General features: G+C 40.1%; 1 protein-coding gene, 2 non-coding genes and 3 pseudogenes across 3 annotated transcripts; 5 read left to right on the plus strand and 1 right to left on the minus strand.

The window, feature by feature from the left end:
* The first annotated feature begins 3,030 nt into the window (after positions 1–3,030).
* On the plus strand, positions 3,031–4,525 carry LOC109699706 (Krueppel-like factor 5 pseudogene; annotated as a pseudogene).
* Positions 4,526–11,636: 7,111 nt separating this feature from the next.
* Positions 11,637–12,178, minus strand: LOC109699705 (deoxyuridine 5'-triphosphate nucleotidohydrolase, mitochondrial-like; annotated as a pseudogene).
* A 12,852-nt stretch (positions 12,179–25,030) lies between these two features.
* On the plus strand, positions 25,031–30,282 carry Mc5r (melanocortin 5 receptor). Its single transcript, XM_074069536.1, has 2 exons — positions 25,031–25,161; positions 26,334–30,282. The coding sequence occupies exon 2, from the start codon at positions 26,373–26,375 to the stop codon at positions 27,348–27,350; it is 978 nt and encodes a 325-aa protein (XP_073925637.1). The 5' UTR covers positions 25,031–25,161; positions 26,334–26,372; the 3' UTR covers positions 27,351–30,282.
* A 5,818-nt stretch (positions 30,283–36,100) lies between these two features.
* LOC109699700 (heat shock cognate protein HSP 90-beta-like) lies at positions 36,101–46,801 on the plus strand (annotated as a pseudogene).
* On the plus strand, positions 39,860–39,966 carry LOC141422821 (U6 spliceosomal RNA). The gene has a single exon (XR_012447543.1). It is a non-coding gene; the product is annotated as a U6 spliceosomal RNA (small nuclear RNA).
* Positions 40,977–41,083, plus strand: LOC141422824 (U6 spliceosomal RNA). Its single transcript, XR_012447546.1, has one exon. It is a non-coding gene; the product is annotated as a U6 spliceosomal RNA (small nuclear RNA).
* Positions 46,802–72,089: the final 25,288 nt, after the last annotated feature.

The raw sequence follows: 72,089 nt of genomic DNA on the forward strand, positions 1-72,089 counted from the left end.
TAACCTGTGTCGCATTCCTTTGGATATATCCCCAAGAGATACCTCACATTCTTTAGTGATATCAAGGCAGTGTGTATTGTACTCTGATAGTACACCTCAATTTGGATACTAAATTTTAATGAGAATACTTCATCTCTTTTTTTTTTGGTGGCACTCAAGCCTCATGCTTCTTGGCAGGCACTCCACCACTCCAGCCATAGACCCCACCACTTTTGCTTTAGTTATCTTTTAGATAAGGTCTTGTGCTTTTTGCCCATGACTGGCCTTAGTCTGTAGTATTTCCATCTATGCTTTCTATGTAACTGGGATTACAGATTTGCACTGCCATGCTTGACTTGTTTGCTAAGATGAGGTCTTGCTAACTTTTTGTATGGGCTGGCTTTGAACTTCAGTACTCTTGATTTCCACCTTCTGAGTAGCTGAGATTACAGAATAATGCTTGACCTTTACTAGGTATCATAAAAACTTGTGGTTTTGAAAAATAGATTTACAAATAAAAATATTTAACGTGTTGAAAGCTGAAACTCACCAACATAAACGTCTATATTCAGTAAAATTATCCTTCAAAAGTGAAATAGAAACAGACTTTCAAGCAGAAGTAGAGGGAATTTGTCAGCAATAGACTTGGCTTGCCAGAAATGTTAAAAGTAGTTCTTCAGAGAGGAAAATGATACAGGTCAGAGATTCAGTTCTACCTGAAGAAAGAAAAAGCACTAGAGATGGAATAAATGAAGGTAAAACAAAGTCGTTTTTTGGGGGGGGAAGTAGTGGTACTGGAATTTGAACTCAGGTTCTCATGTTTGCTAGGTTAGGCATGCTACCACTTGAGCCAAATCCCCAGTCCTATTTTTCTTATTCTTAGCGCATCTAATAGATGACAGCAAACTTCAAAATAGTGATAGCCATAGCTTGTGGGAATAAAATGAATGTCAGCAGTGTTACAAGGGATGGAGAGAGTAATTGGGAATACTTGTCATGTGGCAGAGACACCTGCCCCGTCTGTAGAGTGATATGCTATTGTTTGAAAGACTTAGATTAGTTGTAAGTGTATATTGCAAGTAGATAAAAAAAAGAAGACCCAACTATAAACTTATAGTTCTATAAGAAACTTACATTAAACATACAGGCAGATAGGTTATAAGTACAAGGATAGAGAAAGAAGGACCATGACAACATTGATTGAAGAAATCTGGAGTAGTGGTGTTAATTTCAGACAAAGCAGCCTCTGGAGCAAGGAAAGTTATCAAAGGCAAAGAGAACATTACGTAGCGATAAAGGGGTCAGCTCTCCAAGATCTAACAACTCCGAATGCCACTGAGTAGCAATAGAACACCAAAGTACCTGAGATAAACTGGCCTGGCCCTTGTAATCCTGCTGCTTGGAGGTGGAGGCAGGAGGATCACAAGTTTGAAGCCAGACTGTGGGCAAAATAAGCATCTTAAAAACAAAATACAAAGAAAAGGGCTGGCAGGGGCAGGGGTGGCTTGTGTGGTAGATTGCCTGCCTAGGAGGTACTCAATCCCAGTACCCCTCCCCCCAAAAGAGGAAGCAAATGAACAAGCAGAACAACAACAACAAAAACTGAGACAAAATTGATAGATCTGCCAGGAGAAATACACATCCCTCTATCATTAATTGAGGAAACAGAAAATCATTAAAATGACAGTTACACTGAACACACCATCAATCAACTGGTTCTAATAGAAACTTATAGAATGCTTCATTCAACAACAGCAGAATACACATTTTTTCAAACTCATTATGAAATTCATTCTTCCAGCAATATAAGGGGGAAAATTTTCTTTTCTCCTTATTACAAGGATGGTCCCCTGTAATAAAAACAACGATTAACCTAAGAAAAAACAACAGGAGTTTATTAACAAGCACTACTCACATATACACTATTGTATGTTTGTGTATGTACACTTGTCCCCTTATCCACAGGGAACATATTCCATGATCTCAATAGACTTCTGAGACCGAAGATAGTACAGAATCCTGTAGATAAGTCATATGTCACTTCATGATGGAGACATGTTCTGAGAAATGTGTTTGTTACGTGATTGTCTTGTACAGATGTTGAAGAACGTCATTATACAGACTACAAATGGGTATGGTGTCACTAGGCAATGTGATTACATGGGAGGACTGCTGCCCACTGCTCGGTCATACAGTGCATGACTCTACTGCTTTCTCCTAGACAGCCATGTTAGCATGCCTTCGCAGTATCACAAGCTCAGGCAGTAATAGAGAAACGCCTGCTGGGCCTGTAGCATTGTTGCCTGTTTGGCAAGAATGTGGCTTAATGGAAGAACTGATATTCTAGCAACAGCTAATCTCAGGAAGTTCCCGCACCCAGAACAGCTAATTGCAAGGATTCACCCCCCATCCCGAGTAGCATGTAGGTACCCCTCCACCTGTAACAGTCCCACTGTGTAAGCAGAGTGTGGGCTGCAGCTTCAGCTGGTGCCCCCTCCGTAGGTTCTTAATAAACCTATGTTGCTGTTGAGCCATCTCTCTTTTTTTCTTCTCTCATCAGTCCTGAACATAACAATACATACCTATGGTAAAGTTTAATTTACAAATTAGGCACAGTAAGAGATTAACAACAATAACTAATGTAGAACAATTATAACAATACGTTGTAATGAAATTGTCAACATCACTACTCTCGTATTTTGGGGCCATTATTAAGTAAAATAAGGATGACTTGAACACAAGCCCCGTGATACCACAACAGATAATCAAAATGGCTACTAAGTGACTGTGTGTGTGTGCTGTCCCAGCTAAGACAGAGCAGGATGAGGTGAGATTTGATCATGCTACTAAAAATAGTGCACAATTTAGAACTTATGAATTGTTTACTTGTGGAATTTTACATTTAACATTTTCAGACCTTGGTTGACTTCAGATAATTGAAATGTCAGAAGGTGAGTGGTGGAGATCGGCGGTGGCGGGAGCGGGGCGGGAGAAAGTGGCCGCCAGGAGGACGTTGGCGTTTACGCGAGGCACAGTGGAAGAGTTTTGCTTTTCGTGCGCGCCTTCAAAAAACTGTGCCTGCTGTTGGCCGAGGGGTCTGCTCCGAGCGTCCCCTTCCCCCGCGGCCCCGCGCCGAGTTCGCCGTCCCGAGCCAACGTGGGCGAGGTGGGAAGCGCGCTTGATCCGCGCCCCGCGCCCGGAGTTGCCCCCCGACTGCCCATGGCTACGTGGGTGCTGACCACGAGCGCCAGCATGGGACCCGTGCCCCGGCCGCCGGCCCCACAGCACGAGCCGGTATTCGCGCAGCTCAAGCCGGTGCTGGGCGCCGCGAACCCGGCCCGCGATGCGGCGCTGTTCCCCGGCGAGGAACTGAAGCATCCGCACCACCACCGCAGCCCCCGGAGGAGCTGGTCCAGACGAGGTGTGAAATGAAGAAGTATCTGACACCTCAGCTTCCCCCAATAATTCCAGAGCATAAAAGTACAGACGAGACAGTGCCTCAGTGGTAGACCAGTTCTTCACTGACAGTGAAGGGTTACCTTACAGTATCAGTGTGAATGTCTTCCTCCCTGACATCACTCACCTGAGAACTGGCCTCTACAAATTCCAGAGACCCTGCGTACCACACATCAAGACAGAACCTGTTACCATTTTCAGCCCCTGGAGTGAAACGACTGCCCCTCCTCCTCCGGCCCCGACCCAGGCCCTCCCCGAGTTCACCAGTATATTCAGCTCACACCAGACCGCAGCTCTGGTGAACAGTATTTTCATCAAACAAGAACTTCCTACACCAGATCGTCATCTTTCTGTCGCTTCCCAGTAGGGTCACCTGTACCAGCTACTGAATACACCGGATCTAGACATGCCCAGTTCTACAAACCAGACAGCAGTAATGGACATCCTTAATGTTTCTATGTCAGCTGCCATAGCAGGCCTGAACACACACACCTCTGTTGTTCCGCAGACTGCAGTGAAACAGTTCAGGGCATGCCCCCTTGCACATACACAATGCCAAGTCAGTTTCTGCCTTAAAAGGCCACTTACTCCCCGCTCCCCGCGCCCCCCCCACCCATCACCACCCAGCTCAGAGCCTGGAAGTCTCGTAGACAAGCAGAGATGTTCCAGAATTTAACCCCACCTCCATCCTATGCTGCTACCATTGCTTCTAAACTGGCAATTCACAATCCAAACTTACTTGCCACTCTGCCAATTACTTCTCAACACATCCAACCCGTCAGATGCAATAGAAGGAGTAACCCGGATTTGTAGAAATGACGCATCCACTACAGTGATTATCCGGGTTGCACAAAAATTTATACAAAGTCGTCTCATTTAAAAGCTCACCTGAGGACTCATACCGGTGAGAAGCCATACAGGTGCACCTGGGAAGGCTGCGCCTGGAGGTTTGCATGCTCAGACGAGCTGACCCGCCACTACCGAAAGCACACGGGAGCCAAGCCGTTCCAGTGCGCAGTGTGCAACCGCAGGTTCTTGCGCTCCGACCACCTGGCGCTGCACATGAAGAGGCACCAGAACTGAGCGTGTGCACCCCTTAAACCACACACTCACTATTCAGATAAAAAAAAAAGGAAAAAGGAAAAACTGGAAATGTATATTTTGTATATTTGAGCAAACAGGGAAATACATTGTATCCATACCAAAGTGTTTGGTCCTTGTAAGGTCTGGACAGCTTGCTGTCACCTACAAGTCTTTACTCACCAGGTTCATCTCAGCAGGGAGGGCGGGTGTTTCTCCCAGGCACCATCGCTCAGTGTGACAGTGTTTAATAAACAGCAGTTGGCAGGCACAGGAAGAAGGATGGATGGTATGTCAAGATTTTACTTGACTTGGACTAGTTTTTCTCAATACTGGGTAAGTCCTTAGAGGTACGCAGTGTATCTGGCAATTCGCAAATAGCCATTGAACAAATGTGGGTTTTTTTTAATGAGTTGCCTATATTTGCTATTCAAAATTTTGTAAATATGCAAATCAGCTTTATAGGTTTATTACAAATTTTTTAGGATTCTTTTTGGGGGTAAAAAAATCACACTTCTTTTGAAAATAACCATGAATGCATTTACAGTTAGAATTTGGAGTGAGATACCTTTCAAAATGTTACCAAATTTATTTCTTTGAGGGGGGAAGGAATAATCATTCAAATGAACTCTAAAAAAAGCACAAATTTCATGGACTGATTAAAATAGGATTGTTTATTTTAAATATGGAAGATGTTTTATATGAATTGTAAACTCAAGAGCTTAAAGATAGTTACAATATACAAAAGTTAAACCTCTTACAATAAGCTAAATACAGTATCATTTTTAAGAAGGACTGATGTCGTTTTCACATACAGCAATGTTGAATTTATGATGTAGTTTTCATGTACCGAGAAGTTTGCTTGTGCAGTACTGTTGGTGAATGACAGTTTATGTGGAGTTTGCATGTGCTATACAGTGAGACACAGTAATTTTATCTAAAATACAGTGCAGCTTAGTTATCTGTTTCATACTGACTCAGTGTCTGCCTTTACTGTCAATGATACGTTGAAAGCTAAGGAAGCCAGTGCTCCGAATATGCAATATAAAATTAATGTCACACTGTTAACCGAAGGGCAGAGTAATAAGCAAAATGCCAAAAGGGGTCTTAATTGAAATGAAAATTTAATTTTGTTTTAAAATATTGTTTATCTTTATTTATTTTGAGGCAATATAGTAAGTTTTTTTAGAGAACAATTTTCATAACTTGATAAATTATAGTTTTGTTTGTTAGAAAAGTTGCTCTTAAAACGTGTAAATAGATGACACAGTGTAAATAATTTTGTAAGAGGCTTCGAAATGTTTATACGTGGACACATACCTACATAAAAGCATAAGTCAATTGCTGTTTTGCTTCTTTTTCCCTCTTATTTTTGTATTGTGGTAATTTCCTTTGCAAACAGCTGTACAGTTGCAGAATTTTTTGAGAGAATGAGAGGTTTATATATTAACGACAATTTTTTTTAGAAAATAAAAAGTGCCTAAAACAAAAAGACAAAACAAAAAAATGTCAGAAGGTAAAACTGCAGATGAGAGGGGACTACTGCATATGTATATGTGTATGGGAGAAACCCCCCAAAATGAGTAAATCTCCAAGTGGTGCTATTGAATTCAGACCTAAATACTATTGTCCACTGAAACAAAGAAAGAAGGGTGTGGGACAGGCGGGTTCTGGAAAGGAGATCGGGACAAGAATGATGAGTGATATCTATACACAATGGAATTTTATGCAGCCATGAAGAAGAACGAAATGTTATCATTCTCTGGTAAATGGATGGAATTGGAGAACATCATTCTGAGTGAAGTTAGCCTGGCCCAAAAGACCAAAAATCGTATGTTCTCCCTCATATGTGGACATTAGGTCAAGGGCAAACACAATGGGATTGGACTTTGAGCACATGATAAAAGTGAGAGCACACAAGGGAGGGGTGAGGATAGGTAAGACACCTAAAAAACTAGCTAGCATTTGTTGCCCTTAACGCAGAGAAACTAAAGCAGATACCTTAAAAGCAACTGAGGCCAATAGGAAAAGGGGACCAGGAACTAGAGAAAAGGTTAGATCAAAAAGAATTAACCTAGAAGGTAACACACACGCACAGGAAATCAATGTGAGTCAATGCCCTGGATAGCTATCCTTATCTCAACCAGCAAAAACACTTGTTCCTTCCTATTATTGCTTATACTCTCTCTACAACAAAATTAAAAATAAGGGCAAAATAGTTTCTGCTGGGTATTGAGGGGGTGGGGGGGAGGGGGAGGGGGCGGAGTGGGTGGTAAGGGAGGGGGTGGGGGCAGGGGGGAGAAATGACCCAAGCCTTGTATGCATATATGAATAATAAAATTTTAAAAAATTTGATTCAAAAAAAAAAAGAATGATGAGTGAGGGTCAGATGTGTTATGCAGATCTAAGTCAGAGTTTTCTTCATTGATAAGAGCCTAGGGATTCAGGAACCATCCTTCTCTTCCTGGTACTTAGAAGGAGACATCTCCAAATGGACATTTCCTTCTTAAATGGAAACTTCCCTTATAGACTTGTTCTGTGTCAGCTGCTTCTCAAAAGAATCAGGTCAGAATAATCTTCATGCACAACAGGTGTATTTAGGGTGACATATTTTGGAGTGGCATATTTTGGTCTTCTAGTGGGACTCATCAGCCTCCATAAGTGTGTGAATGAATCTTTCATATGTGTGTATCTATGTTTATATCTGTTTTTCTAAATACTTTGACATATCTTATTGGTTTTGCTTCTCTGAAGACTCTAATATGAACTTTCTTGCCATTTTTTTTAATAATTGGTGGGCATGAGGTTTTTAGCTTAACATTCACAAGGCAAATTCATTAGGTAGACCACACTCTAAACCACAATCATAAAACACATCTTAAAAATTCCAAAGAATAAAAACCATAACAAGTGTGTTCTTAGGCCACAATGGAATAAGAATAGAAATCAGTAACAGAAAGATAGGTAGAAGGTCCTGATCTATTTGCTGCTTAAATAACACACAACTTAAATAACATGAGTCAGAGAAGTCTCATAAGGAATTAAAAAAAATATATATATATTTATATATTGAGCTAAATGAAAATAGGAATACATAGAGCATACTTAAATACGTATTGCTAGTTGAAATAAGACTGTCTGAAAAGACTAAATATTATGATTCCAACTCAATGATACTTTGGAAAAGACAAGACTATTTTGGGGACACTAAAAAGATCAGTGTTTGTTAGGGGCTTTAGGAGTTGGGGAAGGATGAATAAGGGCACTACAGAGCATGTGTAGTGGGGTGAAACTGTTGTAGGAGTGTGTACTTTCTGAAAGCTCTGATCAAAAGACACCTCGATTCTTGTATCCCTTGTGGAAGAATCCAGGCAAGACCGGTAGATGTAGAGAGGGCAATAGTGAAGTTTATTACAGCCAAGGGTTGCATGGTGGCTCCTGCCAGGTGGGATAAAAGAGGAGGCAGGAGAGAGAGAGTAGAGGTGGAGAGAGCGCATAAGGAGAGTTCTTTTGTTTTAAGTATAAGGGGGTGGGGTGGAGCTGGGCAGTTCCTGGACTAGGGTGATACATCACTCTGCACAAACACTTACGCTGATTCTTAGGTATACCAACTTCATGTATGGGTCAAAATTTTCTAGTTTTTTTCTGGCTAGCTCTGCAGCTTGCAGAGGATTTTCAGTAGAAAAGAACCCTGGCCACCACTAAAATTTTGCAGTTGAAGAGAGGCTTAGAGAGTATGTCTAATCTGAAATGCCTTAGACTGAGTTATATGGCTAACTTCCTTTTCCTGTCTTCTAACCTGGTTCAAAACCATTCTGTATGAATGGTGTTATGGTTTGCAGATGAAATGAACCCCCTCCCCCAATTCATGTGTGAAGACTTGATCCCCAGCTGGTGGCGCTATTGAGAGGTGACTGGATCATGAGGGCGCTAACCTTGATTACTCATAGCCGAATGGGGCCCTGTTGAGGGAGTAGGTCAATGTGAACATGTTTTTGAAAGGTATATTGTGTCTCTGTCTCTGCTCTCTCTCTCTCTCTTCTTCTCTGAGAAGAATAGAATCCAGGCCCTCACACGTGCCAAGCACACTCTCTACTACTCAGCTGCACACTGGGCCCCACAGCCCTGTTTCTATTCGTGTAGAATACAGGCCTTTTCTAGATTGTGAACCCCCACGAGTGAGCAGTGGGAGAAATTCTGGTTTCTAAAGAGCCCTCCAAAGGTACTAGAGGGATCTCTTATGTTCATTTGTCTTGTAGCCAAGTCAGGCTCTCTCACTGGTTACATCCAGTACAGGCCATCTTTTTAATCATGTGACCCTTGGTGCTTACAGGGAAATCTTGAATTTTAAACAGCATGTTGGAAATCATTGATGAACTCAACTACTCTTGTGTTGGTCAGGAGTTGGTGCAGACTTCCAGGTGTCCCTGGACAGAAGCACAGAGCTGCCCCAGAACAGTTGTAAAATACATTGGACCCTTTGCCACAAAGCTACTCTAGGATAAAACATTTCTGGCTATTGTATCACTCTCTATCCCTGTCACCTAAAAAACTCACAGTTCTCAATTATAGTAACAGAAAGGAACTGAAATTCTCTTCCATCAGTCATAGTGACCTTCCCTACACAGAATACCCCTCCCCACTTATGGAACCATATTTTGTCAAGAACATTTATCTTCCATCATGAAGCTGCATGAATGGGTGTGGATATAACAGGGGACCAGCTCAGCAGTGGTGAGCCCAAGAATCCCTCCCTGGCTCTACGAAGTCTCTTTCAAGAGGCATTGTCAATAACTAAGTGCATATTCACTAGTTTTAGAAGATGTGCATCCACAGTTCTGTGGCTGTAAAGATGTCCTTGCATGAGCAATGCACTGACATATAGGCCAACCACAACCCTGGTCTTGGACCACACAGGCCTTGGAACCTCAACCACAGTGACAGGAGCTTATTCAATTCCATAGTACTTAATAATGGCATTTTTTTTGTTATAAATAATAAAGGGACAGTTGCTGTAGCCCAGTGTCTAGAATTTGTTAAATTTGTCTCAGATATCTAGACAGCAAAACAATGTCTGCTGAGCAATTTGTAGAACCAACTTCCATTTGTATTGGTATGTGAAGCTTGGTGATGGTCCCAGCCTACATTCTTCTAAAAGAAATTAGCTGACCCCAGTCTCTCCAATAAAAATAACCCTAAGGAGCTGCATATGGTTCTATTCCCTACCTACTAAACCAGCTCCTTTCATCAGCTTGTTTTTAGGACCACTGGTATCCCATCCACTTTCCAACTAGCAGTCCCAAAACATCTAAGCTCAATCATTTGACTTTTCCTGGGTCCTCACATTTGAATCCTTATGCTAAATCTCTAATTACTTGACATAACTCAGGCAATGCTTTATAGCCAAAAGAGGCTTATTAAAGAGCATCTATGGTATATATTATGCTACACAATTACCAAAGTGGTGAGAGTAAATGGGAGCCAAAGTTAATACTCTCTTCTCAATCTGAGTGCCCTGGTTGGGGTAGAGGACTGTGGCTCCCTGGAGGAAGGGCCTTTTTCTGGTTTGCAAAAGGTGCTGTGTAATCACCAAGCTATGTATTAAGGGGATGTCTAACCAGAGGGGACCCTTTCTCAAATTTTCACCAAGGCACCATATAGTCTATCTAAGGGTGAGTGATATATTTAGGAATGGGTAATTTGAAATGTCACCTTGTTTGGTATATTCCAAAATTCTGGTCCACTTCATTATCTTTTCAGTTTTTGTTTGAAAATATTGGACTGTGAAGGTGCTAAATGAAAGAAGTTTTTTAAGTAGGATGAAGACAAAAGAAACTTATTGTTAAAACTGTAATGTTTAGCAATATGCATATGAGAATGACCAGCACATTGTTCTAATGGGATTGGACCTAGGAGTGCCATGAGTCACACAGAGAACCAGACAGCTCTTTCTTGGGTGTGGTCTTTCCAGAAGTTGCAGCAGCTTTCTGAAATTCTTTTTTTGTTTGTTTTGTTTTGTGATGCTGGGGTTGGAGCCCAGAACCTTGTGCATGGTAAGCAAGCACTCAATCACTGAGAGCTACATTCCAACCACAGGGGTTCTTTGTGACTAGTAGCTTGAGCTATCTGCAGAGTGCTGTTTTAGTTTTGTAGGTAAGTGGGCACTTTGCTATTAGAAGAAAACTAATAGCTTCATGTCCTTGGGTTCTTCTAGTTTGTGCTGTGGGTGCTCACATGAGATGGGGTGATGCAGCTCTTCCCACTGGCTTTTGCATGGCCCTCTTTCCTGAATGGCAACCACTCTGTGAGGGACTTTGTTTCTTCATAACATAGTCTTGCACTATCTCAACTGTGAAGTCTTGCTCATGGTGAAGAACACAGCACCAACCACTTGGGGACAGGGCTGTGCTATTTAAGGTGAATTCTTCTGAGGCACAAGGATAGTGATCCAGTATTATGGTTTGGATTTTAAATGTCTCCCCAAAGCTCACGTGTTGAAGGCCTGGCCCCCAATGCAACAGTGTTTAGAGGTGGGGTCTTTGGGAGGTGATTGTACCATGAGGGCTCTCACCTCACAGATTAATTGACTCATTTATGGATTCATAGCTTAATGGGTTTTGAGGAAGGGGCTTTGTTATAAAAGGGAATTCTCTCTTTGTTTCCTGGCCACGATGAGGTGAGAGGCTTTATTCTACTATGTGCCGCCTTAACACAGTCCTAAAGGCAATGGAGCCAGGTGACCATGGAATGAAACTTCTGAAACCATGAACCCTAACAAATATTTCCTCTTTTAAGTTGATTTTCTCAGTGACAGAAATCTGATGAGCACATCCAGACTAGCTTAAGAGTAAGAAATTAATTCACTTCTTTTTTTGCTGAAGAGGTATCGTTTATTGAATTAAAAAAAATCTGTTAATTGTACAGCTGATTTAAAAATGTTTGCATCAGATCACCACAAAGCAGATTTACAAGCAACCATCAACTGCAGAAAACAGAAGAAAATAAGTTTCTACGTGATCCTTTTGTTTAACTATAAGAAAACGAAGTATTTTTACAAATGTTACAACTATTAAGTTTACAATGGTGCCAAACACCAACAATTTAACCAAAACCTCTCAATTTTTAAGGACAAAAAGTATGTTTTTCATTTTCTATTCTTGACCCAAATTTTAATTCTTTCCAGTGGAACCAAAACCTCCTGAACCCCTTTCAGTATCATCCAACACTTGAACTTCTTCTATTTCTGGATAAAAAATCTGTTCACAAATGAGCTGAGCAATTCAATCACCCTTTTTTACTTCAAAATTCTCTTTGCCAAAATTAAACACTGTAACACCAACATTTCTTCTGTAATCTTCATCTATGACACCAGCTCCTACATCTATGAAGTGTTTTGCAGCCGAACCAGAACGTGGAGCTACTCTTCCATAGCACCCAGAAGGAAGAGCTATCTGAATGTCTGTTTTCACAAGTGCTTTCTCCATAGATGTACTGTGTGATCATAGGCACTGTACAGATCGTAGCCTGCGGCGTGCGAGGACCCCCGGGTGGGGGCCGTGGGGTGCTCCGAAAGACGCACAAAGCGGAGCTGCATGCCGCGCTCCTCTGCAGGCCGGGCCCGCTTGCTGGGGGAGACGGCCCATAGCTCTTCAGAGCAAGGCATGGTGGAACAAAGACAGAGCAAAAAACCGAATTCACTTCTATGTAAAGTGCTTCTATGTAATGGTAGGATGGAACTCAGAGGTCATTGATTCAGAGAGAAATCAAATTCCCACCTTATTTTCAGCCCTCTGCTTTGCCTTACACAGATATGGTGCCATCTTTATTCTGTCAAGAAGAGGGCTTCAGCAGTCCCCAGAGTTTCATGGACATTTATGGCTCCCAAAGGAAGAAGAGTCCTTTTTTGTCAGTATATTCTTGGTACCCAGTATGGGTATATGGAAGCCCCTGCCATATGTGTGGGTGTGTTTTATATATATAATCTATGGTCTCTGGTTCTAAGGAGGCCACCACAAGGAAACCTGTGAGTGCTCAGAGTGCATAGTGTTCGGGACTACATAGTGGATGTGTGATTCATTTTTTCTCACGAAGCTGCCCAACTTCTGCTGAAGACATGCTGCCTTTCAGCAGAGCTAAAATTCTCACTTTATCACTTCAATTGAACACATTCATTCTTCCCTTGCTTTGGAGGCACCATCTGCTTTGGGCAAGCATATTTTCACATAATTAAGGGCAGAGAACCACTCAGCAGTTCATACAACTACTTCAACACAGCTGATCTTAAGGATAGACTGAAAGCTTCCACATATCAATTGAGCTGTGGAATGCATGTGTGGGAATTTAAAATTTTGTTTTTGAATTTATTTTTATTTATTTAATCTGCTTGGTTAAAACCATCTGTCATTAATGACGAATAAGGCAGGCTCACTGCATGTCTCTGAAAAGAAAGCATCCTCAGAAGCCACACAGCAGGCCCTCCTCCTATTTTGGTGCTTAAGATGAGCAAAACCAATTAAGAACTCTCTTGGAATGGGGTGTGGTGGAGGGTCAGCCTCCTCTGGCCATGCTGTGGGTGGTGGGGAAGGCCAAGGATGCCTGAACACAAGATTGAATCTGCCAGAAAGAAAGGAACAACCCACAGAAACCCCTGCAAGTGCAAACAGAGATGCTGCAGCAGAAGGCTGTCCTGAGTCAACGGGATCAGTGGACTCGGTTTCTATCTTGTTCTCATGGTCTTTCATGAACCACGCTGGAAAGAGTGGTCAAGATGGAGCCTATGAAGATGAAGACCTGAACTCCACACACGTGGGCTCTGCTCTGCATCCCCTAACTGCTATAAATGGATTCCAAGCTTGCAGTTAGAACATGGACAATTAGACCATATATTAGACCTATATTTTAGCGGGGAGGGGACACATGCACTTCTTTTGTTCTGCTGACCTCATTAGCAAGAATTACTTCTCTGGTGTTCTCATCAATTGTAGTAAGTGTTATCCTTTAAGTTCTAAGGCATAGACAAAGTATCTCCTTTCATCAGGATGTTTCCTTGGGGCTTTAGGAATGGTTAAACTTGATTAAGCCAAAAAGGTTTATGTGAAAGCATAAACATGAGCTTTGTGTTTTCAGCAAGTTGTTGACATGGCCTCTTAAAACCCCCAAATTGTCAGGTAAAGGCAGATGCTCCAGCATCTGATTCCAGTGGTGAGATCTAACACTAAGAGCAGTTACGGGCCACTATAAGCTGCACGTTCAATGATCCCAGAAGTTCCAAATAGATGATTAGTCTGAGGTGATGCTGTGAGGAGTAAGACTTTTATTATGGCTAATTAGACCCCAAAATTTCTAGGAATGCAGTATGCTTTCGTTTGGGTCCTGGTATTAAAAATAGAATAAAGAGTTTTTGCTTAGGGATTAAAGAACTGACCTTAATTTCCAGAGCCTGTTTTAAGGTTTTGTCTGAGTATTGGGAATTGGTAGATTTTCCTGGGGCAGCTGTGGTTGTGCTATGTGTGTTCAGGAGGGGGCAGCAAAGAGCCACCTGCATCAGAACTCTGCTGCTGAGTCCATTCAGAAAATCAAGGGAATACAAGAATCCAGAGGAGTCGAGTACATGTGTGTTGCAACGAAGTTGGGGATAATGGCACTGGAATCCAGGAGAAGTAACCAGGAGCTTTTTTTTCCGGAAGAGAAGCAAGGATGAGCAAGGCAAAAGCTGGCTGGTTGAAGGACAGGAGTTAGGCCAGAATAGTTAAGGTAAGTCAATAGTTATAAAAAGTTAATAATATTGATGGAGTGCTGAAACATGTAGCTTTTTGATTTTACAAATAATATTTTTAGTTTATAACTACCAAGAAAAAAATATATTCTTGTAGAAGATCTGAAACTAAAGAATAGTACACAAAAGAAAATAAAATTAATATGTCACTATACTAACCAGAGATATGATTTTGGTATAAACCCTAATGATCATATCTATGTGTCTATCAGTCATCTGGCTACATAAGCAAGCTGTGGTCATACATTTACACCTCTAGCCATATGCCACCAATATTTTCCCTGCCATTGTATATTTTTCTGAAACATTTAAAAAGCTATCTGCATGGTGTTCCATCTGTCATGTGGGTGTAGCATTATAAGTGTTTTGAGTGCATCTTCCAATGCAGGAGGTCATCCTGGAACTTTACACTGACTGTTGTAAGACCTCCTTTGCTTCAGATCAGGCATCAGTTATAAAACTGATAAATTCAAAGTTTGGGAACATAGGGAAAACCAAGTATTTATTTCCTGCTATTCTTTCCCCAAATGCATGCGTATTCTCATATGACTAGAGTCACAATGCACACAATGTGCACTGGTATATTATAGCATAAATATTTTAAAGCTGATTAATTATTTTCACAATTTTTTTGGCAGTACCAGTGTTTGAACTCAGGGCCTTGCACTTACTAGGCAAGTGCTCTACCACTTGAGCCAAGTTCCCAGTTTTTTTGTTTGTTTGTTTGTTGTAGTTAGTTTTTGGGTAAGGTTTTACATTTTTGCCTGGGCTGATCTAGGACTGTGATCCTCCTGCTTATGCTTCCTGTGTGGTTGCAATTACAGACGTATGCTAGCATGCCCAGCTTATTTGCTTAGATGGTGCTTGCTAACTTTTTGTCTGGGCTGGCCTTGAACTGTCATCCTCCTGATCTCTGCCTCCCAGGTAGGATTTTCATAATTTTATTATTATTTTTCTTTACTTATTTATTCATATGTGCATATATTGTTTGGGTCATCTTTCCCCTTACCCTGCCACCTCCTTCTCCCCGACCCCGCTTGCTTCCAGACATAAGCAATAATAAGAAAGAAATAACGTTTTTGCTAGTTGAGATAAGGATAGCTACACAGAGCTTCCTTCCCTTTCTATTTTGTGGAAAAGTTTAAGGAGGGTTGGTATTAGTTCTTCTTTAAAGGTCTGATAGAATTCAGTAGAGAAGCCATCAGGTCCTGGACTTTTCTTTTTTTTGGGAGACTCTTTAATGTTGCTTCAATTTCATTTTGTGTTATAAATCTATTCATCCTCTTGGTTCAGTTTTGGATGGTCATATGTATCTAGAAATTTATCTGTATCTTCAAGATTTTCAAATTTATTGGAATATAGGTTCTCAAAGTAGTTTCTGATGGTTCCCTGGATTTCCATGGTGTTTGTTGTTATCTCTCCTTTTATGTTTCTGATTTTACTGATTTGGGTTTTTTTCTCTCCTCATTTTAGTCAGGTTTGCCAGGGGTCTGTCAATCCTGTTTATTTTTTCAAAGAACCAGCTTTTTGTTTCGTTGACTCTTTGTATGTTTTTTTTTTTTTGGTTTCTATTTCATTAATTTCAGCCCTTATTTTTATTATTTCTCTCCTTCTGCTTGTTTTGGGATTTGCTTGTTCTTGTTTTTCTAGGAGTTTGAGATATAGCATTAGATCATTGATTTGAGATCTTTCTGTCCTTTAAAATAAGCACTTATAGCTGTAAACTTTCCTCTTAGGACTGCCTTTGCTGTATCCCATAGGTTCTGGTAGGTTGTGTTTTCGTTTTCATTAACTTCCATGAACCTTTTAATTTCCTCTTTTATTTCTTCAATGACCCACTGATCATTGAGCAATGTGTTGTTCAGTTTCCAATTGTTTTCATGTTTTCTACTGTTGTTTTTGTTGTTGAGTTCTAGTTTTAATGCACTGTAATCAGATAGAATGCAGGATATTATTTCTATTTTCTTGTATTTGCTGAGGCTTGCTTTGTGCCCTAAGATATGATCAATTTTGGAGAAGGTCCATGGGCTGCTGAAAATGTTTATTGTGTGGAAGTTGGGTGAGATATTCTGTAGACATCAGCTAGGTCCATTTGATTTATGGTGTGATTTAGTTCTAGAATTTCTTTATTGATTTTTTGTTTGGATGACCTATCTATTGGTGATGGATGGGTATTAAAGTCTACCACTACCATTGTGTTGGAGTCTATATATGCTTTTAGGTCCTTCAGAGTATGTTTGATGAAATTGGGTACACTGACGTTGGTTGCATATGGGTTGATAATTGTTATTTCCTTTTGGTGTATTTCTCCTTTTATTAGTATGGAGTGTCCTTCTTTACCTTGTTTGATCAATGTAAGTTTGAAGTTTACTTTGTCTGAGATAAGTATTGTTCCTCCTGCTTGTTTTCGGGGGGCCATTGGCTTGGTAAATTTTCTTCCAGCCTTTCATCCTGAGCCAGTGCTTGTTTCTGTCAATGAGATGGGTCTCCTGTAAACAACAGATTGTTGGATCTTCCTTTTTAATCCAATTTGCCAAACAGTGTCTTTTGATGGGGGAGTTAAGTCCATTAACATTCAGTGTTAATATTGATAGGTATGTGGTGATTCCTATCATTTAGTTGTTTTTGTGTTTAAGGGTTTGATTGTGTGCAGCTGAATCAATGTTACTCTCTGATTCCTTGTCTTTTCTTCTCCTGTGGTTTGGTACTGCCTGTCCTCTCGTGGTTTTGTTTGCTTTCATTATCTGTGTGCAGAATTTCTCTAAGAATCTTTTGTAGTGGTGGCTTGGTGGTCATATATTGTTTAATTTCTGCTTATCCTCGAAGACCTTTATTGCTCTGTCTATTTTGAATGATAGTTTTGCTGGGTAGAGTATCCTAGGGTTGATATTATTTTCAGCCAGTGCCTGGAATACCTCACTCCATGCCCTTCTTGTTTTTAAGATTTCTGTCAAGAAATCTGCTGTGATGGGTTTACCTTTGTAGGTTATTTGTTTTTTTCTCTCTGACAGCCTTCAATATTCCTTCTGTATTCTCTGTGCTTGTTTTTTTTTAATGATAATATATTGTGGGGTAGTTCTATTTTGGTCAAGTATGTTTGGTGTCCTGTACCTAAATGGGCATAGCTTTCTCTAGATTTGGGATATTTTCTTTTATTATTTTGTTGAATATATTATGCATCCCTTTTGCTTGCACCTCTTCTCCTTCTTCAATGCCCATGATTCTCAGGTTTGGTCTTTTGATGGAGTTGGCGAGTTTTGCATATACCTTTTGCAGGTTTGAGTTGTTTGACTAATAGCTTTTCAGTTTTTCCTTTAATTTCCATTTTATCTTCAAGTTCTTAGATTCTGTCTTCCACTTGTTCTAGTCTGCAGGAGTGGCCTTCCATTGTGTTTTGTACTTCTGTTTCATTCTTTTTTCTGAGGTTTTCCATATCATGGATCACTCCCTCTTTAATATTGTCTATTTTTTGTGTTTAATTCATTTACCTCTCTATTTATAGTGCTCTCTCACTTTGGTGTTTATTTACAGCTACTATGAGTTCATTTATTCGTTTCTGTGTCTTCTCATATTCTTTATTTTTGGTGTCTTGGAATATCTTGAGTGCCTCTTGTACATTTTGGCTAACTGTGTCTAGCATCTCCATGAAATTCTCAGTGATTACTTGCAGGATTTCTTCTTTCACGTGTTCTTGTGGGCATTGCTGGGTTCCTTGGCATCATTTACCTTTGTTTTGTTGGAGTCTGGAACTGGATATCCACTTTCTTCATTTCCCTCTGAATCCTGTATTAAATTATTTTTGGGGGTAGAATGGTTTCCATCCCTTTTTGTCTTCCCATCACTCCACTTGGTACTGTGCAACTATGTTCTTGATAGACTAGTTGGTGGTTTCAGTCTCCTGTTTTCTTTCCCTTGGTTTAATTTTGTTTTGTGGCTGTATTGGGTTTGTAGATAACTGTGTGTATGCTATTTCTGTCCCTGGTCTGGGTGTAATTTAGTATTTACTAATTCACAACAGTAAACTAACAAACAAAACAAAACAAAAAACAAAAAACCCCAAAGAAATCAATGGGGAGAGATGAGCAAACAAACACAACAAACAAGAAACAAAAACAAAACAAACAAAAAAACAACAAAAATTTCCAGTTTCAGGAACAATAGAATAGAATTTCAGTCTTAGTTAAGTTCTGATGTTACTCTTCCAGCATCCAGTCCTGGTGTTGGTATTTAAACTGAAGCTCTGTATAGTCTTGCCAGGTGGTTGGGTAGTAGATTTGTTTTTCTCTCTTCTGTCTTTCAGTGGCGCTGCTTGGTCAGCTCCTCCCTCAGTGGGTTGTGGCAGTTTGAGTTTGTATGTTGTCCTCAGGTCCTGGAATCAGCTCTGTAGTCCACCAACCATCCTGCTTTGGGCTTTGGAGTTGAGTTTTCACCGTGTTGGTTTACTGGGGGCTTGTTTCTTTGCCTCGCCCCCTTTATCTGGGTCAAGGTCAGAGATCCGTCAGCCAGCTCCCTGCTGTCAACGTGTTATGATGGTTTGCTGATTGTTTTTCAATTTTGCAGTGTCGTTTTTCTTTGGGTGTTGCTCACTGGCTCAGGAGAGGAGCTTTGTGGACTCCTACCTGCCCTATTTCAGGCAGCGGCTTATCACTTGCCTGCTATTGGCCCTTCTGCCTTTCCAGCCATTTGTTTACTGAAGCTTGCACATAGATTAGCTCCTTGCTCTTCCACCCTTCTTTGAGGCACTTTCAGCTTCCCGCCTCCTCTGCTGTGTGCTAGTTTTCAGTTTATTGTTTATTATTCAATTATTTTTTTGCAGCGGGGGGGGGGGCATCAGTTAGCCAAGGGGGTTATGCTGGTTTATCCCAGGGGTGGCTGGGGGAGAACCATGTGACACTTGGCACTCACCTGTTTGTTCTGCCAAATGTCTCCCAAGCAGGTTTGGAGCAGGCATCTGGTGGCATGGGAACCCTCCTGTTTTCTCAGTGTAATGTGGCATGGAGAAGCTTTCTATGGGCTAGGGGTTCAGGGTGTCAAAGTTTTGATTCTCCTTGGTGCTTTATTTCTGCCAAGTGTGGCTCCAGCATCTCAGCAAGGTTTTTGATTCACAGAGCTCACATTACCTGGTTCTGTGCCCTACTCGCTATCTTGGATTCTCCCTCATAATTTTAAATGACTGAGTAATATTCTTCTTTATGGACATGTAATATTTAGTTGGTCATTTTCCTAGTGTTATATTTTTGTTGTTGCTATTATGAATAATTCTTCAACAAACCTCTTTATGGTTCTATCTTTATTGTTAATTTGGACTATTTTCTTAAATAAAGTCTCACAAAGGGATGATAGAGCCTCCTAATGTCTAGCAGTAAGGTAAAAATTAGTTGCTTGCCTTAGTTTTTGAGTGTGTATTTGCACTGACTGTGTTACTAGGTATTTTTTAAAACTGAATTTCATTCTTATTACCAGAAAACATGTTGAATTGGATATTAGCAGAGTTTAGACAAGAAATAAGCAGATTTTAAATGGGGAAGGGCTTCATAATAAGTAAATAAATGGTAAAATGTAGGTGTGTAAATGGTATAAGTAAGTTAGAAGTAAATGGAAGGACCATAAAAATTCGTCCTTAGTTTTTCATATGTCTCTGTCTAAACAGATTGAGATTCCAAACAATGTTTAGTAATGGCAGGGTCTACAAAGCAGAGATCCTAAGAGATTCTTTTCCTGGTTAGGTTTGTAACAAAAACAAGGATGTGATTCACAGAATGGGTTAGGAGTGCTGTAGGCTTATTTCATCAGTCACATTCACGTATAAGAACCTTTGTAAAAGAGCTCATGGCTAAAACTTTTCAAATGAATAAATATAGAATTTCTAAAAATATGAAATAGATAAAGTAAATAAACTTTAATATCAATAACCACTTGCTCTAGAAACTGAAGCAATTCATTGCCCTTTCCTGCACACAGTCACATCTTGCTTTGATTGGCAGTTCTCCACTTGAGAACTGGGGGCTATTAATTCTTTTTCTGTTTTTCATTATGCTGAAGACTTGTACTCCCCAGTTTGGATATTTTCAAGAAACCTATCCTGATTGACTAACTTTTCTGTCTCTCATCAATTCCTCTCCCACCCAAAGAAGCTGTGCTGGGAAGGAAGAGATCTAGATATGAAGCCCTATTTATTTAGTCCTATGTTGACTCCTTAAAGAATTGCCTTCTTTGAAATAAAACATTTTAAGCATTATAATTATTTTGACCAAACTTTTAAATATCTCTTGATATAAGCAGGTTACAATCAAAGAAATATTTACATTTGTCTCACACATTAAACTGTCAATGTGTGGCTTTTAAAGGTTACAACTTTTCTTTCCTTTCTAAATGCCAGGTATAGGAAGTGTGGAAGGGATCCTTCTGTCCTCTTCTGGTCCCTACCAGGCCATGTCCTCTTTTCTGAGTCTCTCCAGTGCTAGAGAAAGAAGTAGGTCTCTGTGATCAAGCTTGAACCACATGGAAACACTGCTTGACCATGGCCTGGATTCATGGCTCAAAAGCTGGGTAATCAAATGATCTCTTGAGAATTTGGGCATATACTGGCTGTGGCCTGGGTTATTTTCTCCAAGTGTCTACTCAATTTCTTTTTTCTCTCTGTGAGTGGAGTACTTGGCTACTTCTTGACATTGGGCTCAGCCTTGCAACTCGCTTTGTCAGATGGAGTATAGCAGGTGGGTCCCAACCATAGATCTTGTGCTTGATTTCATGGCTCAAATTGGGTTTTGTGCTCTGGGTTGCTGTTGTTCTTTCATCTTCAATTTCAATGTTGACCCTTGTAGCCATTGGAGCAAAATATGAGCAGGCCTGAAATAGCCTTCAGTCTGGAATCTTGGAGCCTAGAGTCTAGAGTAGTCTCTCTGACTTACAGTTGAATTGAGCATGAGAATAAATTATTTCTGCTTTAAGCAATATTATGCAGCATTTTTGAAGCAATAGCTGACTCATCACTAGCAATAATTTGATTTTGGTTCTTGGAGGTAGCAGGTCACTCAGACTTTTGTCCATATAGCTAGTAAATGAGTAGAGAACTGTAGGCATCTCTTGCTTATGGTTCCACTGAATGTATTCCTTTGTTTCATGGGGACTGATATGGAAAGAGAGAAATGGTCCTCTGTCAAAAACAGAGCATGTTTTCACCAGTCTTCTGCCATTCTTTTGCAGAGTAGAATTTTGTAATAAGGAAGAACAATATTTTAAGTGAATTTTGTTGATGAATTTAAGAAAGGACTGTGTAGTGACAAATGGAAAGAGATAGAGGATAGATTCATAATAAATTCAAATTGACATTCTTACTGTATGGTCTCTATGTAAAATAAGGATCAAATGAAAGCTATTCGGAAACGGTTAAAGGTTATTAGCTCGGAGAATACTGTAAAGGTGCGAGCTGGCGTGGTGGTACAGACCTGTAATTCCAGCACTTGGGTGGCCGAGGTGGGAGGATCATGATTTCAAGGCCAACCTGGGGTACACAGTGAGCCCAGCTAAGAAAGAAAAAGAAACAACAAAACAAAACAGCAACAAAAACTGAAGCAGAGTGTGCTCCTGACTGCGGATGTGGAAATGAACTTTCTGGAAAATGGAAGAGAACCTGCATGGAGTAGATGGCCATCGGTTTGGCTGAGAGCACATAAATGAGATCCCAACATCTTGAGTGAGAAAAAGATTGTTTCTCCTTTTCATGAAACAGTTTGTATCACTCTACCCAGTGCATTTATATTTTTAGAAATTGTCCAAAAAGTAAAACCTATGTGCTGAACTTTCTATGAGACTGATCTAATAGGACAATCAAGAGAAAAGAAAGTATGCAGTAGAATTTAAAGACTGTAGGATCTTCATAGCTGCAAGTATGAGAAAATTAAGTTAAGCTAGTTTAAATAATGACAGAAATATACTAAGTTAGGTAACTGAACAATCCAGGAAACGTCAGACTTGGAACCAGTCTGGACCCAGTGGATCAACAACCCTAGGTCCTGGTTTTGCACTGTCTTTTAGGCTTAGTCTTTCACAGGTTGGTCCAACCAAATTTGGCTGGGCTGGGAGTGAAAAGTTGGCAGTTAGCAATAAATAGGACTATACTGGGCCTTTAGTCATGCTCAGTGGGGGAGACAGAGTGTAGCCTTGTAATAGTTACCACCAGAGAAAGATAAAATTCCTTCCCACAAGTTTCTAAAAAGTGTCTGCTTTCACCTCTTTGCTTGAATAGGATCATGTGCCCAATCTCAAACTAATCTCAATGGGTAAAGGACTTTGACGGCAGTCTGGGAATATTGACCAATGCTAGTCAATGGGGAACATCAATGGGGGTTCATGGGCTTTTGGGTATGGTAGAATTTTAGATAGGCAGACAATTGCAATACAGAGCTGGGATGATGGAGCAGAAGGGACACACACTTCCCAGAAGGAAGTGTGGACCTGGAATCTAAAGAAAGAATAGGAGTTCAATGGACAAAGGAGAAGGAGAGAAGGAAAGAATTTGGAGGTAGAAAGAATATCATGTGAGCTGGGAGTGTGGTTTAGTGGTAGAGCACATGCCTAGCATGCACAAGTGCTGGCTTCCACCCCCCCAGCACTGCAAAAAAACAACCAGCCAAAAACAAACACACTCATAAAACCAACCAACAAACAAAAGTCCCATCATGTTATTTTTTGAAGCAGTTTTATAGGGAAGCCTAAAGTAGCGACTAATATAGAAGGGCCCTCTTAAATAAAAAATTGGCAAAGTAACCACAAGAACTTTATGATTTAAACACTGGCAAAGAGACCTTCCTCTCCAGATCTGGTGGCTAACTTCCCAAAGATTATCTGAATATTGGGCTAAGAAATCTCAGTGTTCCTCAGTGAGTGATACTATACCCTTCAAAAGGAACAGGGGAGTCCAATTTGCTTATTAGGATTATGTGCCTCGAGATAGAAAGGACCCTCTCTCTTCAGTTTCCTCTAACATTATCCTTTATGCAAGGTACAAAGGATGCTAATTGAATCCTATTCAAAGATGAGAAGTGCACAGGATTTAACAAAGTATTCTTCCCAAGGGCTTAGAGAATCTTGACATACATAGTTAGATGAGGCCCAAACAAAACAAAACATTAAATAAACAAACAGTAGTGAAGAGGTCTGATAGAGATGAACCAATATGGGTTATAATACACATGTGCATGGAAGCAACTCTAGGACTCTCTCTATTTAGCTATCTCTATCTCTAACTAGCAAAAATGCTGTCTTTCTTATTATCTCTTATGTTTTCTCTTCAACAAAATTGGAGAACAAGAGGGTGGAAGTGAGGGGTGTGTGGGGTGGGGGAGGAGGGGAGGGGTCAGGGGGTAGAGAGGGAGAGGTGTATACATTTATTCAGTGTATACACATATGAATAAATATAAAAGCAATAAAAAACCCAAATGGAATAAACTCTTGTTCCTGTTGGCCATAAAAAACCCAACAACTGAGAAAGGGTATCTCATGTGGAATTTAGTGGCTCATGGAATGCCATGACAATGTGTGTGTTACCCATTTTTATTAGTATGCTACATGGAAGACAGAAAGTTTTCAAAGTCAGGAAGAGTTAAAGAGCTTAGTCTGTAACTCCTTAGCTCCATTGACCTTGATCCAATTATTTCCCTGCAAGAAACAAATGATTTCTACCCCACTCAAACTGTTTCAGAATAGAAAAGAATTGAAATCTCTGCCCAGTCTACTTAACAAAGTCAGGGCAACCTAAATGCCAAAATCTGATGATGACGGAAAACTGCAAATCAAATCCTCGAGCATTTTGAAGGAATAATGCCTGACGGCCACTAGGGCTCCTTAAGGAGGATGTCATGTGGAGTAATGTGCTCCCCAGCTGGGTTGCCAGGTTGCAAGTCCCATCTGTGCTTTCCAGAGTTGGACACTTGGGTTTGCCATATAATTTCTCTAAGTGTTGTCTCTTTCCTTTATAAGATGGGAATAATAATACAGTGCATAGCACTGGGCATAGAACTGCATGTTAGGTTATAGAAGAGTGTCATCTTACACAGTGTGCAGTCCAGACAACTAGCTTTGCAGGAAAGCTAGTTGGGAAGCCAGGGTCATTTGCAGATGAGGAGTGCCAGGGGAATACCTGGTTCTTTAGATGTTCTCTGTTAGTCATTCCCTTGCTTATACACAAGACTGTTTGCCACGTAAGAAATCTCTTTGCTCTCACCGCAGCAAGAGGAGCCAGTGACGTTAGACCAAACACTGGGGACATCCGCCAGGGGCCTTGTGGCAATTTCCACCCGGCTTCCAGGCTCTGGTTTTCCCATGGAAGAGCATCAAGGTGCACAGTGACTACTGTCCGGCAGACACGCAACAGCAGCTGGCCAGCATGTCAATCAGTGCATTAGTAGAAGAGGAAAAGAAGTAAAGGCGAACGGAACGAGTGGCTAGAAAATCCGCGTGGGGAAGGACTTGTCACACTCGGGAGCTGCAGGTTGGTCGATGGGTGGCAGGTGCGGCCCCAGGGCTTGGAACGGAGGGAGGGTGGTACCTTGCAGCGCGGCGCCACTAGGTGGAACCGAAGCCCCATGAGGTCCTGGGCTGAGCTCCGGGTGAAGAGCGGGTCGCGGGAGGGGAGGGCCAGCGGGGCCGGGGGCGGCGACCGGACGGTGCGCGGCCGAGGCGGCGTAAGGGCAGAGTGGCCGCGTCCGCCCTGCGCCCGGCTCCGCTCCGCTGGGCTCGGTGGAGAATGGCGGGCCGGGCGATGGCCCGCAGCTCCCGGCCACCCACCCAGCCCTTGGATGCCGGGTGCCCAGGCTGAGTGCAGCTCCGGGCTGTGGTGTAAGACCAGCGCCCTGGGACAGCACCGACTGGTAAATAGCCACAACTTTTTATTTCTTAGGCTGCCTGGGACCGGCGCGAACTCCCGCTCCCCACGCGTGACCAGAGCAGCGGGGTCAGCTAGACCGCGCACGGGTTCTTTGGATAGCTGGCTGTGGTGTTTCATCCCACAGCGCGGTGGGACGGTATCTCTGAGACCGACTGGACACAAATCTGTAACAAACTATCGCAGTTCAATGCATGCTTCCGATGATCACTAACTAGTAACCCTGAGAATGAGGACAGGAATTCCGGCTCTGTCCCCACATGCGCTCTGAGTTTGGAGGGCAAAGGGATTTATGAATACAAATCGGGGACAGGAATTGAATGACAAAGGAGTAAAGTGTCGTGCTTTACTATTTCATAAATGTAAATCGTTTGTTTCTTCATACTGTGCTCATGGGGACCATATAAAACTATTAATCAGACTTCATGGAATTTCATATAATGCAGAGAATTCAGGGGAAAGTGTTGAGGGAAAACACCGTTGTTTCCCTCAACTTTGACATGTGTTCCAATACCAGCTTACAAATTAAGAACAGTAACTTTTGTGTGTGATTATGCTCAAGGTAACCATAGTTTTTTAAATTTCTTTTCTTTTCTTTTCTTTTTTTACTGTCTTAGCTACAGTTACTGGAGTGGTCCAGTAACTTTGAGGTCCCCTGGGGGGCCAATGCGATATCTGTCCTTAAGAGACTGTAGGTCTGTAAATTATTTGGAAATCTGAGTTAACTTGAGGAAAACCTGGTAAGGAAGTAGCCTTAGGAATGTGAAAATCTGAAGAGTCCCTGGCATTTTATGGGAGTTTTAGAGATCACAGGGGACACTTTTGAGAGCGAATGTGGATGCCAGGACAACAGGTGTGAAACATGAAACTGTCCTTGGCATAGAGACAAATGTCACTCCGTAAAGAGGTAGGTGAAAGGATGTGAGTTTACAGGGAAGAGAAGAGGTTGATGGAAAAGCTGGAGGGACAGTATTCCAGGTTGGTAATACAGCTGCATGGGATAAATGGCTCATCCCTCTGAAGAGTGTTGCTTATCCTCCCCTCCCCCCCTTAGGTTGTACTTGATTTTGGCATGCTGATTTTTTTTGATTATTTGCTTATTTGTTTTTGTATACTCTTAACTTGTTCAGATTATGAAAAAAAAATCCTGTTTTACAGTAAATTTGCTGCCAAGAAGTGGAAGCATTTCCTCCAGCAATGAATTCCTCATTTCACCTGCATTTCTTGAATCTCAACCTGAGTACCACTGAGGGCAACTTTTCAGGACCAAATATGAAGAATAAGCTGTCACCATGCGAAGACATGGGTGTCGCAGTGGAGGTCTTTCTGACTCTGGGTCTTGTCAGCCTCTTGGAGAACATCTTGGTGGTTGGTGCCATAGTGAAGAACAAGAACTTGCACTCTCCCATGTACTTCTTTGTGTGCAGTTTAGCAGTAGCTGACATGCTGGTGAGCACGTCCAATGCCTGGGAGACCATTACCATCTACCTGATCAATAATAAACTCCTGGTGATAGCGGACACTTTTGTGCGTCACATTGACAATGTGTTTGACTCCATGATCTGCATTTCTGTGGTGGCCTCCATGTGCAGTTTGCTGGCTATTGCTGTGGACAGGTACGTCACCATCTTCTATGCCCTGCGCTATCACTACATCATGACAGCGAGGCGCTCGTGTGTGGTGATTGCATGCATCTGGACCTTTTGCACCGGCTGCGGCATCGTTTTCATCATTTACTACAAATCCACTTATGTCATCATCTGCCTCATCTCCATGTTCTTCACCATGCTCTTCCTTATGGTGTCCCTGTATATACACATGTTCCTCCTGGCACGGACCCATGTCAAGCGGATAGCAGCTGCACCCAGATACAGTTCTATGCGGCAAAGGACCAGCATGAAGGGCGCTATCACTCTCACCATGCTGCTGGGTGTTTTCATCGTGTGCTGGGCTCCCTTCTTCCTCCATCTCATCTTAATGATTTCATGCCCCCAGAACATCTATTGCTCCTGCTTTATGTCTCACTTCAACATGTACCTCATACTCATCATGTGTAATTCTGTGATCGATCCTTTGATATATGCCTTCCGCAGCCAAGAGATGCGGAAGACCTTTAAAGAGATTATTTGTTGCCATGGCTTCAGAATAACCTGCAGGTTCCCTAGCAGGTATTAAACACAATGTTCTCCTCTCTCTGGCTGTCATTTCTCCTGAGATGAAGTCAGTTAGGTATAGCCAGGGCGTAAGCAAGATCACTAGGAACCCAAAATGCATCCCCTCTCTTTTCCAGCTCAGACTTGTGCTTAAGACATGTCCCTTTTTCCCCATGGCCATTGTTTTGTCAAACATGCCCACTTTACTTATCCATTTTGGGGCTGGTGTGACAGCTTCTGACTGTCCTTTTGCATTCCATGGTGTCTCTGCTCCTCTTGTTTTGGGGCATCCCAACCGCCCTCCACCTAGTGAGTGTATCCTCAGGAACTATATAACATCTTGAGTGTGAGTCTAAGGATGATGAAGAGGCTGTTGTTGAAAGAAAACCTGTGGATATCTATATCAAGTATGAACATCAGTTATGATTTTGTTTTTGCCCTAGAAACAAGTCCAAACCTTGCCTAGGAGTTCTGGGTGCTTTTCAGGGAAGAACAGATTGTTTAATCTTCGCATTTGAAATTTCCTTTTCATTTGTTATGGAATCTCTACAGCTCACCTTTCCTGAACTTTTGGTTTTGTGGCTTGTGTTTATAATTGTCTAAGGATGGCGTTTCCCTAATTGCACTTCTGTCAATCATAGTTTTGCACTTAGCCAGACATAAAGCATTATGCTACAAACTTTGCTTCATATGTTGTAAAAATGTCTGTGACTCTCCTCACTGTCTGATTCTGACTCAATTCAGGGTTGCCAAATGACCATTTGGGGAATACATCAGTGACTCAAGGTGCACCTCTACCCTTACTCCATGTAGCATGTGCCCATAACCAAGTTACTTTGCTCTTCTCCCACTGTGTCTGTCTTGGTGTCCGAAATCTTGTCACTGTATACTTTGCAGGATTTCAATATGTCTCCAGCAGCCATTAAAGATGAGGGACCCAATCTGTTACCCAAGGATCCCTATTTCTCCAGTCTATAATGGAGGGAGAAAACCCAAGTTGGGTCTGAACTCTGCCAGTCACAGGTCAGGTGGCCCTAACCATGCCATTTCAGTTCTACTTGGGATTGACCTCCCAGGATGGCCATGAAAGCTACATGAGAAAATATGAGAATGACTTCTACATTTGTAAAGCAACAGAGGATTTTATTTTTATTTTAAAGAAATGAGCCAGATGGGACTAAAAACTAAGGAAGGACGAAAGGGTCAGTGGTCAGAGCAGTGGCCTGGACACCAGCAGGCCTACTTTCCCAGAGCTGCTGTGTGGCCTCTGGGTTCCATGGTCCCTCATCTGAAGTGAGAGACATGGTTCTCAACAGTTCTCATGTCTCAATCTTTTAGCAGTGCCTTGACATTGACATTCTCCTTTGGGCTTGGACATTCATATCTGGAGTGCTCTCAATGACCACCAGGGTCATGGCAAAAATGAACTATTGGTTTAAAAAGAGGGACCCCTATTGGTGATGACTTTTGGGGCAGAGGAACTTTCTGGGTATAGTCACATAAATAGTTTATGGACATTATCTCCCCTCTTGGGAGCACTGAGTGTAGAAAAAGTGTGCTAGCATCAACAGGAAAGCGTATAAGATGTCTAAATCTTCAAAAAATGCTAAATTAGCAGGGTTTCTTTTTTGCCACTGAGATTTGAAGAGGAAGCTAGCCCTTCAAAAATGGATCCTGTTCTTTTTTGAGGAACATTCACGCTTATCCATGAATGGAAAGTAAATGTTCTCAATGGGATTATTACAGGAAATGGCAGCCAGTGTTTCTGTGAACCTGGTATACAGTGGGCACTCATTTAATGTTTATTATTCTGCTAAACAAATCTGTGTTGAATCTGCTGCCTGAGAGCCCTGAGAGCTAAGCAAGATCACTAGAGTTCTGATTCCATGGGAAGAAGAAAATTTCACCTTTGTGGTCTGCCTTGTCTCCACCTGGGAACTCAAGTTTCACTAGGCTGCTTGTCTGCTCTGGGTATGTCATGACTTACTACAAGTTCTGACCTTCATATTAAGATCTTTAAGGAAATGCTAGAATGTCTTTTAATCTCTACATAAACATGCAGAAATGACCCACATATTCAAATTTTTTTCATTTGGAAGGATTATAGATATGCAGTGACTCAGTAAATATCTGTAAATAAATCAACCCCTGACTCCCAAAACATAAAATACACATAAATACTGAATACTATGTGGCATTGTATGTTAACTTTCTGCTTCTGTAGGAAATATATTTGGTATAAAAATATATGTTTAAAGAAATGATTAACAAAATAGAAGGATGCAGCAATTAAAAATATACCAATAAAATATATATTGGGCTAACAGAGTGGCTCAAGTGGAAGAGTGCCTACTGAGCAAGCGTGAAGCCCTGAGTTCAAGCCCCAGTACCACCAAAAAGAAAAAAATCCATGCTAATAAAATATATGTTAAAAAATAAAATGGAAAGACTAGACCATGCATTTGAATTGGTCATTTGTATGTATGATACTCAGAAGGGTTTTGGTGTTTCTGGGAATTAGTCAAATCTACTCAAAATGAGAAAATCCATATACTGGTGAATTTTGAAGTTTACTAGACAATATTTATTGCTCACAGGATGTACATTTTTCAGTTCAAAATTATATTACTTGTGCAAATAAAATAAATTTGTTTTTCTTTTTTTGGGGGAGCAGTACTGGGGACATGAACTCAGGGCCTTGGTCTTGTCAGGGGGGAGCTCTACTACATGAACCCTTTTTGCTTTTGTTATTTTTCAAATAGAATCTCACAGTTACGCTCAGGCTGACTTGGCCTGTGAGCCTCCTATTTATGCTTCCTGGAATAACTGATGTGCACCACCGTGCCCAGCCTTTTATTGGTTGAAATAGGATCTTGGAAACTTTTTGGCTGGACTGGTCTCAAATTGCAGTCCTCCCGATCTCCTCCTCCCAAGTAGCTAAGATTACAGGCATGAGCCACTGTACCTGAACAAATAAAATAAAATTTACATTTGATTTTATACACTGTCCAAAGTCTGTGTCTTAGTAAATAAGTATTTTGGGACTATGACCTGAAATGTGCATGGTTTGGGGCTACAGTGATGGTCATTAGAGAATCTCTGCCATCCAAGAGCTTATGGGACATCAATTATTTAAAGACTTGAATATTTTAAGATATGGGGAATGTACACAACTTAAGATACTTTACATAATTAGATGTAAACCAACAAGTCACAGACTACATATGTCATGAAATGAGGGCTAACACTGCAATGTTGTGAGATAATAGTCTCCCACATCTACAATTGTAATTCTCAGGAGTGAGTACCTGAGTGTTGGGGTGAGGGAGTAACTTTGAAAAATACCCTGAGTAGTCTCTACCCCCATAAAAGGACAACTCATCTGCTCCCTTCCTCCAAGCCAATAAATACTGGAGAAGCAGGAAATCATGAGGCCTTCCCATTCAAGAAAAAGAAGAACGGGGGCACACAGTACCACTTGTAAGAGCTCACCAGCATCACGTGGTCAGTGTCAACCATACTGGACAGTACTGTTTTAGACCTATTCCTTACATTAGCTGTTTGTTCTCCTTTTCCCTAAGGATTTTTGATGTTTCTCCTCTTCATTGTATGTATGTGTACACGCACATACACATGCACTCACACACACATACACACACATTCTGGTCTCTCTTCAGATCATATAAATTGTTCACCCTTTAACTGTGTATATATTCAGTTTATAAGGTTTTGAGGGAGAATTGTGCTTTTATTCTCCCTCAGCCATTTTTGTACAGTGGAAAGGATCACTGGACCCTGCTCATGTACTTGCTTTGGACATGTCACTCAACTCCAAGGATTTAGTAATAAGAGTAGTCTTTCTAACTGGGGTGAGATGATATCGAATTGTGACTTTGATATCCATTTTCCTGATAGCTAGTGATATTGAGCATTTTTTCATGTTTTTTGCCACTTGTATTTCTTTTTTATAACTCAAGAAAAATGAGTCCCAAATATCTTATTTCCAGGCTTACCTTGTCTTCTAAACTTTTGTGTGGTGTTTTAGGAAAATGCACTCCAGTTACCTCAAACTTAGTTGCACAGAGCTCCTCTTCCTGCCTCTCCTGTGTCAGTTAAATCCTCTTCCTGGTGTCTATGTCCAGAAACCTTGAAACATATTGGTCTCCTTCCCCTCCATGGGCATCTCTTGAGAACCATTTGGAAAACCCTTGAGGATCTACTGTGAGATGCCTCATGCCTTAATTCCTTTGGTCACAAGTGGGTTCTGTCTTGTTACCTTTAAGTTTGGATTTTTGTGTTAATGTGAAAACTATATCCAGTTTCTGCCCATGTCCACCCATCTTCAGAACTGTCTTGACAGTGTCATTCTATTTGGAACATGACTCCCCAGTGTTTGCCTAGTAAGTACCAAATCCTCAGCTTTATTTTCAAGCATCTCCAAAATGTTAGCTAATCATCTTTTGCGGCAATGAAATTAGACTCTTCTGAACTTGACTTGTGCTTTTCTTTTTCCAGATTTGCAGGGAGCACTCTTTCTACATCTTGATTCCCCTGTGAGCCTTAACATGCATGTGAAATGCCCTTTCTTTCATGAGTCCCTTTCGATATACTCAGTAATACATCCTACTAGGTACTTCATGGAGTAGGTAGTTTTATGACCTTTACAAAAACATAAGAGCCTTTGTGGAAGTGACTCATATCAGTTAGGGAGGGCAGTGATGTCCAACAGAATTTTTGGAAATGACCGAAATGGTTCATATCTGTCCTATTCACTTTAGGAGTCACTAGCTACATGTGGCAATTGAGGTTGACAATCTGGCCGGTGTGACTGAGACATGGGTTTTTAATTTAATTTAATTTAATTTAATTCTTTAATTTAAAAGAGCACATATGGTGACCTCCATATTGAATATATAGAATTAGAATTCGGCTCATTACATACAGCAGAAAATCTGCATAGACAGTGACCATCCATGAGGAAAGTATATTTTTATTTTATAGAAAAGAAGTCTGGAGGTAGCATTTCAAGGCTAGAATGGAGCTCAGTGTACTATACAGAATCTAGACTTCTGTCATTCTTAAGGCTAATTTATGGCTCAAGCACTGGGCATCAGAGCCAAATCATACACTGGAATGGAAGAAAAGATGGTCAGGAATGTCATCTTTCCATCATAAATATTTGCCTTAGCTCTGGGAAATTATGTCCTCTTTTTTCCTTTGATTAGTATTATTTTCTTTCCTTATTTCTCTGTGCCTCTTTTTGTAACTCATGTTAGTTAGATGTTGGTTCACCTGGATTGATCTTCTATGTCTTGTATCTTTCTCTTCATATTTTCTTGTTTTGTTGTTATGCATTCTGAAAGATTTCTTCAACTTTGTCTCTTTCCATCAATCTCTTCTGTTCAATATTTTCTCTTGGAGATAGCATCTCAATATGTAGCCCAAAGTGTCCTCGAACTCACTATGTAGCCCCAGCTGGCCTGGAACTTGTGATCCTTCTGCCTGAGCCTTCTGAATGCTGGAATTACAGATGTGTATCACCACTCTTCTATTGGATTTTTAACTGGAAAATTATACATTTAATTTCTGTGGCTTTTATCTATCCTTTCATTGTCTTCTTTTTTGGCAAGCTGTTTTTGAAAGCACAAATCCATATCTTGTCCAGTTTTTCCCTAGTTAAAAAGTTGGTCCTTTTGTTTGAATCATTACTTTCTCCAGAGTCAATTGTTCAATTTATTGCATTCCTATCTGTTGGCATGGCTCAGTTCCCTCAAAAGACAGTAAGCTGTGGTTTTCTGTCCATACTCATATGTAAATGAAGGGATGAGTTTGACTGGCTTAATAATGTGTGGGTTTCCTTATAGTTCTCTGGAATGAAAAAGGCCAGTTGGGTAACTTTCTGTGAGTGTGTGGGCACGCCTGTCATCAGACTTTACTCAAAGGGTGTTTAGGCTGGAACAGGCTAATAGGCTGCGAACACTCTTCCCTTCTAGGTTAACATGGGAGTTTGCTCTAGGGCTCTGCTCCTTTGAGAACCAAGCTACTGCTTTCTTTGAGTATCTCCTTGGGTATCTTGAGGCTTAATTTTGTACTCATTGTAAAGGCTGGCTGAGGTGCATGGTGAGTAGACTATATTTCATTTTGCAGATAGTTCCTGTGTGGATCACCTTTTGTTTTTCCTTTTCTTCTACCCTGACTTCCAATTCCACCCATTCTGGTGGACTTCCTTCTACATTTCTCTCTTGGGTATTTGGGACCGTGGCTGCTTTGAGCCACCCCATTCATCTACCAGTCCACCTCACCCACTTTTTAGCTTCCACAGCCCACCATAGATTCTAGTCCTTTGATGGCTCTCATTCTGTCTCTGCACTTTTATGATTCAGCCCCTTTTATATTTTTACTGTCATTTCTGTGGAATTTCTGGAAGAAGGAGAGATAGATACTTGTATAATGTTCACCTTGAATAAGAAATACACCAAGTACAGTTTTAAGAGGTTGTTTGCGGCTAGCAGGATCTATCTTCTGAATAAACAAAGGCAGGAAGCGGCCCAGAGTTCAGGCCTTAGTCTCACCTTGATTCCACTTACAAGTCTGCAGTCACAACCAGGACCAGTGCCTTTGCCAGTGCTAAGTAGGTAGAGGAATCTTGTCTCACCCTGGCACCTTGCTCAGTTTTTCTTCTTGCCTTTGCTACTAGCTAGAGAGAGCAAAGCAATCAGCTCATCCAAACAAAGACCAAAACTCAGACCAAAGGAGATGAGTCTGCAGTGTGAGACTCAGGGTCTGTGTTGAGAGGTGTTCTTTCATCTGTTCAGCATAGTAGTCCCTTAAAGATACTGGTCAATAGAGAAAAGGTTAGTTCAAGAAGAATTAACTTACAAGGTAACACACATGCACAGGAAATCAATGCGAGTCAACTCCCTGTATAGCTATCCTTATCTCAACCAGCAAAAACCCTTGTTCCTTCCTATTATTGCTTATACTCTCTCTAAAACAAAATTAGAGATAAGGGCAAAATAGTTTCTGCCGGGTATTGGGGGGAGGGGAGAGGGGGTAATGGAGGGGGTGGGGGAAGGGGGAAGAAATGACCCAAACATTGTATGCACATATGAATAAAATAAAAATTAAAAAAAAAAAAATCCAACAGAAAAAGAAAAAAAAAAAGATACTGGTCAAACTCTTTTGTGCCAGCAGGTGGCAGTGAACTTATCTCAGAATTTTGTTCTGTCTTTTACCCATCCCTCTGACCAGACAGTTAATGAATTAAAGTAGCCTCAGATAAGAATTCTTCCCAAGACTTTCATTGCTCAAAAGCTGCACAATGCCTTACAACGTCCTATGTATTTTGAACGGATTACTCAGTCCTCTCTACCTTAAAAAAGTGTTAAATATTACTAGTCTCCATTTTCCCCTAAGGAGGAGACTGAAGTTTAGAGAGATTAAGTAGCATGTCTAAGGTTATAGTACCATCATGTAGTTGTCACTTAACTCAAGCCTAGGGGCTTCAAAAAGTTGATAGATTTCTTTGTTGCCGAAGTCCTTAAGTCCTTGGATGTCTCTGCTTTCTTTGGCTTCCTGCTGCTTTCTGCATGGGCCCAGTTGGATTCCAGGCTTCCTCCATCAGGCAGGACTCTGATTAGCTACACCCTGCCTGCCTCTGTGTGGGGCAGAGATGGGCAGGGAGATGGAAGTTTTATGAGGTTCCAGGTGAGAATGACTAACCAGACAGGTGCTGGGCATAGCTGTAAGAACCCTGGTGTAGCCACGATTGTCCAGAAGCTGCGATGGCTCAGCCAGCTCAGGGCTACATTAGAGGGTTAACTGTTGAGGATCACTATGGGTGTGATATGCTGTGCAGGCAGGTGACAACTTTTCCTCAACTTTGGGTCTGCTCCATCCCTTGCTGCTGGGGGTACATCAACATAGCCTCCCCTGTCCCTTCATAGCAGACATGAATGACCTGAAGAGGGAACATGAATGACAGGAAGGAATGTGAATGATGGGGGTGGAGGGAGGGCATGAATGTCAGGAGGAGGGCCTACAGGAAATTCCATCATGCAGGAGCTGCAGCAAGAGGCACTGTGGCTCAGGAAGGGCAGCCCAGTCCAAATCCTTTGCAGATTACTGGGACATCACCACTTCCAGGGTGTTTGGAATTTCCCAATTGGAATTTCCCCTTAGTGGGAAATTCCTTATCTTTCAAAGCCCTACATTCATTCATTTATTTATGGAGCAGAAATTGAGGGCTTAAACTGGGAACATAGTGAATTAGAGGCAGTTCCTTCCTTAAAGGGATCCCTGCCTGTGTTGAACTGGAGTAGAGTAGGTAGTAGAAGTGGAAGAGTCAAAGTCAGAGGGCCCAGTCAGATCCTGGCAGACTAGGACTGAAGAGGGCTGGTACCTGGGAGAATGGGATAGGAAGGAGATAAAAGAGTTTACAGCCTAGCCTAGCAAGTACTGTTCTATCATTCATTGGCATTTTCATCTCTCTATTCTTTTCCCTTCTCAAGATCAGGGGCTTGGAAGGTTTGTGTGTGAGTGTGTGTGACGAAGTGGGTGCTTGGGGCGTGTTTAACCTGTCTGCCCTTGTACCCCCTCCTGGGGTCCTCAGTCTAATTCATACTGCTGCCCACTGACTCAGTCTGAGGTTAGTTTGGCTGCTCTCTTCTCAGACTTGAGTTTGCTTTCCAGAGATCCCTAAATCAGAATCACAGAGAAGAAGAGAGGAGATTGGAGTAATTGTAGGATAAGACCAGAAAGAGAAGAGTGTCCATGGCTCTTAAAGTCTTTACAGAGACATATGAGGTTCTAGCTTATCCACCACCTGGCTCCTCACTGAGTGTGGATGGCATGTGAGTAATTTTACTACTTGTGGCCACTCACTCCTGTGGCCACATATTAGCCAGTTCCAGGAAATTTCCACTGCCAAATACACCAACCACAGATTCTGTAAATGACTGATGATGTTCCTCTTCAGGACCTGGACTTTCCCTGCTGCTTTGTGTTCCCGTCCTGTGGAGCTGCTTTTGCTCCTCACCAGAACCAGAAGTGTGTCCTCTGTCTTTTGCCTCCAGGCACTAGTGCCTGTGTAGGTCTTGTGTTTCTTTTTCTTCTCCGGTACCTCATTGGCAAACTTTCCTGTTCCTCAAGAACTGGTGTCTCTTCTCTGGGTTCCTTTAGTACCTATGCTTCCCTTACCCAAGTGCTTATCACTCAGTGTAGACATTGCTCATTTGATTATCTTTACTGAGCACTAGACTGTGAGCTGCATGAGGGGCTGTAGAGGTGTTCTTATTTATTTATTCAACAGACTTTAGAGGATTGACTGTGTGCCTGGTGTGGTGCTAGGTGCTGGGTATATACCCAGGAACTTGCTTATCTCCTTTAGAGATGTGCCTTCATTTCGTGGCTCTAGTTTGAAATAGAATGCATATAATTGACATTCATCGAATGAACAGACTTTCCCAGTCAAACCAACCTCATCTACTGATGTTTTAATACAGAAGACAACCTCACACCTACTGTTTAAATCCATAAATTTCAAGCAAAAACCAAGACTCAACCGATCTTTTGCCAAGTTACAGTATCTAGCACATCCGTCAGCAATACATGTCAAAGATGCCCAGTGACTGTAAAATAGGTACATGTGTGGGGGAGTACTTGTGGGAGGGGGGAGGGTGAATGGAGGAGATGAAGGTGAGGGAATATGGTTGATGGACTTCATATACATATGCAAAATATGAAACCTCTTGCAATTGCTTAGAATGGTTGGGGAAGGATCAAGGGGGATAGAGGGTGGGGGAGACCTAACCAATGTACAATATAAGCTTATTTATTCATTGTACAATGAATATATCCTAATAAAAACAAAACTGTGAGAGGCCTTAGGTAGATGAAATTATGGAAAGACAGGGAATCATGGGTCACCTAAAGACAGGGAGTCAAGAGCTTCCTCTGGGACTCCAGCTAACTTTATATATTAAAAGTATGGACACAGGGCCTGTGTTTTTCTAGAGAAAGGGGTGAAATTCACCAATGATTGAGACACAGTCACCACAATGGAGAAGCTTTTTTCTTAGGTAAAGTCATTCATCTATGGGGTACATTGGAAAAGAAGGGGTCCAAACACTCCAAGACAATGGGAAGCATTACTTGACTGCCTCTCCAAAAAATCCTTTACAAAAGACAAATGAAAAGCCTAATTAACTAAGTGATAAAAAATTTGTACTTTGACTTCACACTGATTTCTCCCTATTGCTCCTCTCTCTGTCGTGTTCTATTTAATTGTTCTGAATCTACTAACCTTTTGTTATTTGCCTCTGCACCCTAAATATGAAGACAAATTTGTATAACCTTATACCCTCTCATCAACCAGGCTGCTTCTTTAATTTCCTTTTTATCCTGGTCAAAATATGAATGCAGAATAATAATGAAAGAATGCTTGGACCCAAGGGAAAACCCCTAGAAACTTGCTAAATAATTTGGAATTCTTAATGGAACATGTGACCTAGGACTCTCTGGTCTTTATCAATTTACTCATATGATGTTAGAACCTGGCAAAGGTCTGAAAGGAATGATGACAGCTGAATGGAGAAAACAGGACAAAATTGAGGGTGATCTATATTAGATATCTGAGAGAGATTAACTGGAAAAGCTGGAAAAGTAGCACAGAATCTTTTGAAATCTATTCCTATGATATTCTCACACAAAAAACTGACTGGTCTATCATGCAATCTTGTAGGCAAAAGGGCTAATCAGTCTCCAACTACAAGGCTAGTTTGGACTTTCCATGGAAAAGTTGAGTGTGGAAAATGATTTACTTGCTTCATTAATTAATGGGTTTCCCCCTGAGCTCAGTAATCTAGTTAAAAAAAATAACTAGGATGGGGAGTGGCTGAACTAGCTGAGAAGCTTAGGTGAACATTGTGAAGAGGACTTAGAACAAGAGAAAAATCAAAAGGCAAACAGGCTCCTGTTCTCCCTGTTCTCACAGCTATGACAGTTACAGAGACCAAGAGGACCTCCTCACACAATTAAAAACTTTAAAAAATTTACTTTTATTATCATCTTCTTGTACTTGGTGTACATTGTGACATTTACAAAAGTTCTTACAATATATCATAGCTGAATTCATCCCCTCCTTCATTCTCCTTTACACCCCCCATTCCTGTAATAGTTACATCGGTTCTCATTTTTCCATTTACATACATGTGTTCATGATATTTCCACATATTATGCATGCTCCTATGCCCTGTCCTCATATCCTCCCCCCTCCCACTTGTACCAACCCCCAGACAGGCCTTCCTGTTCTCCTATTTTGAAAAAAAGGCATCTTTTGTTTGTTTACGATAGCTATACAGGGAGATTCATTGTGACATTGCCATGTATATATGTATTATAACCTGAATTGGTTCATCCCCTCCATTTTTCTCCTTTCTGCCTTAGTCCCTTCTTATGGTGATTTCAACAGGTTTCTCAATTCTCAATTTCTTGTAAAGAAAATAAGTACATCAGCCATATTCACCTTCCTAATTTCCTTCTTTCACCCTCTTTCTCCCATTGGTGACCTCCCCTTAGTGAGACTTGTTTTTCATACTATTGCTTGCCTTTGTGTTTGTCTATCTCCCACATATGAGAGAAAACATGAAGCCCTTGTCTGTCTGAGCCTGGCTTACTTCTATTAACATGATGTCCTCCACTTGCATCCATTTACTTTCAAACCACATGGTTTCATTCTTCCTTAGGGCTGAATAAAACTACATTCATCAGTTGTAGGGCATCTGGGTTGTTTCCACAGCTTGGCTAATGTGAACAATGCTGCAATAAACATCAAGTGTTTCTATTGTATCCTGACTTACATTCCTTCAGGCATTTCTCTAGGAGTGGTTGCTGGCATTTCTCTAGGAGTGGTTGCTGGATAATACGGCAGTTCTATTTTTAGTTTTTAGTTCCTCACACAATTTTAAACCAACACCAGGAGGCCTAATAGAAAGAACCCTGTGCCCAAAGATATCTACCTTCATTATAAACATGCAGGCTACTAGAGAAGAAATTGTTTAGCTCTACAGTGGCCATTAGTTGAACATACTTCCTTTGGTACAGATTGTTTCTATACTAGGAAGTCCCCCAGGGTAGACTTACAGGACACTCATCAACATTGACAGAGCTCTGGTGGGTTCTCTGGTAAACTGCTTCCCATATCACCTTTAACATATCACTCCTAGCATCCTTTCCTTTCCCCTTCGCAATGATCTTCCCAGATTGCCCCCCTTTAACACTCACAAACCATCAACATCATCATTACTTTTATTATTATTATTATCACTATCATCATCATTATTTTAGTTGTAACAATTCAGTTTACAAAGTTCATAAGGCCTTAATGGAAAATCTCCAATTTTCCAGAGAAAGGGCTCATTATTTAGAACACGATCTTACTGCAGAAGGGATTCCTTTCTTAGTTGAAAGAATATAAACCATTCAAAATTCCTCCAGATCTGTGACTAAAAGATGATTAAGAAATTTTCTTGAGTACTCCCTTCAGTAGCATGTATAGTAAAACTGGAATGATGCAGAGAAGATTAGCGTGACCCCTGTGCAAGGATGACACACAAATTGGTGAAGTGTTCTATATTTAAAAAATAAAAGGTTTTTGTTGGCATCTCCCTTCAGTGACTTTATAAAAAACTCAGTCCCATAGCCTTTACTCTGGAAGGATAATCTCAAATAGTCCTTTAGCCAACTAAAACTGGCTCTACAATAACCTCCACGCACAGAACTCCCAAATGACACCAAACCTTTCACTCTGATCATTCATGAATGTGACAAGATGGAGGACACATTACTTATTTTAGTCTGTAATGGATCCAGTGGCTAGAGCATATCCAAATTGTCTGAAAGCAGCAGAAGTAGCAGCCAAATTGTTAAAAATCTCATTTGTACTGGTATTAGGAAATGAGCTCTCCTTACAGTCCACATGCTGTTGAAAGTTTGTTGAAATCTGATCAGTTCAACATTTTTTTCAGTGAGCAGACTAATGTCTTATGAAATTCTTCTGTTTCCTTCCAATCTCTGTGTCAGATGTTAGAATCAACATTACCCTGCTATCTTGTTACCTTGTCTGACAATAAAGAGGACCAATTGTGTAAATATGTATCACAGATAGTGACCCTTCACACTGACATACAAAATGCCCCAGTAGACAATAGTAAGCTAACACTTTTTGTTGATAGATATTATACCAAAAATTTAGAAGGAAAATCTTCCTCTGGTTTATTTTCTTTGCTGTTGGATGGTTTGGTTTGTGAGGACCTTGGCTATGGAGTGTTTCCCAGGTTCCTGGAATCAGCCTCCTGATATTCACCATTGTAGTCTCCCTTGAGTTCTGTTTTCTCTCTTCAATGCAGTCTCCATGGTACATCTGATGGTCCCACTACAAATACAGCAATGATTATGAGAAGAACAACAAAAGGAATTTTTCTTCAAAGAACCTGTTGTTGTGACTTAATAAGTACCATACTGAGACAAAGATATCCCAGTGTGATGGTGACAGAATGGCTTTTGTGCCTCATTTTTTGGTGAGTCCGTCATCAATGAGAGACTGACCAAAAAAAAAAAAAGAAAAGCTATTAAAGATACCTTCTATTTTGTGCTCCCTTCAGCAGCACATATACTAAAATTCAAATGATAACAGGGAAGATTAACATGCTCCTGAGCAAGGATGACACACAAATCCATGAAGTGTTCCATATTTTTTAAAAAAAACTTTCTATTTCAACAAGGAAACTTTCCTTTGGGAACCGATATCTATTGCTTTTGATGCTATGGACAAGATTCACTCTGGTAGCCTGACAGACTCTTCCAATTGTACAGGAATAAAAAAGTGAAACGTGGTATCATCCCCAAACCTGAAGAACTCTGACTTTGGTGGACACAGGCATTGGTATGATAGAAGCTGACCTCATAAATAATTTGGGAACAATTTCCAAGTCTGGTACTAAAGGATTTATGGAGGGTCTTCAGGCTGGGACAGACACCTTCCTATGACTGAGCAACTTGGTGATAGCTTTTATTAGGGCTCTGTAGTGGCATGGAAAGTGTGACCACAATGTACAACAATGATGAACAGAATGCCTGAGAGTCTTTTTCTGGGGCCTACTTCACTGTAGATGTTGACCATGGTGAGACCATTGGCTGAGTTACCAAAATGATTGCCTACCTTAAAGAAGACAAGACAGAGTCTTTAGAGGAGAGGTGGATGAAAGAAAAGGTGAGGAATTACTCACAATTCATAGGCCATCCCATTACTCTTGATTCAGAAAAGGAATGAGAGAAGGAAATCAGTGATCACAGGTAGAGGAAGAGAAATGAGACAGAAGAAGAAGACGAGGATGATGAGAAGCCCAAGACTGAAGATGTGAGTTCAGATGAGGAAGATGACAATGATAAGGATAAGAAAAAGAAAACCAAGAAGAACAAGGAGAAAAATATTGATTAGGAAGAACTGAACAAGACCAAGTCCTTTGGACTAGAAATCCTGATGACATCACTTGGGAGGAATATGGAGATTTCTATAAGGGCCTCGCCTATGACCGAGAAGACCACTACTTGGCAGTCAAACACTTCTCTGTAGAAGACCATTTGGAATTCAGGGCATTGCTGTTCATCCCTCAGCAGGTCCTTTTGACCTCTTTGAAAACAAGAAGGAAAAGAACAATACCAAACTCTATGTCTATCATGTGTTCTTCATGGACAGCTGTCATGAGTTGATACCAGAGTACTTGTCTTTATATGTGGTGTGGTTGACACTGAGGACCTGCCCCTGAGCATCTCCTGAGAAACGCTCCAGCAGAGCAAAATCTTTTTTTTTCTTTTACTATTCATATGTGCATACAAGGCTTGGGTCATTTCACCCCCCTGCCCCTACCCCCTCCCTTACCACCCACTCCGCCCGCTCCCTCTCCCCCCACCCCCTCAATACCCAGCAGAAACTATTTTGCCCTTATTTCTAATTTTGTTGTAGAGAGAGTATAAGCAATAATAGGAAGGAACAAGGGTTTTTGCTGGTTGAGATAAGGATAGCTATACAGGGCATTGACTCACATTGATTTCCTGTGCGTGAGTGTTACCTTCTAGGTTAATTCTTTTTGATCTAACCTTTTCTCTAGTTCCTGGTCCCCTTTTCCTATTGGTCTCAGTTGCTTTTAAGGTATCTGCTTTAGTTTCTCTGCATTAAGGGCAACAAATGCTAGCTAGTTTTTTAGGTGTCTTACCTATCCTCACCCCTCCCTTGTGTGCTCTCGCTTTTATCATGTGCAGACCAAATCTTGAAAACTGTTTGAATAAATGTTAAGTAGGGCCCTGAGCTCTTCTCTGAGCTGGAGGGAGACAAAGAGAACTACAAGAACTTCTACGAGGCATTCTCTAAAAATCAATAGCTATTAGATTCTCTAAAAATCAATAGCTATTCCCTGAGGATGAAAATGGTGTTGCATGGAAGATTGGGAATTTCTACTTGAAACATGTGTTCTCTGTACAGTTTCCCCATGGCTTTCACACAGCCTTGAGTGACCTGCTGATGTCTACCAGTTTTTCTCTTCTGTCCTTGTATCTAAGGTAGGAGAAAAGGAACCCAAGCCCCACCCCATTTGATGACAGGATTATATATATTGTATGCTGTATTTTTTTTCTTTAATTTGTTCTGAAATTAAAGTGTGAAAAATAAAGATGATGCAGTGATTTTGCTTTTGCTTTTTGAGACATGAGCTTGCTTTTTTACCTAAGCTGGTCTTGAACTTCTGGGCTCAAAGCAATTCTCCTCCCCAAGCCTACCAAGTGATTGGAACTTCATACATGTGCCACTGCACTTGGCTGAGAAAATGCCGTTTTACACAAAGAAAAAAATAATATAAATAAGATTTTATGAAAAAAACCTCTACCTGTATTCATACCTGTAAGTATCCATGCCTGGTGCCCATATCCACCGAGCAGTGCCAACCATAGCTATGAGTATACCCACACTCATCTCCATACCCACAACTCATTTCAATAGCTATTTTCCATACACATATCTGGATGCATATCCACATCCACCCAGAAAGCTAGGAAGCTAAGTCCCCATCAAACCTACTCTCTTTTCATCTTAGGCATCTTGTATTTCCCAGACTCTTTTGAGGGTAGGCACAGATTACCTGTGAGCTTAGCTCTCAAAACCTTGTGTTCACTTCTCAAATGCCAGATGCCGGGGCTGTGAGAAGCCTTTGCAGGCAGGAGACTGCCTTCCTGAATGGCTGCCTGCAGGGGAGGTCTTCTGTTCTCTACCCCTTGTCACTGGACTGTGGCATGAGAGCTAAGAAAGCTTTCTTGTGTTAGGTCACCAAGATTTATGGGTGGTTTGTTATATTAGATAGGCTATCCAAACTAATAAATACATAAATAGGAATACAGCAAAGTACTAATAGCATATATCTGCATTGTGGAGTTATGATTTTTATTTTCTCTTACATTTTAACAGTTTTTCTAAGTTTACAGTAAGCTGGTGTTAGTTTAAAATTGCTTACTTTTTAGCAGAGAAATTACTAGGGACTGAGAAGGGTGGTGGGAGTAGAAGGTAGGATAGTGATTCCCATCAATTTGTACAATTAATGTGTTAATTATGATTAGTAGAGTGCTGGGCACCAGTGGCTCACGCGTGTAATCCTAGCTACAGGAGGCAGAGATCAGGAGGATTGTGGTTTGAAGCTAGTCTGGGCAAATAGTTCACGAGACCCTATCTCGAAAAACCCTTCATGCGAACAAAAGGGCTGGTGGAGTGGCTCAAGGTGTAGGCCCTGAGTTCAAACTCCAGTACTGCAAAAAAAAAAAAATAGAAAATTGTTTATTTTTAAGCAAAACCTTCTTTGTTTTTTATTTAATTGTGTTTGTTCTTATAGTGTTTACTTATAATTCAGAGGAACTCAATGTCTCAATCTTCCATATACTCCCTCCCCTATTTGGGGAGAAACTCACCCTTTATTGGAGGTAGGAATGTCTGTAGCCACCATGCTGCCTGAGGCAGGCTGGGCACAGACACAGTTCTTTCTCATCTGGCTTTCAATATTTGGCAGAAAACTAGAGGTATATACTGGTTCTTATGGTGATTTAAAAACTTTTGGATTGTATGTTTGATTATCTTCAGCTTTCAACAATCCACAGATAAACCAGCTGTGGTTGAATTAAGTTTTAGTCAACGATCTGCCATTCATGAGCTAGTTATTCAATCTTTCTCCTTTTACTCTGGCCCCTTTTTACCCTTTACTTCCTGTCTTTATGAGATGAGGTGAGATGAAAGAAAAAGAGAGAGAGAGAAAGAGAGAGGAATCCAAAATGATTCTTAGGCAATGTTTTGCTATTGGTTCGATCTCCCTGGTATTTTGAGTCATATCATAAGATAAATGTGGAAATTCAATTAGTAAGCCAGATTAAAGAGAAGCATTCTAGTTGAAATGGAACAGAGCTCTGAGCCCCTGAGGGGCTCTCCAGCTCTGTGTACGTAGGCTCCTTTCTCTCACATTTCCAGGGGTGGCTGGAGAGAGAAGAAAGCTTTTAAAGCATGACACAGAAGATTGAAGCAGCCTAGGGGAAAAAGAAACAATAGCAAAAGGTGATCAGGGGAAACCTGCCTTCCTTATGGTCATAAGGTTGTGGCAGAAACCATGGCCAGAGCTCAGTCCTGAGTTTGATTCCTGCCCTGTTGTCTGCCAGCCCAGTGGCCCAGTAGCAAAAATTCTTGGGCTTCAGTTTTCTCACCTGTAGAATTAACACAGTTTTCTTACACTGTATAATAGTTTCTCATCTGTCATTGTAGGTATTAAATAAAATAATACATGGAAAGATCTGACATGTAGACAATTCTCAACTAATAGAGATCATGACAAGGATCCCAGACACAGTATTCATCACCACCAATTTGCTCAGGTTCCATTATTTCAGGCTTTTGCATTTGGGGTGCTATAAGCATGAACTTACAGCAAATGTGTATTCCAGTGGAAGCCAGCCAGCTGAGCTTCCCAGCTGAAAGTAATCTCCTGGATTCTATATAGATGGACATTTGTTCCCAGTGCATCTGATGTGACAAGTAGGTGGGAATGGCAGATTCTGAGCACACCTGCTGTGGGCCTCACACTGAGGCTGGCCTTAAATGCAGCATTCATCCTGATGAGTCATTAGAGTCTGGACACAAGGTACTGAAGACACATGCTTCCCTGGTAACCTTTCCTGAAAATGTCAACCAGAAAATTGTATCAAATCAATAATGGTGGTAATAACAGCATTTGGAAAGAATGCCAAGAGATTTCATCACCAGATGTGGCTTGTTGTTGATTGGTAGCAACCCTTGTAAGTTTGAATGGGTGGCCTTGAGAACTGAAGAGAGACTGTTTCCTGGTGGCCATGGGAAGCTTTGGTTCTGCTCTGCTGCTCCTATGTTGCTGAGTGTGGGGAGGCAGCTCAGGGTGCAAGGAGATGCCTCTGGGTGCAGGGCAGGCTGCTCAGTGTACAAGAAGACAGTTCAGCATGTGGGAAGACTGCTCTGTGTGGAAAGTGAGGAAACCGCTCTGGCATGTGGGAAGTCTATGCTCACCTGGGGTCACATTGCTCCTGGGGACATGCCAAGAAATAGCTCATGCTTCCCAATAAGAGCAGAAAGAGCTACAAGTAGCTGAGTAGGCAATCAGACAAGAGTCCTGTCAACTGAAGTCATGGGGAAGGTGTGATAAGGGCACATGCAGTAACCAAAGACCAGGGTACCAGAGAGTCAGTGGGCATCAGCTGACAGCCGTGGTCAGATGTTCCCTCTTCACTGTCTCCTTGGTAGCTCCTGGCACTCAGATTCCACTCTGAGATGAAGTTGTGATGAGCTAAGTGCTCATTGAACTTGAAGGTGAAAGGATAGAGACATCAGCAAGTGACCACCTGTTTGCAAGAAACCAGATCAGATTCTTGCATCAGTCATAATAACAATGCAATTAGAAATGAAGTTTAGTTTAAAAATAAAATTGGAATTTCACATATCCAAGTGGCTGAAAGATTACAAATGTGAAATATTAGATCAATTGAACATCCTGTGAATGGCATGGAATTTAACAAAATGAAGGAATTAGCTAAAAAAGCCCCAAACAGCATGATGCAGGGTAGATATCCTGGGAGTGCAGAGACAAGAATGAATTTCTGCATCATATCTTCACACTGAAGTAACTCTGCTGATTTCTTAGCTCTAAAGAAGAAAAACCCTGGGAGCTGCATTGGGAAGTGGACAACATTGAACCCCAGGATATCGATTCCAATGGGATCCTTGCCATTGAACAAGTCTGCTTGGTTTTCAGGCTTACTTGGAATCCCATCATCTGCTTTGGGTCCGGCATCTTCCCTGAGCAACAGTTAAACCTCAGCTTGGTTACAGCAACAAAACGTTTCTCTCACAGTCCTATTTTCTAAGAGGTCGTAGAGAGGGTGAGGAGCCTTAGGGGGCCTTTGGAGGGAGGATAGAGGCACTGGAACAGCTCACGTGTGAGTGGGACAGAGAGGGCTTGGCCTCCCTCCATGTAGTTCAGGCCCTGAGCCCAGGCAAGTGATCTCAGTGTTCAATTAACCATTTGCCTGATGAACTCCTGGAGTTGTTTGGAAAATTGAACTAAATGAAATAATAAAAGGCAAAGTGCTCAGCTTACCATACAAAGCTAGTTAATGGTGTCAAGGATGGAAGTACAGATAGACCCTCCATGGTCTTTAACCTAAACTGCCATTTTGCCATAAGATGTTTTTATGAAACACATTTAGCTCTTTTTATGGATAATCAATCTCAATTATTTATTCCTTACTTTGGTCTAAAAGCTCCATTATTTATATGTACCAACATATAAATCTTGCTCTACCAAGATTCCTGTAGCTTCAAAAATGATAGTTTCGTATTCCACTGCTACAAATGTAATCTAGTAAAAACTTACTTGAAAGCATATTTTAAAATGATTCTTTTGGTGGTTGCATGAAGTTTGGGTCATGGCAATAATGAAGACAGGTGGTGAAAATAAGATGGCAGGAAACTGATTTTATTTATTGTGCTATTATTGACTTATCTAGAAGGATTGTCAATTCCTCTTGTTCCTAAATGGGGATGTTATTCTGGTCCATCTGCTATAGTAAAAATGGAGTAAAAAAAAAAACAGGTAGGGGAAGACTGAAATGCCAGAATAAAATACAGAAGATACAATTGCTTTTACTTCTAAAAAAGAACACATTACCTAAATCATCCGGAAATGACAGGGTGAGAGAATCTCTGAATGCCAGGTTTGAAGTCTCTAAGCGACCACCTCCTAACTCCTCATTAGATGTCTAATTGTTCAGCCTTTTACTGAATTTTTTTAAAGATGGAGAGTAAGTGCAATACTTAAAGCATAAAAATGAAAGCAATGTCCCCTGTTCTTCATGATTAAGGGTGCTGGTTCCTCTATCAATAGCTACTCAAATTTTGTCCCTGTTGACCTTTAGTGAACATGAAACTCTAGGCTCAGAGTAAGACATTTAAATTAACATAGTCATGGGATTATTAGGGACTTTAGAGATTATTCAACAATATATTCTTAATTTACAAATGGGGAGCCCTCTTATACAAGCTACCAAATTTTCCATAATGTATACATTAAGGACAGAAAGTTCCCATGTGTCGATCCCTGTGCAGGGTTTTGTATAGAATGTGTTAATGAAAGCTTGAGCATGCAGAGGGTCGTGCTCTGGACCAGAACTGCCAACATCTGTCCTTGAGAGGGTGAGGAGTTTCCCTGAATATGACTACCTTGCTCATACGTCTAAGTGTGCTTCAGTCTTACATCTTCTTAATATTAGTTAGCAATTTTATTTATTAATTTTCAGTCTTGGTTTTGGCATTTTCAATACTTTTTCTTTTTGTATGGTACTGGGGTTTGAACTCAGAGCTTCACACTTGCTGGGCAGGTGCTTTACCACTTGAGCCATTCCTCCAGCCCATTTTCAACACTTTTGAACCATCATTATGGCTATGTAAAAGAAGATTGAAGATGTATTTTAAATATACCATATGGTCTAGTGCTGGATAAAATTTTACTTTAAATAATATTGAGGTTTTGATGTTTTCAGGGAGATTCAAGATTTTAGTGACTTTACACAATCAGATAGACCTGAATTTATGTCCAGACTTGCCTACTGACTAGTTCTGGTACTCTTTGGTGTATAATTTTAGCCTTAAACTTATCTCCTTTAAATAGGTTAATACGAATAATGCGCTTGATCTCAATAAAATAATGGGAGTGCTTATGTAGTACACTGCCTGGCACATAGTCCCAAACAATAGATCATTATTATTTGTGAGGCACTTGGCTAAAAATAAAAAGTACTAACTTAGAGATCTGAACAAAAGCTTGCTGCGGTTTTTGTTTATCTGTAGCATTGTGGCATAGATTATAGATGATTTCTAACAACAAGTAAGCAAAATGGGATCTTTTTGGCTCTTCACATTAGAAAGTCATTGTATGTATTATATTTAGAAATATTATGACTGCTTATTAACCTTGACTACTGATAGTTTTCTGGACTGTAAAATATTTGTTAGGTGCCAGTGGTTAAAAAAATACCTATCATTTGCATCTTTGCGTAGATTGCATGATATTTCATTCATTTCCCAAATATGCATTTATTTTTGTTCATTCAGTCATCAATTACTGGTATCTGCAACTTTTCAGGCACTGGACTGAATGCTGGGGATACTAAAAAAGGGATAAGTATGAAGTCTAATGGGGGAGATAAAGCTTATATGAACACCAAGGAGGGACCGTAACTAAATTAGAAAGAATGAGAACAAGAAAGCTTCCCAGACAAGGGAATTTCTGAGCTCAGTCTTCAAGAAAGAGTAGGAGACAGAGTAAAGGAAAGGGCTTTCCAGGACGAAGTAATGTAAGTGCAAACACACAGATGAGAATGGCAGAGGTGAACGAAGGGGAGGCTAAGCAATGCAGGGATCTGGAGTGAAGGAGGCAGGACAGGAGCCCTGAGAGCTGGGGTGAGAGAAGAGGGTAGATCTTGGAGGCCATCTATGAGTCTCATGCAAAGGACCCTTGTATGTTCATTCTGTAGGCATGGGAAATTTTGAAATGTTTAAAAAAGGAAATTGATATGATCATATGTATGTTTTCTGAGGATATCTCTGGCTAATTTGGGGAGGGAGAAGTGAAATCTGGGCTGCCAAGAAGGATGCCTTTAGTGTGTTCCAGTTGAGAGATGATGATGTCTGGGAGGAGATGATGGGAGAGTATGGAGAGAAATGGGCAGATTCAAGACATTGAGGAGGTAGCATCAACAGGAATTGTTGCCTGATGGGTTATGGCAAGGGAGTGAGTGATGAAGAAGAGGGAGGGGTCTTGGATAATCAGGAAGATGGTGAGATGGGAATGTTTTCATAGACAGAGTTGTAGAGGAGGACTAGCACATGTAGGGATGGAAGACTGTGACCTCAGCTTGAGACTGACTGTGTTTATGGGACCTCAGTGAGATGCCCACCATGTACTTGTTCATTCAAGATTGAATCTGGTAGAAACATCTGGGTAGAAGATAAGTGATTAGGTATGTACAGTATATAGGTAGAAATGAAATCAAAGACTTGGCAAGATAAGTCAGTGAAATTTCATAGGTCCTGTCATATTCTGTAGGTTGGAACAGGCATAAGCCCAGGTTCAAAGGAAGTGAAAATATTAGGTGCCGAATTTTGTTGATTTCTCTACTGCATATGATTTTGACTACTCTGACTACTTGATAAGAATATGAAATTTGAATCCACTGGTTAGTTCTCCACTGAATTATGTGCACAATTATGAGTTTTGAACTGAACAACTTCCTATAAGGCAACTTCAAAAAACATTCTTTATTGTCAGTTTTCAAAATGAGCTTATTGTATAATTTGTTAGAAAACTAGCTTCCTTTTTCTTTCCTTGAAATGACTTCTCAAAAGGCACTTTTTAAAACTTCTCGGAATTGCTTTGTTGATGACAAGTCCTGGAGTGCCAATTAAGGAAAATGGCCATCTCTTAGCTTTTGAGTCCTTTTTCTTTGCTGGAAGAAATTTACTCTGATGATGAAAGTGAGTCAGACTTATACCAAGGTTGAACAAGAACAATCTTCAGCCCTCTCCAAGAACCAAGTGTAGTTGTTTCTCCCAAGGAGACTATGATGGATCACTCACTCCAGGTACTTGCACGGGTCTACTTGATGATCCATCTCCCTTGGGCTAAGTAACCTAGAAACAGGTGCATGAAAAACATTGGCACTTGAAGGGCAGAAAGGCCAGAGATGGAAAGGTAGAAAAGAGGGAACATGGGCTGGAGAGACTTCTGTGGTGAATTCAAGAGGCAAAAATACCAGTGATAATGAGATTGTTTGCATGTACATGGTATGTATCTTTCATGGTAATCTATGCCAACAAAAGAAGGACTTTCATGTGCTTTTGCAAATAAACATATTTCTGTGAGAAATCTTGGGAAAACGCTGTGTTAGTGTTAGATTTGGCAAGAGTCAGAGGTCATCTTAGAATTACTAGCCTAATTAGTTAACAGGTGTTTATGGGCCCTGGGATCCTGGATGTATCATTTCAGATGCAGAATTCAAACCACAGGGCATGAAAGTCTCTCCAGAAAGTTCTTATTAACTGAGAATATTTCTTGGTATATTCTTACTTTTATTTTATCATGAGAAATTTTAAAGTGTTAGTAACTAGATGATATTTTCCCAAGAGATTTTTTTCTTTCCTAGTAAGTTGATGTGTTGGAATGAAGTTGAGGTTAGAATCCTGGAGTGGGTAACTGATTTGAAAACCATGGGGTGTGTGTGTGTGTTGGGGACAGGGATTCTGAGCAGTCGCCATAGATGACAGAGTGGTGAGGGTTGAGAAGCAAGCATTACTTTCTTTCAAAAATTCAACTGAACATTTTCTTTTCACAGACTTCTACATAGGTCACATGAAATGGAAAAATTGGGCAAAGACCATCACTAAAAATGTTACTTATACTTTAAAAATCAATATTTTGATTTTGACATTATTCTATTACATTTTCTAAGAACATTCCAGAAATTTTTTTCCAATAATGTTTATATTCTTATAAACTGTGTTCTTAATTTCTCCTGCTTTGGGAGAGCATTTTTATTTGAGTATTTAATAAGACATCACTCATTTCTCACCATATTCTGTTGAAAGGCCAACACATTATATACTTTCTAAAGAATATTATCATTAACTATTTGTAATTAATAATTATTATTAGCATTTTATATTAAACCATTCTCTGTTTAATTGGCTTTTCATTATAACTTTTTTCTTGAAAGGTAATAACACATAAAAAGTTGCAAAAGACAGAGTTTCCATGTACCTTCACCCAGCTTACTATAACGACAACATCTTATGTAACCATCACATGTTATAAAGACCAGGAATTTGTCGGTGTGATACTAGTAACTCAGGTGTAAAACTTACTCACATTTCATTGGTTTTATGTGAACTTTTTTGGATGTTCAATTCTATAAAGTTTTACCATGTGTGTAGACTGTGTAAGGATGAATATAATCAGAATAAGTGCTGTTCCACCCTACAAACCCTTTATTTTGCCCCTTATTAACCTCTCCCAAACTCTAACCTCTGGCAACTGCTAATCTCTTCTCCACTGCAATTTTGCCATTTTAAGAATGATATCTATATGGAACCAAATAGTGGGTAACTCTTTGAATTTCTTTTTTTAATTCATCACAGTGTTCTTCAGAACCATTCAAATCACTGCATGTTTCAATGCTTTTCTTTTTTTTTTTTGTTGAGTTACTTCAGTGGACGTAACATCTCTTCAGTCAATTAACCCATCAAAGGACATTTGTGCTGTTTCTAATTTTTAGCTATTACAAATAAAGCTGCTATGCCCATTTGTGTGCTTGTCTTTGTGTGAACATATTTTTTTTTGTTTTTTAACACAAAGAGATGTGAGAGTGGGATCATATGGTAAGTGTACACTTAATTTTATAAAGAACTGCCAAACTATTTTCTAGGGTGATTACATCATTTTGCAGCTCCACCAGCAGTGCACCAGATGTCCAGATGCTCAGTTTCTTTGTCAGCACTTTGTGTCTTCAGTTTTTAATGAGTCCAGTTGTTCTAATAGATGGGTAGTAGCGCTTCATCATAGCTTTAATTTGCATCTCATCTATGGCTGATGCTGGACATGACTCCATTTTCTACTTGTCTATTCTGTTTAGTGAAGCATTTGTTCAGTCAATTGCCAATATTTTAGTTGACAAATTTTACGAAAATTAAAGTTTGGAAAAATAGATATTATATTTATGCAGTTTGACTATTTCCAGCCTCTTCATTTCCTCTTTGTTCCATCCAGGAATTTACTCCCTTCTGAAACACTTGACATCAGGAGCTAATGTTTGTTAGCTCTTGATGGATGCTTATAAGTTCTGTGTTCTGAAATGTTTTTCTTTTACCTTCTCTTTGAAATGTTATTTTTCATCTGGCACAGAGTTCTTGGTTGACAATATTTGCTTTCAGCTATGTGAAGTTGTTGCTCAGTTGTCTTCTGGTGTACGTAGAAATCATCTACAATTCATTTATTTCTTTGTCTCTAGGTAACATTTATTTTCTGCTTTGCCTATTTTCAATATTTTCTTTTATATCTTTGATTTTCTTTGCTGTATAATTTGATATGCTCAGGTGTTTTCTTGATTTTTAATTGCTGCCTTTATGTCTTTTTAAAAGCAATATATTATATTATATTCATATACAGATGGGTTATTTCAGTATTTTTTATTCTCTAACATTTTCTTTCACTCTCCCACCTCCCATAGGTCCTCAGACAGACCCACTAATACAATTTTGTTTTTTCCTCTCTCTCTCTCTCTCTCTCTCTCTCTCTCTCTCTATATATATATATATATATATATATATATATATATATATGATCATATATGTTTCTATATATACATTTAACTTATAGGTCTAGCTTCCACATATGAGAGAAAACATGCAACCTTTGAATTTTTAGCTTGGCTTACTTCACTTAACATTGAAGTTCTCCAGTTCCATCCATTTACCTGCAAACAACATAATTTCATTCTTCTTTTTGGCTAACTAAAACTCCATTGTGTATATATACCACATTTTCTTACTCCATTCATCAATCCTGGGGCATCTGGGCTGTTTCCAAAGCTTGGCTATTGTAAATAGTGCTGCAATAAACCTGGGTGTGCAAGTGGCTCTATATATCCCGTTCCTTCATATCACATTCCTTCAGATACATGCCTCAGAGTGGAATTGCTGGATCGTATGGCAGTTCTGTTCTTAGTTGTTTGAGGGACCTCCATATTGCTTTCCATAGTGGTTGCACTAATTTACATTCCTACCAACAGTGTTGCCTTTATATCTTAACATTCTTCTGTTCGCTTTTCTTTCTGGGCCCCTTAGACTATTTTGATTCTTCTTTTCTTTCTGATATTTCAACTATACATGTTAGACTTTTAGTTACTGTCTCATAGTTGTTGGACATTCTCTCTGTTCATTTTTCCCATTCATTTCCCTCTTAGTGCTTCAGTTTGGATACTTCCTATTTGATCTACATTCAAGCTCACTGATTCTCTGTTCAGCTGTTTCCAGCCTGCTGGTGAATTTTGTGAAGGATCTCTTCGTCTTTGATTACAAACTGAGATGATTCATTTTATTTCTAATGTTTCTATCTGGCTCACAGTTTTTTTTTCTCTGTAGTGAATTACTCAAATGTTTATTCATACTGCTCCCATTTTACTCATTTGGTATATTTTACATGTTTATCACAGGTATTTAAAACTCCTTATTCTATTGTTCCAACTTCTTAGTCATGAGTCTGGTTTAGTGGTTTGCTTTACTTCTTGGCAATGTGTTGTTTCATTTGTTTGTCATTTGGTGTGTTTGATAATTTTTGATTGGGTAATAGATAACAGATGCATGAGGAGAGTAAAGACTGAGGTAAATAGTATTTATATCTAGAAATGAGGGTGTTTCTTCTTCTACAGAGCTTTCATTGTGGGAAATTGATTGGTCTATTGAAGAGTTGAACTACATTTGGGTTTTATTCTTGATATTACCAGCTTCAGTGCCACATATTCTAAAGACCTCCTGAATATTGTTACTATTTTTTGTGCTCCATAAACCTGGGGTTTGGAGAACTCTGCTCTTTCATCTGGCTCAATGCTCAGTTTCTGCCATCCTGCCTGCCTGTGTCATGGATTGTGCTTGTTTTTGTGTTGTCTCTTTTTTCCAGCAGCAGGCCTGTGAGTCTGAGCCTTAGTGGTGGGGCTTTCTTTCTTCTCCTTCCTGCCTGTGACAATAGGCTTTGCGTTTGTGACAGTTTTGGTGTGTGAGAGAGTTGCCTTTGCCTCCCTCAGGAGCAGCTGCCCTCACCTGCTCTGCAGAGCATCCTGCCCCTCCTCCACTGAGCAGATCACTTGCTTTCACCAGGCTTTGTGGGCCTCTGCCTGGGTCTGAGGGTGGGAAAGCCTCCTGCATTCACCCTGATGGCTTCAGCATTTGCTTCTTGTCAGAAAAGGGTCCAGAGAAGTGGAGTGAGCCTCTTTTTTGGGCCTGTGAGGGATTTCACTTAAGTTATTCAGTCTGTCACAAATGTTTCTTATGAGACCTTGAAGGGGCCCACAAAAGAGACTGGGAGCAAGTCACAGAAAACAGTTACACTGACCCAGTGTTGTTCAAGACTAAGTCAGATGTTTATCAATTGCTTCTTTTTCTTTTTTAACTTTATTTATTTCAGGACTGAGTTTTGAACTCTGGGATTAGGCAGGTACTGTAGTACTTGTGCCTCGCCCCCCAGCCCCACTCCTCGTTTTACATTTTTATTAGTAACTATTAGTTGTACGGGGGTGGGGGAGGAAGGGGCTCATTGTGACATTTACATATGTGCTTATAATGTATCTTAATTAGATTCATCCCCTCCATCATTCTCCCTTACACCCTTCCCCCAACTTAAAACAAGTTTAATTGTTCTGTCTTCATAAACATATGTGAGGTACAGTGGCCATATTTGCCTTCCTTCACCCTCCCCTGCCACTAGTAACTACCCATGAACAGGACCTCTTTTACCTATCTGCCTTTCATTTTTAAAGTGTATATTGATTGCTCAAGGAGGTTTCATCTTGGTACTTCACAGATGTACATATTGTACTTTAATCTGAATAACCCCCTGTATTACTTATTCTTTCTCTATCACCTTATTTCCCTATTATTTTACAGTTTTCAGTGCATTTCATTATACTATCTTCATACAGGATTGCTACTTTTTACTTTTATTTTCCTTAAAAACTGCATATATTTAATGTATACAACTTGCTGAATTAGGACATGCATGTCCACCCACTTGAAGATAATAACCATAACCATTACCTCTGAAGGATTCCTCCTGCCCTTTTGTTTTTGTCTTGTCTGCAGCCTGGTTGCTTCTTATTGCTTTTATGGAGACCATCTGTTCCCCATCCTCCTGTGGTCTACCAGAGGTGAGGGGCTTCATGTAGCCTGGCTGCCCACCTCTGTTCACTTGCTTCACTTAGGGTCTTAGTGTTCTGATAGGCTCAAATAAAATTTATAGTTTTGTACATTATCTTTTGTTGTTGTTGTTGCTAGAATAATACTGTCTTGTGTTTTTTTCCTGTATCCTAAATTAGAAAGCAATTCTGTTCTTTAAATTTGTTTGAGGCCAGATGTGGTGGTGCACATGTTTATTACCAGCATGTGGGAGGTGGAAGCAGGATGTTCAAGAATTTGAGGCCCTGGGCTACATAGCAAGACCCTGTCGATGTTCTTTATATACATGGATGAAAACAGAACAATGAAATCTGTTGAAATTGTTCGAAGATGGGAGGAAGGAGGATGAGGGAGAATGATGGAAGGGCTGAATCTTAAGATACATTATAAGCACATGTAAATGCACAATGAAGCACCTGTACAACTATTAGATGCTAACAAAATGTAAAACAAAACGGGGCTCTGGTGGCTTATGCATGTAATCCTAGCTACTTGGGAGGCAGAAATCTGGAGGATGTGGTTTGAGGCTAGTCTGGGCAAATAGTTTGTGAGACCCCATCTCCATTTCCAAAATAACTAGAACAAAAATGGCCTGGAGGTGTGGATCAAGCAGTAGAGTACCTGGTTTGCAAATGTAAAGCTTTGAGTTCAAATCCCAGTCCCATCAAAAAAAGTAAAAACAAACAAGAAGTCAAAACTATAACAAAACAGAAAAAAAAAAAGGATTAAATTGGATTGTTTGATTTGCAGGTATTTTTCATGTAGTCTGGACACAGTTCATATTGGATATATTTTTTGAGAGTATTTTCTCCCTGTTTGTGGCTTGGTGGCTTGCGTCTTAAATTTATTAGTAGGGCTTTTTGCTAAGTATAAGTTTTGAATTTTATTGAAGAATAAAAACTATACTTCTTGCTTTCTATGAAGTCTTTGCAGGTTGTGAAGATAATTTCCTTCAAGATTCGTTTTAGTTTTAGTTTTTACATTTAGGTCTATTACTCATTTTGGATTAATTTTTATATATGGTATGAAGTATGTGTTGGGGGTCCTCATATCTATTTCATATAGATATCCACTTGTTAAAATATTTTTAACTGGGGAGGTGTAACTTAATTGGTAGAACACCTGCCTATCAAATGCAAGGCCCTGAGTTCAACCCCCAGTGTTGCCAATATACATATGCATTTTTATACATATATTTAATTTGTTAAACATTTTCTCTGTCCCATTGAAATGCTTTGATACTTCTGTTAAAATAATTGATCTTATAAGCATGGGTCTGTAAATTCAATACAGAATTTTTTTTTTTTTTTCACATCATGCCCATCAATTTATTTTGATCTCATGGAAGGCGTTTTGGAGCAGTGCTCAAGAAATAGCTCAACCAAAAGAACATTCAAGTTATATAAAAATGAATCCACTGATTTTAATCCATTAATCTTATATAATAAGATTTCAAACATAGTACTGTAATTTCAAAACACAAAAAACCTTTTTTTTTTTTCTTTTTTCTTTTTTTTTTCATTTTTCTTTTATTATTCATATGTGCATACAAGGCTTGGTTCATCACCCAAAATTGCAGAAGCCAATTCCTTGAAATGAATCTCTTTATGCCATCTATCTATCTATCTATCTACTTATCAATTTATCATCTATCAATAGCTATCTAAATTATCTATGTATCATACTAGTAGTATTTCTCTGTTAGAACGCTTAATTTGTAAGATTTTGGTACTGAGAATGGTTCTTTTTTTTTTTTTTCATTTTTCTTTTATTATTCATATGTGCATACAAGGCTTGGTTTATTTCTCCCCCCTGCCCCCACCCCCTCCCTTACCACCCACTCCACCCCCTCCCGCTCCCCCCCTCAATACCCAGCAGAAACTATTTTGCCCTTATCTCTAATTTTGTTGTAGAGAGAGTATAAACAATAATAGGAAGGAACAAGGAGTTTTGCTGGTTGAGATAAGGATAGCTATACAGGGCATTGACTCACATTGATTTCCTGTGCATGTGTGTTACCTTCTAGGTTAATTCTTTTTGATCTAACCTTTTCTCTAGTTCCTGGTCCACTTCTCCTATTGGCCTCAGTTGCTTTAAGGTATCTGCTTTAGTTTCTCTGCATTAAGGGCAACAAATGCTAGCTAGTTTTTTTAGGTGTCTTACCTATCCTCACCCCTCCCTTGTGTGCTCTCGCTTTTATCATGTGCTCATAGTCCAATCCCCTTGTTGTGTTTGCCCTTGATCTAATGTCCACATATGAGGGAGAACATACGATTTTTGGTCTTTTGAGCCAGGCTAACCTCACTCAGAATGATGTTCTCCAATTCCATCCATTTACCAGCGAATGATAACATTTCGTTCTTCTTCATGGCTGCATAAAATTCCATTGTGTATAGATACCACATTTTCTTAATCCATTCGTCAGTGGTGGGGCATCTTGGCTGTTTCCATAACTTGGCTATTGTGAATAGTGCCGCAATAAACATGGATGTGCAGGTGCCTCTGGAGTAACAGTCTTTTGGGTATATCCCCAAGAGTGGTATTGCTGGATCAAATGGTTATTATGAAAACTTTTTATTATGAAAATTCAAAAGCACCTTGAACAGCCAACATATCTTGAAAAGGGGGAAGAAACCTGGCTGACTTATGTTGCCTAACTTCAAGATTTATTTTAGAGATATAGCAATGAGGTACAAGCTTGTAAACAATACAATCCAAACACAGAAATAAAATAAAAATGCAAAAGTCTCCAATCTTCCCACTCATCAAATTAGCAGTTTTAATTTTTCCACATCTCTTTATTTCCCAATCAAGGAGATTCTTTAAATTTTTTTTTTATTGCTCTGCTGGGTGGGGATACATTGTGGCATTCACAAAAGTTCTTACAATATACCAAAAATATCATGCTTGAATTTGCCCAAGGAGATTCTTGACAGTGTTCACCCTCTGGCACTGAAAGGATGTCACTAGGGAGGGAGTGGTGTAGCTGCTGCTGTAAGCTAACTAAGTGCACAGAATACAGACGGCCCTTGTTCTCAAGCCTTTTGTGTTGTTGTCTTGGCCACTGCTTTGACAATCTATAAATTTGTTGGTTCTCAGTGTTTAATATTTAGCTCATTGTCCAGCGCTGCTCATTATTTACTTAAATCACAGTGCTGAAATGTAGAATAGGCTTGTAAGGAAGGAGTTGAACTCACTTTTAACATGCTGGTGAGAAAGACATGGACTAACTGCACTTCTCCACTGACCATATGGTAAGACCTTAGCCTGACTACTTCTCCCCAGCCCCATGTGCTAAACCCAGAGAGATCCCTCAAGGCAGCTACACCACAGCTCAGACCTGCTTTCCTTACCTGCTGTCCTTGACTAACATACCTCACAAGTACTTGGACAGTGCTTGGAACAAAGCTGAACTTAGACGAACTTTCCTCAGCTTAGCCCACAAAATCTTCAAGCTTCTTAGTCCTACAGATTACTCTTCTTCAGCTGTTGATTGTTGCAGTGTTTTTACTAAAGGCTTAGGCTAATTCCCTGTGTCTCCTTTTGTGTTGGCTTTTCTCCTTCCACACTACTGATGTATACTGGATACTGCTCTAGCATCCAAGCCTTGGGCAGGGGAAATAGATGGGCTTTCCTAGAAGTCTTGTCCTGATGTTCATGGAAGGGAAAGAGGAGTAGAAAACAGAATTGCTCAACTTCATTTGGGTCAATGATCACTTTCAGAACCTATCTACCCTTCCTGGAAAATGTACATGTTTACACATGGTCCTTCAATGGAACTCTCCCCATGTTTCCCCAGATTAATAAAGCTGATTTAGATATGTGATTAGTACATGTGGAAATCATGATACAATGGCTTTGAGGAGATGGTTTAAAAGACAGGTGAGTATTCCACATCAAGAGACTGATGTGAGACAGAAGGTGTGGCTCAAGCAGTAGAGCATCTGCTTTGCAAGCCTGAAGCCCTGAGTTCAAACCCCAGTTCCACCAAAAATAAATAAGTAAGTAAATAATTAAATAGATAATGAAAAGAGACTTATGTGGCCTCACTAGTGGAACAGAATAGAAGACCCAGATATGAATTCATGCAGCTATGCCCACCTGATTTTTGACAATGGCACCCAAAACATATGATGGAGTACATATAGACTCCTCAACAAATGCTGCTGGGAAAACTGGATATCCGCATGCAGAAAACTGAAACTAGATCCATGTCTTTCACCCAATACAAGTATCAACTCAAAATGGATTAAGGACCTTAATATAATATCTGAAACTTGTTCAGGAAAGAGCAGGGAATACACTGGAATTAATAAGCATAGGCAATGACTTCCTTAATAGAACTAAAATGGCTCAGCATATAAGAGAAAGGATTGACAAATGGGACTACATGAAACTTAAAAGCTTTTACCTAACCAAAGAAATGATCACCATATTGAAGAGGCAGCCCACAAAATGGGAAAAATATTTTGCCAGCTATATATCTGACAAGGGATTAGTAACCAGAATACACGGAGAACTCAAAACACTAAACTCCACCAAAATAAATGACCCAATGAAGAAATGGGCAAATGAACTGAACAGAGATTTTTCAAAGGATGAAGTCCAAGTGGCCAAAAAACCATGAAAAAATGCTCAGTATCCCTGAACATAAAGGAAATGCAAATAAAAACCATGTTAAAAATCCACCTTACTCCTGTGGGAATGGCTATCATCAAGAACACAACAATAAATGTTGGCAAGGATGTGGGGAAAAGGATCCCTCATACACTGTGGAAAGCAATATGGAGGCTCCTCAAAAAACTAATAACAGAACTACCATATGATCTAGGAATTCCACTCCTAGGTATGTAGCAGAAGGAATGCAAGTCAGGTTACAATAAAGGCACCTGCACACCCATACTTATTGCAGCATTATTTTACAATAGCTAAGTTATGGAAACAGCCAAGATATTCCAAAGCTGATGAATGGATTAAGGAAATGTGGTATTCATATGCAATAGAATTTTATTTAGCCATAAAGAAAAATGAAATGTTTTCATTTGCAGGTAAATGGATGGAACTGGAGAACATCATCTTAAGTGAAGTTAGTCAGGTTCAGAAGGCCAAAATCTGCGTGTTTTCTCTCATATGTGGAATATAGGCCCAATACAAATACAAGCAATATTATAAAAAACAGGTCACACTAAGGGGAGATCACTATTGGGAGAAGGATGGCAAAAGAAGGAAGTTAAGAAGGTGAATATGGGTGATGTACTTTCTATACAAAAAATGAATATAGAATTTTCAAACCTGTAGAAACCACCATAAGGAGAGTAAGATAGAAAGGAGAAAAATAGAGGGAATGAACCAATTTGGGTTATAATACATATATACATGGAAATGTCACAATGAAATACCCTGTGTATCTATCTTAATCAAACCATTTTTTTTAAAAAATGGAGAGCAGGAAGGTAAAACAGGTCCTGTCTGGGGATTGGTACCAGTGGGAGAGGGGAGGATATAAGGAAAGGGTATAGGAGAATGAATATGGTAGAAATATTATGTAGTCATGTATGAAAATGTGAAAATGAGACCTGTTGAAACTATTCCAGGAATGGGAGGAGGAGTGATAATGGAGAATAATGGAGGGGTGAATTCAACTATGATATATTGTAAGAACTTTTGTAAATGTCACAATTTATCCCCAGTACAATAATAATATGACAATAAAAAACCACATAAAGTTAAAATACAAAAGAAAAAAAAAGACATTCATATGGCCCAAGCATCGGTGGCTCACACTTGTCAGAATCCTAACTTCTCAGGAGCAGTGATCAGGAGGATTGAGGTTCAAAGTCAGCCCATGCAAATAGTTTGCAAGAACCTATCTAGAAAATACCCAACACAAAACAGAACTGGTAGAGTAGTTCAAGTGGTAGAGTGCTTGCCTGACAATATGTATCTTTTATTTGTTTTTCTTTGAATTTTGGCATTACAAATTGCTTTACAAGTGCACACATGGGTGTCATCCAAGAGGGGTCACTCACTCAGCATCCCTCCCTTCTCATTGTGTCATGTGCAGATTTGTTGGTAGGTTATCTCACAAGACCCTGATTAAGGTTGAGAAGCACAGTAAGTCTTTTTTTTTAATTTTTATTGTTTTATTATTCATATGTGCATACAATGCTTGGGTCATTTCTCCCCCCTGCCCCCACCCCCTCCCTTACCACCCATTCCCCCCCTCCCTCTCCCCCCCACCCCCTCGATACCCAGCAGAAACTATTTTGCCCTTATCTCTAATTTTGTTGTAGAGAGAGTATAAGCAATAATAGGAAAGAACAAGGGTTTTTGCTAGTTGAGATAAGGATAGCTATACAGGGAGTTGACTCACATTAATTTCCTGTGCATGTGTGTTACCTTCTAGGTTAATTCTTTTTGATCTAACCTTTTCTCTAGTTCCTGGTCCACTTCTCCTATTGGCCTCAGTTGCTTTTAAGGTATCTGCTTTAGTTTCTCTGCCTTGAGGGCAACAAATGATAGCTAATTTTTTAGGTGTATTACCTATCCTCATATCTCCCTTGTGTGCTCTCGCTTTTATCATGTGCTCAAAGTCCAATCCCCTTGTTGTGTTTGCCCTTGATCTAATGTCCGTATATGAGGGAGAACATACGATTTTTGGTCTTTTGGGCCAGGCTAACCTCACTCAGAATGATGTTCTCCAGTTCCATCCATTTACCAGTGAATGATAACATTTCGTTCTTCTTCATGGCTGCATAAAATTCAATTGTGTATAGATACCACATTTTCTTGATCCATTCATCAGTAGTGGGGCATCTTGGCTATTTCCATAACTTGGCTATTGTGAATAGTGCCACAACAAACATGGGTGTGCAGGTGCCTCTGGAGTAACCTGTGTCACAGTCTTTTGGGTATATCCCCAAGAAAGGTATTGCTGGATCAAATGGTAGATCAATGTTTAGCTTTTTAAGTAGTCTCCAAATATTTTTCCAGAGTGGTTGTACTAGTTTACATTCCCACCAACAGTGTAAGAGGGTTCCTTTTTCCCCGCATCCTCACCAACACCTGTTGTTCATGGTGTTGCTGATGATGGCTATTCTAACAGGGGTGAGGTGGAATCTTAGCGTGGTTTTAATTTGCATTTCCTTTATTGCTAGAGATGGTGAGCATTTTTTCATGTGTTTTTTGGCCATTTGAATTTCTTCTTTTGAGAAAGTTCTGTTTAGTTCACTTGCCCATTTCTTTATTGGTTCATTAGTTTTGGGAGAATTTAGTTTTTTAAGTTCCCTAAATATTCTGGTTATCAGTCCTTTGTCTGATGTATAGCTGGCAAATATTTTCTCCCACTCTGTGGGTGTTCTCTTCAGTTTAGAGACCATTTCTTTTGATGAACAGAAGCTTTTTAGTTTTATGAGGTCCCATTTGTCTATGCTATCTCTTAGTTGCTGTGCTGCTGGGGTTTCATTGAGAAAGTTCTTACCTATACCTACTAACTCCAGAGTATTTCCTACTCTTTCCTGTATCAACTTTAGAGTTTGTGGTTTGATATTAAGATCCTTGATCCATTTTGAATTAATATTGGTATAGGGTGATATGCATGGATCTAGTTTCAGTTTTTTGCAGACTGCTAACCAGTTTTCCCAGCAGTTTTTGTTGAAGGGGCTGCTATTTCTCCATCGTATATTTTTAGCGCCTTTGTCAAAGACAAGTCGGTTATAGTTGTGTGGCTTCATATCTGGGTCCTCTATTCTGTTCCACTGGTCTTCATGTCTGTTTTTGTGCCAGTACCATGCTGTTTTTATTGTTATTGCTTTGTAATATAGTTTGAAGTCAGGTATTGTGATACCTCCAGCATTGTTCTTTTGACTGAGTATTGCCTTGGCTATTCATGGCCTCTTGTGTTTCCATATAAATTTCATGGTAGATTTTTCAATCTCTTTAGTGAATGTCATCGGAGAAGCAAAGTAAGTCTTTTTCTTGGGGAAGCTGATGGTTTGGGGAAAGAAATGCGTAAGAAGGAAGAGCAGAGGTAAGGAGATGGAAATTGAAGACGACTGAAAGCCTTGCTGTTATATTACGGATTCTGGGCATCTACGAAACAGATGAAGGTACTGACCACACAGGAAGTGGGAGTAGCCCCGGGGAAATACCCCATCTGTCCTGCTTGTCATTTTGCCTGCATAGTGCCCACGGACTTTCAGAATGTTGAATGAAACAAAAGGAGTAAACTCTCCTTACAGAGAAGAATTTTCTTGGCTTTAAGATACTAATCATTTCAAGTAAAAATGTTAAAATAGTCCTTGCTTTCCCTAGAAATCTCAGTAAGACAATAGCAATTTCATCTCATTGTCATAAATACATCAAATAGAACCAAGTGCTTGCATTAGATGTGGTTAACTAAGTGATTAGCATCAGGAAGCCACAGAGGATGTCCCGGTAGGATGACTATCACCTCCACCCTGAGGTTCAGTGGACAGTTAGTGACTGATTTTATATGACCAAAGAGAGGTAAGAAAGCACATGAGTAACCCGGAAATGGGTTGACAGAGCAAAAACATAGACTTAGAGTTCTGAGAAGTCTTTACAAAGGTATGTGCAGGCTGAGGTGGCTCCTTGGTGGATATGATCAGGGCTGTTCTTGTGGATTTTTCTCTCATCAACAGAAAATAAACTTAGGAAGTCTTCTATCAGGTGAATCAAACATTCGCTTTATTAAAAGACAGTAGAGTGGGCTGGGGTTGTGACTCAAGAGGGAGAGTGCCTGACAAGCAAGTGCCAGGCTTTGAGTTCAAACCCCAGTACCATCAAAACAACAACAACAACCCCTTCCCCTCAAAAAAAGAAAACCTGTGGAGTAATGCTAGACCCTGTTTTTCTCAGTCCCAGTTCTGAGAGCTGGGTTGGAGCCCTATATATCAGCGAACCATGTGAGTTTATAACACCTGTTGCTTCATTAACCCTCAAGCTGCCGGGAGTCTGTTCCCTACACAGATTTGTATCAGAAAGGTATCCTTTACCTTCTGTCTTCTTATATTTCAGAATTAACCAGTGGTGTAAGTTTGAATGAATAAAGCATGTCGGCTTTTGGGATTTCATAAGACCTGGCACATCAGATTTTAAGTTTTAGTGTTTTTAGAAACATTCGTCAGACAGAGAATGAATGCTGTCATTCTGAGTCGTTGGTCCAGGAAGGCCATGGTGAGATACCTGTAATGTTTATGGGTGAGTTTTATTTCTAAAATTTTATTATGAAAATATTCATGTAGTTCTTCATATTTTTATTTCTTAGCTGTAAACAAATTTCATTTGTATCAAGTGTGTTTGTGATTTCTTGTAGAAGTATTTTTTATGATGGCTGCTTTATCATACATTTCAAAGAATTTTATTTCTCCTGTCATCTCATTCTTTATATTTGTCTTTTTTTCATTTAAGAGATTTCCCTGGTTCTTAGCATAAGTGACTTGAGTTGCAAACGGAATATTTTGGGTATTAGTTTATGTGACTTTGAAGTTATTTAAGTCTTCTATATCTAGCTTTTTCTAACAGTTCCTAGGGAATTGGGACACACTGCTTTATTACTGTCAGGGGATCGAAGAAGTCTGGGGTCCTTGCTTGATCTCCGTTGATTCTTGAGTCAAGCAGGTACCTTCTCATTTCTTCTGGATGTGGTAAGAGTTTTGGTTCCCTGCTAGGGCTCTGTTGATGGTAGCCATGAAGACAAACAAGAGTGAGAGTGTCTGGTTATTGCTCCTCGTGTGGTCCTCACCAACCCTACAGCTTGGGACGCATTGCCTTCTGGGTAGTAGAGAATGTCCTGATCAGGGTCTGGGCCTCCTTTGACCTCATTCAAATACAAAGAGAAGTGATACCTTGCTGAGGCTGGGAGGAGGGGTCAGTATAGTCCGGGTTGCTTGTGTGGACCCCATTGGCATGATGGGGGTTGGGGAAAGATGCACTTTACCACTAAGTGGAGTTGAAATTTGGGCGTCTCTACTTAGTCTTTGCTGGTGAGGTTGTGGGTGATTCACAGCTTTTTTTTCTGTTGTATTTTGCTGAAATAAACAAGTTGTATGAAACTTTCCATCCTGATAGACTATCCCTTTCTTGGTCCTTTGGCTAGGGACAATAGGCTTTGTTTTTGCTCTTTTTAGTTGCTGGCATCTTGAGCTCATCTAGGAATTTGAGGCAAAAAGAACACACAGGGGTGCCGGTGGCTCACACCTGTGAGAAATCCTAGCTACTCAGGAGCCAGTGATCAGGAGAATTGTGGTTCGAAACCAGCCCAGGCAAAAAGTTCAAGAGACCCTATCTTAAAAAATCCTTCACAAAAATAGGACTGGTAGAGTGACTCAAGGTGAAAGCCCTCAGTTCAAGCCCCAGTACTTCCAAAAAACAAAAACAAAACAAAAAACAATACATGGGGAACTCATAAGCCAAGGATGGTCCTGAGATTTTTGGTCTTGCCCACCTTTCAGGGTCTTTATATATCTTAGTTATTATAAATAATACACAGGGGATTTCAACATATTTGTTTAGGAGGCATGGTGCAAATACATTTCTTCCTTTGCCAGAATAGGATGTCTGTGACTTACTTTTTTTCTTTTCTTTCTTTGTTTTTTGAATTTGCACTGCTGGGGATTGAACCCAGGGATTTACCCACACGCTCTACCACTGAGCTGCATCACCTGCCCTACGACCTGCTCATTTTTATGAAAGCTCTTGTTTTTTAGTAAAGAGTGATTTATTAGGAAATCAAAAGTACACCTCAAGGATGAGACTGGCAGTTGAGTGAGAGTCACTGTCTAAACGGAGACAGTGCACCTCCTTAGCTTCTCACAATTCATTTAGAGTTAATGTAGTATCACTTCATATAAAATGTAGCGACCTTGCAATCACAGAGGTCCACTTATCATCTCAATCCTTTATTCTAGTTAGTCAAGGTTTCATTTCTATAATAAGTCTTGCAAGAAAAGACTGCGTTTTTCTAGATGGTTGTACATTTTAAAGAAATTAAGAAAAAGTTTTTAAATTTTAACTCACATTTATAATTTTATATCATTTCTGAAGTTCTGAAATTTCTCTTTAACTTGAGGAAGTACTTTTAACAATTCTCTTAGGTGCTGGCTTGCTGTTGATAAATTCTCATTTTCTTTTTCCTTCATCTTTGAAGGATATTTTCACTGAATATGGAATGCTACATTGACAGACTTTTCTTTCAGCACTTTCTAATCATGCTCCACTGTCTTCCATAGTTTCTGATGGTAGGTGACAGTCATTTGAATCATTGTCATCCTTTCTGGGATGTACACTTTTTTTTGGTGGTACTGGGGTTTGAACTCAGGGCCTCATGCTTTTAGACAGGCATGCTACCACTTTAATCACAGCCCCAGTCCTGGGATGTATTCTTTTATTCCATCTCCTTTCAAGATTTTTCTCTTTATCTTTGTCTACCAATAGGTTTTGGTAGGCACAAACTATACATTTCTTGTTTGGGTGTGCTAGGCTTCTTGAATCTGTATATTGATGCTTTTCTCCAAATTGGCAAAATTTTTGGCTATTATTCAGTTTTTTTCTGTCTGTTCCATTCTTTCCTCTTCTTCTGGGTCTGAGATGACCTTTGCATATTGTGTAACAAGCTCCCAAAGGTTCTATTCATTCTTTTTTTCTATTTATTTTTCTTTGCCTTCCTGGCTTGGATAACTTCTATTGATACAGCTTTAAATTCACTGACTTCTCGTTATTGCCATTCACTTTTGGGCCCATCCATCTTTTAATTTTAGATATTGTATTTTTCATTTCTGATATGTCCATTTTTATTATTATAATTCCTATTTATCCATTGATATTTTTTATGTTTCCATTTCTTATACCCACATTTTGCCTTGCCTCACCGAGCATGGCTCTAAAGCTGCTCCAGTGTCTTCACTGATATTTACAGCCGGGTCGTGTCAAGGTTGGCTTCTCCTGGTTGTACTTTACCTTGAGAAAGGATAAACTTTTTGATATTTTTAGATTTGATTATGGACATCGTGAACATTATGTCTTCAAGTCTCTGAGTCCTGTTTCGTCACTCTAAAGATTTTTGATGGCTTTGTTCAGCATGGAATTAACTTGCTTACACTCAAATCCAAACCTTTGTCGGTTCAAATCTTCATTTCATCTCCTGAATCCTGACATGTGAGCTGCATTGACTTTGCCTTCTGCATGCTCAGTTCAGGGTTAAGTCAGAGGCTGGGCAGAGTTCATACACAAAATCACTTCTCTGCCACTTCACCCTTTATTTTGGCAGATGTGGTTTCCCTGCTTCCACAGGCTGGAAGGACAGTGGCATTTTTATGAGAATTTTACCCATTCTCTATCACTCAGACACTTGGTGTCCCCTAGACCAAAGCCACAGAAATGCAAACTCTGTCAGTCCCTACCCCCCAAGTGCCACCTGTCTCCAAAATCTGCCTGCTTTTTGTTCCGAGGTATTTTGAAAAACTGTGTCGAGTTTATAATTATCTGATAGAGGGCTGGTCTTTTAAAAGTCTGTTCCTGATACCTGACATGTAACTCAAGGCTCTGCTTTAAGTATTTTTATGACCTTTCTAGGTCTTCTGCAGTAAATCTGATCATAGCCTGAGATTAAGAACTGGTAACTGCACCTCTCAGATCCTTGCTTAATTACATTGTAACAAGTGCTTAAAAGCTGTTTGCTGAGGAAAACCGACTCCCTGCTTGGGCCCACAAATTAACTAAAGGCAAGAGGCAGTGAGATAGTTGTGACACCCTTTGTCTATAGAAATGGAAGGAATAAATTGACATTGGGGAAAATGTAACTGGGACTATGAAAAGAAAAACCTTTTGGTTGTAGTCATCTTGCTGCTGGCAAGTTAGCTGTGCTTGTTATTCAAACTGATCTTTCCCTGTTTTTCCCTCCCTCTCCATACTGGGGAGCCAAGGTTAACACTTGTCACTGTCCAACTAAACCAGGCAATCTTCTCCTCTTTATCTCTCTAACCACTGAAGAAGTAAATCTGTCAACCAAGACATACAGCTTCAGAGATATGGCACCAGTAGACCAGAGAACCAAGGCCAAAACACCTGCTGTGGGTCACGCACTCTGTCACATGTTCCCAATCGAGCCCCTGAAGTTCCCTTTAAAAAGCAGACACTTTCTCTCACAAAGGGGACAAAAGAGCTTTGAGAGGTTGACTCTTCCTGTCCTCCTCCTCATCTGATGAAAAATAAATTTTGTTTCCTTTTCCTCAAGAGCCTGCTCTGGTTATTTGTGAATTTCTGGTAACATTTTGAAATCTTAGAAATAAGGACGACATGGATCTGTACTATCGTTTGTTAACTATTTACCAGTCAACAAATGTGTTGTTTTATACTAAGTGCATTACTTTACCTAATCCTCACAATAACTTATGTTGGCACAACAAACATGCACACAGGTGGTCATTAGTACAGTTTTATAGATGAGAAAAATGAAGCTTTGGTTCCCCAGGCTCCCCAAATGCAGTTCATTCTAACTTTAGAATCATAAGGGGTTTTTGTTTTGTTTTGAGATAGGGTCTTGTTAGGTAGCTCAAACTGGCCTTGAACTCACTGTCCTCCTGCCTCAGCCTCCCAAGTGCTGGGATTACAGATGTGCACCTGCCACGGTGGACTAGAATCTTAACTTTTAAGTAATAATCAAAGGACTGTTTTCATTAGAAACTAATGACAACCAAAGCAACATAATGTGTAAATACCAAGATGAGGTGGAGCTATGCCAAGGAAATATTTAGAAGAATGCATGAAGCTTTGGGAAGCACTTGAGATTCTTTTCCCTTTGCCATGTTTGGGCAGAAATGCAAATTTTAGACCTAAGTTCCCAGTACTCATTACTGGTACAAGTGAACTTTCCATTCAGAGTATCTCTGCATAATTGTAACTGGTGATTAAGAGGACCTGGAAAACTTAACAAAGAATTAAATGACCTATACAAGAAGTACAAACCACTGAAGAAAGAGACTGAAGAAGCCTACAGAAGGTGGAAAGATCTCCCATGCACATGGCTTGGGAGAATCAACGTAAAAATGGCTATCCTACCAAAAGCAATCTACATATTCAATGTAATTCCCATCAAAATCCCAATGACATTCATCACAGAGATTGAAAAATCTACCCTAAAGTTCATTTGGAAACACAAGAGACCGCAAATAGCCAAGGCAATACCGAGCAAAAAGAGCAATGCTGGAGGTCTCACAATACCCGAGTTCAAACTATAGTATAAAGCAATAGCAATAAAAACAGCATGGCACTGGCACAAAAACAGACCAGTGGAACAGAATAGAGGACCCAGATATGAATCTACATGGCTATGTCCACCTTATTTTTTGTGCCTTTGACAAAGGCACAAAAAAGATATGATGGAGAAAAGACAGCCTCTTCAAATGTTAATGGAAAAATTGTTATCTGCTTACAGAAAACTGAAACTAGATCCATGCCTATCACCCTGAACTAGTGTCAACTCAAAGTGGATTAAGGACCTCAATGTTAGACCTGAAACCTTGAGGTTAGTATAGGAAAGAGCAGGGAATACACTGGAAACAATAGGTATAGGCAAGGACTTCCTCAGTAGAACTCAAGAGAAAGGATTGACAAATAGGACTATATGAAATTAAAAAGCTTCTGAACAACAAAGAAATGGTCTCTGAACTGAAGAGACAACCCACAGAATGGGAGAAAATATTTGCCAGCTATACATCAGACAAGGGACTAATAATCAGAATATACAGGGAACTCAAAAAACTAAACACTCCTAAAATCAATGAACCAATAAAGAAGTGGGCAACTGAATTAAACAGAACTTTTTCAAAGGAAGAAGTCCAAATGACCAAAAAGCACATGAAAAAATGCTCATCATCCCTGGCTAGAGAGGAAATGCAAATCAAAACCACACTAAGATTTCACCTTACTTCTGTTAGAATTGCAACCATAAAGACCATTACCACCAACAAATGTTGGTGAGGCTGCAGGGAAAAGGAACCCCTATACACTGCTGGTGGGAATGTAAGCTAGTACAACCACTATAGAAAACAATATGGAGGCTTCTTAAAAAACTAAACATAAATCTGCCATATGATCTATCAATACCACTCCTAGGGATACATCCAAAGGAATGCAACTCAGGTTATTACAAAGACACTTGAACACCCACATTTACTGCAGCACTATTCACAATAGCCAAGCTATAGAAACAGACAAGATGCCCCACTACCAATAAATGGATTAAGAAAATGTGGTATTTATACACAACGGAATTTTATTCAGCCATAAAGAAGAATGAAATTTTGTGATTCACAAGTAAATGGATGGAACTGGAGAACATCATCTTAAGTGAAATTAATCAGGCTCAGAAGGCCAAAAATCATATGTTCTCCCTTATAGGGGGATTATAGACCTAAAAAATGTGGTCATATTATTGGACACAGGTTACATACTAAAGGGAGAACATGCATGGGAGGAATAGGGAAAGGGAAGGAAACCTAAAACTTGAATGTGGTTCATGTACTCACTGTACAGAAATGAATAAAGTAATCTTAAACTGGCAGAGGCCACTATGGGAAAGTGACCAGGAAGTAGTGAAGAGGTCTGGTAGAGATGAACCAATGTGGGTTGCAATACACATGTGCATAAAAGCAATGCTAAGAATCTCTCTGTATAGCTATTTTTATCTTAAGCTAGCAAAAACGCTATGTTTTTCTTATTATCTCTCCTGTTTTCTCTCAACAAAATCGGAGAACAAGAGGGCAGAACAGATTTGTCTGGAAACAAGGGTGGAGGAGTGGGGGGGTGGGGAAGTGGTTCGAATAATATATACACATGTAAGTAAATGTAAAAACAATAAAATTAAAACAACAACAACATAAAAACAAGGGCCTGGAGGTGGGCAAACAAAAAGTTCTCATAGTGAAAGTATTGGGGAAAGGAAGTGCTGCATGAAGACAAGCAGCAGGACTTTATGCTCTGGCCAAATGGCTCTATCCACTTGTCATCCAACACCAGGACAAACTGCAGTCTGAATTTTTGCACCCCTTCAAATTGAAATGTTGGATGGTCTTAGAAGGCAGGGCCTTTGGGACATGGGTAAGACAGGAGGGGAAAGCCTCAGGAATGAGATTA

The sequence above is a fragment of the Castor canadensis genome, chromosome 4 (genome assembly GCF_047511655.1).
Source record: "Castor canadensis chromosome 4, mCasCan1.hap1v2, whole genome shotgun sequence".
In the NCBI taxonomy this organism is placed as follows: Eukaryota; Metazoa; Chordata; class Mammalia; order Rodentia; family Castoridae; genus Castor; species Castor canadensis.

Bases quoted from the DNA above. Each gene is read 5' to 3' on its own strand.
- Mc5r (XM_074069536.1), top strand. From the start codon at position 26,373: ATGAATTCCTCATTTCACCTGCATTTCTTGAATCTCAACCTGAGTACC.